The 71,489-nt window shown below is 35.7% G+C and overlaps 5 protein-coding genes, 1 long non-coding RNA gene and 1 other non-coding gene across 13 annotated transcripts; 4 read left to right on the top strand and 3 right to left on the bottom strand.

Annotated features, from left to right (window-relative positions):
* On the top strand, positions 3,781–8,866 carry LOC109709978 (transcription factor bHLH74-like). The gene is made up of 8 exons (XM_020232381.1): positions 3,781–4,343; positions 4,423–4,587; positions 4,780–4,845; positions 5,014–5,082; positions 5,266–5,349; positions 5,463–5,642; positions 8,216–8,342; positions 8,458–8,866. Exons 1-7 carry the CDS (start codon positions 3,930–3,932, stop codon positions 8,303–8,305), a joined length of 1,068 nt encoding a protein of 355 aa, XP_020087970.1. The 5' UTR covers positions 3,781–3,929; the 3' UTR covers positions 8,306–8,342; positions 8,458–8,866.
* Positions 22,247–22,320, bottom strand: TRNAV-AAC. The gene has a single exon. It is a non-coding gene; the product is annotated as a tRNA-Val (tRNA).
* Positions 23,902–29,529, bottom strand: LOC109710085 (protein TIFY 9). 6 transcript variants are annotated; one of them, XM_020232509.1, is made up of 7 exons: positions 29,277–29,529; positions 29,063–29,168; positions 28,879–28,966; positions 28,588–28,690; positions 27,301–27,395; positions 25,031–25,102; positions 23,902–24,187 (listed from the first exon to the last, which is right to left on the bottom strand). In XM_020232509.1, exons 1-7 carry the CDS (start codon positions 29,389–29,391, stop codon positions 24,143–24,145), a joined length of 624 nt encoding a protein of 207 aa, XP_020088098.1. In that variant the 5' UTR covers positions 29,392–29,529; the 3' UTR covers positions 23,902–24,142. The 6 variants fall into 6 exon arrangements, 5 of the variants coding, with proteins under 5 accessions (XP_020088098.1, XP_020088100.1, XP_020088099.1 ...); XM_020232511.1 differs by having other exon boundaries at positions 25,031–25,092; positions 27,301–27,361; XR_002216284.1 differs by having other exon boundaries at positions 24,138–24,187; positions 25,031–25,092.
* Positions 50,786–53,971, top strand: LOC109710544. Its single transcript, XR_002216387.1, has 2 exons — positions 50,786–53,280; positions 53,589–53,971. It is a non-coding gene; the product is annotated as an uncharacterized LOC109710544 (long non-coding RNA).
* LOC109711022 (spermidine/putrescine-binding periplasmic protein 1) lies at positions 56,891–60,323 on the top strand. 2 transcript variants are annotated; one of them, XM_020233897.1, is made up of 7 exons: positions 56,891–57,315; positions 57,419–57,570; positions 58,102–58,350; positions 58,574–58,708; positions 58,959–59,141; positions 59,297–59,458; positions 59,787–60,035. In XM_020233897.1, exons 1-7 carry the CDS (start codon positions 56,955–56,957, stop codon positions 59,844–59,846), a joined length of 1,302 nt encoding a protein of 433 aa, XP_020089486.1. In that variant the 5' UTR covers positions 56,891–56,954; the 3' UTR covers positions 59,847–60,035. The 2 variants fall into 2 exon arrangements, with proteins under 2 accessions (XP_020089486.1, XP_020089485.1); XM_020233896.1 differs by having other exon boundaries at positions 56,892–57,315; positions 59,898–60,323.
* LOC109711073 (zinc finger protein CONSTANS-LIKE 15-like) lies at positions 61,325–65,286 on the top strand. Its single transcript, XM_020233971.1, has 4 exons — positions 61,325–62,160; positions 63,712–63,936; positions 64,386–64,651; positions 64,879–65,286. The coding sequence occupies exons 1-4, from the start codon at positions 61,504–61,506 to the stop codon at positions 64,991–64,993; spliced, it is 1,263 nt and encodes a 420-aa protein (XP_020089560.1). The 5' UTR covers positions 61,325–61,503; the 3' UTR covers positions 64,994–65,286.
* LOC109709901 (CASP-like protein 1U1) lies at positions 65,822–66,614 on the bottom strand. The gene is made up of 3 exons (XM_020232269.1): positions 66,496–66,614; positions 66,248–66,350; positions 65,822–66,128 (listed from the first exon to the last, which is right to left on the bottom strand). Exons 1-3 carry the CDS (start codon positions 66,573–66,575, stop codon positions 65,898–65,900), a joined length of 414 nt encoding a protein of 137 aa, XP_020087858.1. The 5' UTR covers positions 66,576–66,614; the 3' UTR covers positions 65,822–65,897.

Below are 71,489 nucleotides of genomic sequence, written 5' to 3'. Positions count from 1 at the left end.
TTATCTTCACCATATTTCACACCATATATATATATATATATATATATATATATATAGAGCTAGGCTCCTATGCTTTCGAAAGTACGGGGGCCTCCGTACTTGTAAATTGTTTTCGATGATGGGACGTCCAATTCGGTGATCGGTTCCGTTAGACATGATCTAAGCTATTGGAACTATCTAGAAACCAAATTTCATAATTTTTTGACTTCTTTTGCCTAGTGAACGAGTAGCCTCAAAATGAACGGCTGAAAATAAAAATCTTATAAAAAATAATGATAAAGGACTCAAATTTCAAATCGGAAGTATTGATCTTGCTATTGACGTTAAGTAGAATTTTCTATTAAATTTTCATGTAATTTGGATATTTCTACACCGTTGAACTTAAAAACGTGCCGCATCGGCCGTTAAAATAGTCATTTTTGGGACCTTTTGATCGCTTAGTAAATGGTGTCAAAAAATTATAAAATTTGGTTTCTAGATAGTTCCAATAGGGTAGATTATACCTAACGGAGCCGATCGTCGAATCGGATGTCCTATCATCGAAAATAATTTACAAGCACGGAGGTCCCGGTACTTTCGAAAGTATAGTAGACGGACTCTATATATATATATATACATACTCGTATGCATAAACAATGCAAATAATATTGACCAAGACAAGATAGAGGTGCGCGAAGTGTCTATTATGATTGTGCCTAACACAGTAGTAGGAGAGGTATTAAATAGCAAAGGACAATATTGCTACAGAAACAGTTTCTGAGACTATATATATATATATATATATATATAGATGGATAGATAGATATATACAAAAAAAAAAAAAATCAGCATTAAGTCGGCAACGAACGGTGCCATTAATCTGGTTTAATAATTAATGAAATCTCATTATGCGTGCAGACCCCTAACAAAGTGGGTGTTTACACCTGCTACATCTTTTTTCCCAAAAGAAAAGAAATAAAAAATAAAGTTGGTATATATATGCTCCTACAATGTCATCTTTTGACTTTTCTACAATCCCTTCAAACTAAACTCATTTTGTTACGTGATCTACTACAAATTAATTACAAGAGTTAATATATATTTCATGTCATGTATATATGCCCTCTGAAAAATTGGTTTTTGATAGGTAAATCTCTAATTTAAACCAAAATTTCCGCTTGAGTTGAATGACTCTTCTAATTCATATGAAGAATGTGTAAGTACTGTACTACAACAAAATTAGATTATAGGGACACATATTTAGAACATTTTTATATAAGTGTCATATTTATGTCATGATTCTTTTTCAAAATTTATTAAGACTTAAATATAAAGTTCAATCCAATCAAAAATAAAAAATTTCTCTACTTAATCAATCACATCCAGCCCACTTGGCCCAATTTCAAATTAAAAAGAAAAAAAAAAGAAAAATTGATCACCATCTTCCCTTTTTCTTTTCCGCCGCTGCAGCCGATGAAATAGGGTTCTGGCAGCTGGAGTTCAGCTATGAGGATCTCGCAGGGACCGTAGAGGGCTATGATCGCCACGTATCCTTCCGCCACAGATCGCTGGTAGAGTGGGTGCCAAATATCAAGGCGGCCCTACCTATAACGATTCCACATATAGCAACACTTTTAAAAAGTGTTGGTAATTTAGCCAGCAATATTTTTTTTGACCTATACCGATATTTGAAAGTGTCGCTATATACCGTTTTTATTGTAGTGAGCTGTGGGATATAAATTATATAACATTTTAATGGGCATGCGCAAATGTTGTAATTTTTGTTTAGTAAATATTGTAATTTTTATTTTACTGAAGGTATGAACATGAAGAACTTTTTGTAAGGGCATTTTAAAAAAGATAGAAAATGAATACTGTAAAAGTGGCAGAGGTGGCATTATTTGGTTTACTTACTATTTGGCTCTGCTATGTGGGGTATAGCATGATTGATAAAGTTTTATTTTACTTTTGTACACCGTCCTTCACTACAACAAAAACGATCTATAGCGACACTTTTAAATATAGGTACATGTCAAAAAAGTGCTCCTAGCTAAAAGTACCGACACTTTTAAAAAGTGTTGCTATATGTGGGGTCGCTAGGTATATAATGACAGTTAAAGAGTGTCGCTATAACCTAAAAAAGTACTGCTAATTTACCAACACTTATTTAAGTATTTAGCAACCGCCGAAACTCTATCTCGTTGGCTGCGGTGGCGGAGGAGGACGACAGGAAAGGTTCTTCGTCTAGAATTTCAGTGGATTGAGTGAAGAGAGAAGAAAATATGGCAATTGATTTTTCTTTTTTTTCTGTTTGTAATCTGGCCAAATGGACTGGGTGTGGTGGGTTGAGTAGAGTAATCTTTTATTTTTAGTTGGATTGGACTTTATATTTAGGCATTAGTAGATATTTTTTTAAGTTTTAGTATAAATGGGACACTTACTCAAAAGTGTCCCAAACATGTGTCCCTATAATCTAATTCTGTTGTAGTGCTTTTTCTAAAAAAATAATGTTGTGGGAATAATTTTATTCGAAGAAGAGAAGTAAAAGAAGCATTCTACTCATAATTTTTTTTTAAACTTTTGCACCAGAATTAGAAGCATCAAAGTAGTACTTCTCCTCTTGAGATCTAAAATGCAAGCTTTTTTTTTTTTTTTTTTTCAAATGATCGATGAAATGGAAGAAAATTTCTTTAATTTAATACCTGCCCGTATATAAGATTTACCTCAAATCAGCTTATTAATTATACCGTGTAGAATAATTAAGAATCTAATCAAGTATTATATGATAATTTTAAAATAAAATAATCTTTTAAACAAATAATTTATTATACTTACGGGCAATGTGTGGAAGCCTTTTGGTTATTCCATATAAAATAACTATAGTAGAAAAGATTTTTTTTTTAGTTTAAACTTCAAATACCACCCCTGTACTTTCGTATTTTCTCACTTTAGTACCCTGTGGTTTAAAGTATATCAATTTAGTACCCTTTGATTTTATTTTTCTCTTTTCGTCAGCTCTTTCATTAACATTTCGTTAAATTATATACAAAAAACTTTAGATATCCCACCTAGGTTTATCGAATATTCACTTTAGTACCTTTTAATTTTAACTTTATCACCGATTTAATAAAAAAAAATTAGTGAAGGAGATAATAAAAAAAGAAAAATAAAACCACGGGATAATAAATTGATACACTTTAAATCATATATACGACACTCATTAAAATAAAAAAACGTGAAACCAGAGCGGTGGTAATTTGAAGTTTTTTCTTGTTTTTTATTTAGTAACAGAGGCTACTGTTGGAATTAAAGCTCATTGGGCCTTAAACGATCGACGTGAACCAATCATTTGCAGAGTCAATCATATGCAGGCCATATGCTGGGGAACTTTTTTTTTTTAACAAGCTGCATTTATTACTTCCTTGGTGTACTAATCTCTGCAGTAATATCTACACACCTAGCTATAGCAACCACTTTTTTTTTTTTTTTTTTCCTTTTTTTCTAGTGCTTAAGATGCTTCTATGTCACCTGAGTCACTGAGTGGCTAATTTTAACTGTCAAAAGCCTACTTATGCTAGGCCCTTGATTTAATTAAAAGTGGCTTCTATCATTCAGTGATTCCCAGAGACATGTCAAAAAATGAAAATGGCTTCTGCTGTAACCTTTACATACATACATACATACATAGTCTGGTTGCCTCTTTAATAGCCACCTTTAATTCCTAACACTGCAGCATGTTATCCAATAACAGACAAGGAGATCTCTATAGAGAGAGAGAGAGAGAGAGAAGAAAAAAAAGAGAGAGAGATGATGAGACCAGTCAAAATGTGCTCTCTCTCTCTCTCTCTCTCATTTTCTATCTCTCTATGTGACATAGGAAACTAGTTCCTACTCCAGCTTTATATAAACCAACTGAAGGCCAGGTCTAGTGCTATGGGGGAAAGCATTGCATGATAATTAGTTTCTCAGTCACCGAGCCCTCTCCCTTCTCTTTGAACATTACATCTCTCTCTCTCTCTCTCTCTCTCTCTCTCTCTCTCATACAAAGAATGGGATTCTTTTCATTCCAACACCAAAACCCTTTCCTCCTAGACTCACCAATTTATGACTACCCAAGTCATGATGAGACCTTCAAGATGCAATTCCTACCAGCTGAACAAGCAGAAGACATGGGGAACAATGCCTCCTCCTCAATTGAGTGTGGCAGCTCCAGTATTGGTGCATCTACCCCATTGATCCCTTCCTCTCCTTCTTCTTCTCTGGTTGCTGTTCCCCATCCTTGTGAAAGAGCAGCTATTATTAAGCCACAGGATAAGAAGAGGAAGAGCAGATGTGGAAGTAGCTTGAGCTCTTCTCAGTCCAAGGTATACTGGTACTAGATTAATCAATTAGGTTCCAATCTAGCTACTCATTTCACTTCATGATATTATTTTGTTCCTGCAGGAATCCAAGGAAAGCAGCAAGGCCAGAAAAGTGAGGAATGAGGAGAATAAGGCCAAGAATGGGGTGAAGAGTGAGGCCAAGTCAAGTGAGGAGCCTCCAAAAGGCTACATTCATGTCAGAGCAAGGAGAGGCCAAGCAACAGATAGCCACAGCCTTGCTGAGAGGGTAAAAGAATGCTACTCACACTTCAATAATCACACAAGTGTCCCTTCTGATCAGTTAATCTTTTTTTTTTTTTTTGAAAAAAAGATATAAATCTCATATATCAGGCTCATAATTAATTAATTATGTACTTCATTGCTCTTTGTAATCAATTATATATTACCATTGTTCTCCTCTACATGACACTGTGTGCAGGTGAGGAGAGAGAGAATAAGTGAGAGGATGAGGATGTTGCAAGGCCTTGTCCCTGGCTGTGACAAGGTATACAATATATTGTAGACTCTTCTTAATTATCTCATCTCTCCCATAATGGGAAAAAAGCACACACATATATACAACAAGTCCCTTGCTATTATTAATTATTTGCTTTTGAAACTATATATTTCTTGCTCATCATGTATCTCTATTTTCACTGTTTTCTGATGTTAGGTCACAGGAAAGGCTCTCATGTTGGATGAGATCATCAACTATGTGCAGTCCCTCCAAAACCAAGTTGAGGTACAAATTAAATCTACTATAATCTTTTATATATATATATATATATATATATATATATATATATATATATATATATATATATATATATATANTATATATATATATATATATACCAATTACATTAAAATTGGATTTTGATCAATGATTAATGGGAATAATTATTTTTGCTCTTCTATGTGACAGTTCCTCTCCATGAAGCTTGCTTCCATGAGTCCCATATTATATGGCCTTGGCTCGGACTTTGATGGCCTTGTGGATCAAGCACAAGTATGACATATATAGGACCCAAAACTCCATTATCTATTTATTTATTGATCTTTCCATATACATATATAATTAATTATTCCTATAGTGTACTAAGAAGTTCATATTCTGAACAGGGTTGCAGCCCAAATTTTGAGAAATACTCAGAGAGCATGTCAGTGACAATACCATGTGTACACCCAGAAACAAGTCCTCTTCAACCTATTGCTTTTGAAGGGGCACTTGGAGACTACCCCATGACAAGCAATTCCACATCCCTTTCACTACAAAACCAAGGGCCCATTTCCTTTTCCCAGGTACTATATACATGTATAACTTATCTTTTAAAACCAAAAAAAAAACAAAAGGTTTTTTTTTTTTTTTCCCCTCCTCAAGATCAAGCAATAAATAAATATTTCAAGATCTTTAAGTGTAAAGTAATTGTATTATTATTTGGGTAAATTGCATGTTTGGTCCTTAATTAAAACTGTAAGGCTAGTGACACTTTAGTTCTATAATTTTAATTTGTTATAATATGTAACTCGAACTTTTCGGACTTGTTGCAATCGAGAGTCTACAACCTAATTTAGTTCACTAAATATTGACGCATCATAGATGTAAGGGAGCGTTTGGTTCGCACTATGAAAGATTACTAGCAATAAAAAGATGTCCGATAATTTTATTCCTATTCATTCTATTACTGAGAATGTGACATTCCTCTGTTTGGTTCGCACGGTTATATTATTTAGTCATGTTATTTAAGTTTACAAAAAATATACAATTAATTTATTTATTTTCTTTAATTAATTTTAGGTAATGCCACAAAAAATTTCAACATCTTTTTTTTAAAAAAAAGAGAGAACATAGGTTAGAGAGAGAGGGTATAATTAAAGAAATAGAAAGAGAAATAGAATCGAGATTAGAGGGAGTGAGAGAGTTGAGATTTTAGAAAAAGAGAGGGAGAGAGAGCTTAGTTTAGAGAGAGAAAAATAAGTTTAGAGAGAGATATGAGGTTAGAGTGTAAAAAAAAATAATACCAACTAGCCGGTGGGTAGGGAGAAAGAAAGAGATTAGAAATATTATGATTACCCCAATCCATTAATATGAGGATACCCACCCTCCCTCAAGGGGATGAGATCAGTACTTTGGGATGAATATCATTCTCAAGAAAATATAATATTACTAACTAGATTACTTAGTGCGTTTAGCCAAACACCGTCATATTTTTTTATTCCTATCGGATTACTAGAAATCTTAAAAAAATAGCACAAACCAAACGCGCCCTAAATGTAATGTGACTTTTCAATTACACAACACTGGTGGTATATTATTTCTACGTCAGAAATATATCAATGTTTAGTCAATTAAATTGTATTATAAAATTTGATTGTAATAATTTTAAAAATTAGAATAAGAAATTACAGTGAGTCAAAATTTGAAGCCCAAAATTATAATTTATCCTTACTATTTGGACACCATTGCAAATATAAGAGTAATACTTCTATACTTTTTTTTTTTAATTACCGTTCATTCACGCGTATTCAACGGCTCAGATTTAGCTTTTTTTAAATGGTGATTTGCAATAGCAGGTCACTTTGGGAGAGGTATCGGTTACCAGGTGGCAGGTACCTCAAAAAAGGGTATTTTTGTCTTTTAATACATGGGCAATTTAGTCATTTTACATCTACTATATTTTCAAAATTTTTATTTTCTCTTTATTTTCTTTTTCTCTCTCTATCTTTCCTTTCATAATTTGGCATTTTATATAAGAAAAATTTCAAATGATTTGACAATATAATCTTTTATTTTTTCTTTTCTCTTTGTTTATTTGTTTAATATTGCAAGAGAGTTTAATTTTAAGAAACTATGCATTAAAATTTCTTTCCATACCTATTGCTTTTTAAATCTTTTTTTAATAAAATAAGAATGAAATTTAGAACATATTGTCTAAAGTAGAACAATTCTATTTTTTTTTTAACTTATTAAATACATTTAAATTATAAATATTTTAACCTACATTCAAAATTTTTTAAATAAGTGATACAAAATTAATGTCTAAACTATATGAATTTAAAAGTTTCTAAAACATATTAAACATGTTGAAAAAAAATTTACCAACATTTCAATTTTTTAAATAGTAATATGAAATTCCTCTAATTTAAATTTCATTTTTAAATTTTAAGTATTTAATTTTAAAATTTAAATTCATCGTATTTAGAAATAAAACTATTTCTAAAATTCCTATAATTTAAATTAATGCATAATTTTAGAAACACTAAAACATTTAAAGTAGATGCCTAAATTAATGCCTAATTAATGCATAAATTTGGTTAATCAATTAATTAATTTCCTAAATTAGTGCAAATTAATGCATAAATTTAGGACCTCAATTACTGGTTTCTTTAAATGTTGTATTTTTTAATTACCAAACTAATCTTGAATAAAATAATTTTTTTACCTGCTAAATATTAAAATTATATTTTTATCCTTTATTAATCAAAGGTTAAGATCTTTTTTAAATTTTTTTTTTTAAAAATACCGAATCATTTCTATAATATCACTACCAGTACCCTAAAAAGTTGTTATCGAAAAACCTATCCATGTACACTGCTGATGATGTAACGAGCAATATACTAGTATCATGCCACGTACAAATTAGCTTGTGTGTACGTTATTATTTATGCACAAGGGTACCAAAGTATTTCTCTTAATAATAAATATGCGGAGCCCATCTCCTTCTCTCATGAGGTTTGCTCATAAATTTACGCAAAAAGTTAACGTTACTAACCTTCGTGCAATTGAGATTAAGGAATTAAGGATGTTTCGAGTGCCTTTATGAGTATAAAATGGCATTTTATCATATATATTAATATGTGGAGATTATTTACAGGACACTGGAAATTTTCTCATGCAAGTGGGTGACCAAAGACAGGGCCTTCTCAACCAAGTGGTGTTCAATGACATGTGCTCGTTTCAGTAGAGAGAGAAAGAAAAGGACCTCTTTTAACATGCAAGAGGTAACTTCAAATGAGTACCATTAATGAAATTAACTTCACCAAATTGATCTTACCATTCATCTTCTTTTTCTCTAATTTTTCTTCTTTTTTTTTTTGTTTTGTTTTTGATGTATAGGCACTCTCCATATATGTAAGAACAAGAGCTGAGACAGTAAATGTGCAGTGGAAGACCAAATAAGACTAGATCACCTCTCACTGCTCAGATCACAAGATTAAGTAGTTGGGTTCAACTTTCCTCTACTAATTTGGTGCAGTATACACCAATGTTCATGTGAAGCAAAACCCTGGAGTAGCTAGATGAGGGAGAGGGAGAAAATGGAATTGAAGAGGAGAGAGCATATGCATGGAAACATATAAACCTCTAATGGATCTTCATTGCTGCTTTATTAGATTTGTCTCATGCACAGATGTAGGGATCCTATATATTCAGGATGTTGCTATTAATTGTTGGCCGCAGTGCCATGATGATGTTAGACTTTTCTTGATGAAGTTATATAATGTTAAAATGACTTATTGTTTTCATAGACCTTCCTGTTGCAATCATCATTTACATTATGAGAGAGAGAGAGAGAGAGAGAGAGAGAGAGAGGAGAGAGATGATATGACTAGCCAATGAAGATATGCATTCTCTGATATCTTTTCTCCCTTTCCAAATTCAACATTTAATTAATCTCTGATGCATGTACTATGCACCCTGAGCTAGGTTTCTATCCAGGTCCTTTGCAGCAGCTATGTGACCATAGCATGTACCTCAGTTTGAGAACATATATATTTCCTATTGTTTTCACTCTTTTTAAGGATTATATATATATTTGGCTAATTTGACCATAGCAGCTATGTGACCATAGCATGTACCTCAGTTTGAGAACATATATATTTCCTATTGTTTTTAATTTCTCAAAAAATAATATATATTTGGCTAATATAGCATTTCTTCTTTCTTTTTCTTTTTTTTTTTTAGAGATAAATAGCATGCTATCCGCTTTGTTTATTTTATTTATAAATAAACTTAGCTGAAACTATGAATCAACTAGGATTCAAACTTGAGACCTCGGGTACCAATCACTAAGTCCTTTGCCATTTGCGCTAGGAACAGTCGGTTGCTAATATAGCATTTCAGTTTGAGAAGAGTCCATCTATTTCCTTTACTCTTCTAAGCCTTACATACTTGATCCAAGTCCCTCAACTGTAAAAATCTGTGCAATCCAAAATTTCTATGTTTGAAAACATGATTATTAGAAAAGGTTAATGGATGATGACAGCTAATGTATAAATGAGTACAAATGCTTGAGCTAAGAGTTATTCCTAAACATACTGCCAATTTCATGATTTTTTTTTAATTTTATTCATTTTGGCGCACAAAAATAGGAAAAAAAAAAGGAATCACTCAATTGACACCTTGGACACATTTTGTGTTAAATAATGTGAAACAACCGCTGTTGTCTAAAAGCTCAAGTTAGTACGTAGAGAAAGATATTTCTCCACTCCCCCTCATGTTTGAGCTCGAGACTTTTTAATAGATTCATGACGTAAATTTAAATTTAATGGGAGAAAATCAACTATTCAAGAAGCTTGCGTGACTCAAACGTAGATCTCATGATAAAAACTTAAGCTAGTAAAAAATAATATTTTTATATTTTTATATTTAATATTTTGTTTATTTATGAACTACACTAGGATATGTAAGGGAGAACAACGTCAATTTTGCGTCTATTTCCATGTAGCTATGACATTATTTGAGGATACTGTATTGGCCAAGGATCATTATGGCCTTGTTTGGCCGAGAGGTTGCGCGCCGCACCGCTCGTCTACTTGGGTCCCCAAAAATGCACGGATGTGCAGCTCCGCACCATCCACTATGCTGATTTTGGGGAAGGGTCCTTCAATAGCTCAAACTTTCTCGTACATAGATATCTAAAAATTATTTTCATGTTTTTATATTGAGAGAGAGAAAGGTAGCGAAAAAGATAGCATGCTAACCGTTTCGTTCAGTTTTTAAAAATAAATTTAATATGAAATGTGAAATAATCAGATTTCGAACTTAGTACCTTAGATACTAACCATCAAGTTCTTACCCAATTGCACTATGTACGGTCAAGACTATTTGTTTGATGTCACTAGCTAAAAGGTTATTATTGCTTAGTGTGCAAACTCATCAAATTTCAGTAAAAAGAGAAGGAGCCAATTTTATTTATATATTTTCACTTTTCAGATCTTGAGTTTGCAAACAGAACTGTCCATTTCCTGATCCATGTTCAATTGTATATAAAATAAAGGCTAAATTATATAAAATTTTTCTGTCAAAATCTAATTTTTTACTTTCTTCCTGTCATTTAAAAACCTACACTTTGCTCCGTTGTAAAATAAAAAATGTTCACAGGGAGTACGGTGTGTACTGTGATGATAAAATGATCATTTTGCCCCTCACCATTTTCGTCTCTTCCCTTATCTTCTTCAATCGCCGTCTTGATCGGTCGCGATTCATGCCTCGATCGGCTGCTGTTTCTCTCTATTTTCTTCTCCACCTGCTTCCCTTCTTCTCCTACACCTTCGCTGCCTCTCGATTTCGGCGACAGTAGGGAGGAGATCGAGGTGGGCGTGGATGGAGAGGTAGGTAAAGGCAACGAGGGCGAAGGCGAGGCAGCGGAGGAGGGTGAAGGGGTGTTTGTGAGCGCAGACGGAGATGTAGGCGAGGGCGAGGAAATAGAGGAGGGGGAGGCAGCGAGGTGACGGCGAAGCGGCGAGGCGGAGGAAGGCGAAGCAACAGAGAAGAGGGCGGAGGAGTATTTTTGGTATAAAAAAATATTTTGTAACGGAACCCTAACGAATTACTAACGGTAGGATGTGAAGTGCACATTTTTCATTTTACAAAAAGACAAAGTGTAGGTTTTTAAATAATAGGAGGAAAAAGTAAAAAATCGAATTTTGACAGAAAGATTTTCTATAATTTAGTCTAAAATAAACTCATAGAAAAGAAACGAGATCATTGAAAAAAGTGTGGGTCCTCTACTTGTTTAGTCAGTCGATTGAGATTTCAGGCACTAGATTGATCCAATATCCACTTAATTGTTTGGTCTTGTATGAGGAATCTTGATCGAATACAATTGCGCAAAACAAACGTAAAATTGCGAGAGGTAAACTGAAGCATCAGTTCAGTAGGTGACGTAGGCCTAAGCCATGTAGAGAAGGAAGAAGCGCAAGAACTGAAAAAGAGAGACAAAAAGATTACAATTCATCGACAATAGAATAATATTTCAATCAATTATAAAATCTAATTATATTTACCAAACGCCTTGTATATATATAGGGTTGATATCTCAATTCTACTGTAATTGAAGATTATAAATTCTATATATCTCTAAACCTAAACTAATAAAAAATAATATAATAATTGGACTCAAAATACAAAATAAAACTTTTCGAAAATAATCTAAAAATACAAAAATGAAAGTCTAAATAGTTGAATTTAAGCTCCGAACTTGGCCAGTATGGCTTAGCAATAAGAGCGTAAATCTCGAAAAGTATTTTTTGAATTAGGGTTCCATGCTGAAAATAGATATTCGAGTAAACAATTATGACTGTTTAAAATTTTTTTACGTCTATTGTAAAATTTGCCGAACTCAAATGAATTTTGGTGCCAACTTAGTTAAGTCACGTTTTTCCAAAAAATAATTTTTTTTATAACTATCTCAACCTTTATCTAGTTTATGATCTCTTGCACATAGCTTTAGCATTTGCGTCACTCATCAATCATTGGCACCGTATGTATCATAGCACTACATACACAAAACATATATATCTATCTTTACCATGCAAGCTTTTTGCAAACATGTTGTGTTTGTACATATAGAGAGAGAGAGAAAGCTACTATGCTATTGAAAGTATAGAGAATTTAGTGTTTATGATTTTTTGGCCTTAGATCAGCATTTCTTTAATCATTTCTAATATTTGAATTAATATTATTATCATGTGGGGACCACTCAACCCTAGAGCGATCGCAATCATCCCAACCGTGTGTGTGTGTGTGTATATATATATATAGAACTATGCTAGAATACTATTAATAGCACCAAGCCATTTGTGCTATTAATTTTTTAGCTCTTGGATTGAAAAATGTGCGGTTAGGATGATTTGGACCCTCTAGGGTTGAGTGGGTGGTTGGTTGAATAGTATAATCTAACGGGTAAAAATAATCAAGAGTTAAATCTAACGATAGAAAACTCGATAGCACCAAGGCCTTGTGCTATCGATAGTATCCCAGTCATATATATATATATATATATATTAGTATATACTATATATATATATATCGTATATATATATATAATTATATATATATATATTATTATACTATATAATATATAATATATGAGTCGAGCTACTATAATTTTATGAGTATTGGTTGCCCTTTATACTCATAAGTTTTTTGGCCCTTAGATTTATTCCTGATCATTTCATCCGTTAAATCATGACTATTCAAACCCACCCACTAACCCTAGGGGACCACTATCATTCTAAGTGCGGACACCACTCATCCTAACCACACATGCCCGATCCAATCAACGTTAAAAATTGATGAGTAAGGTATCTATACTGTCATAAGAGTATAGTAGCCCAACACAATATATAATATATAATATATATATACTATATAATATATAGAGGGCTTACTGTGCTATTACGGAGTATACCAGCTTTTGTATCTCTAACTTCTAACCACCTATCAACACCCCATCAGATTGATGGGGTTTACGAATGAGAGGGGAAAGAAATTGGACGGATGAGGTGTGTACAATTTTCTCTCTCTGAATTTCTCTTACAATACCCTTCCCTTTTATCTAATCACCCATCAAACTTGATGGTGTGGCTAGAAGTTACGGACACAGGGCTGCTGTACTCCTAATAGACAGTAGCTCTGCCTTCTCTCTCTTTCTCTCTCTCTCTCTCTTCTATATGTATTATATCATATTATATATATTATATATATATATATATAGAGCTAGTCTCCTATACTATCTATAGTACCGGGGCTCTGGTACTATAGTCTCGTTTTCGATCTTATGGCATTCAAATCAACGATCCACACCGTTAAAACTGATCTAGGGTATTTAAAGTTTTTAGAAATAAAATTTTATATTTTTTCGACATAGTTTACTTTATGATCAAACCATTTAAAAATTGTCAATTTTCAATGGCTACTATGGCGAGTTTGGTGTTTAACGGTGTAGAAGAATCTAATTTTTTTCAATTTTTGATTGAAAATACTTTAAACTATCTAGATTAAGGTTAACATTCTTGATTTTGAATTTAAAAGTCCTAAACTCAAATTTTAAAGATAATTCAATTTATACCGTCCATTTTGACATAATTTATTTACTAAGTAAACGATGTCGAAAAAAACTAGAATTTTATTTCTAAGAAATTTATATACCCTAAATCATATTTAACGGTGTGGATCGTTAATTTAAACACCCTAAAATCGAAAACAAGACTATAGTATCGAAACTCCGGTACTATAGATAGTATATATAGTAGCCTATATATATATATATATATATATATATATATATATATGATCATGATCATTACATGCATGAACCTCCTTAGTGAGGCAAGATATATCAGTACCTTTCCTATGAGAAATCATGGCTTGAAACGGAAAGCATTGTTGATAAGATATCCGACATCGAGAAACTTGTGTGAATAATGGCTTGTCATTAATTCGATCCAATACTATTGTTTTTATTAATTCCTCTCTCTTATCCACATGCTTCTTTTCATGATATGTAACTTTCATTGTTTAATTTCGACAAGCTCGTGCGATTTTCCTCGATCTTTCTTCAAAGACACGGACTCAAACATGTGTGTTTGCGTTCGGTCTAAGCCGCAAAGAAGAGTTCAATTCTGCAACTGCAACGACCCGATCCGCTAGCAACAATAACTCGTTGGGCCCAACCACCGGCCCAAAATGCTTAAACCCAGTTATTATTACCCTGACGTCCTCGTCGGGTCCAAACCAGATCACTGACAGACAAACCAGGACTATTATCAGGCGATGTGAGATTCTAGAGGTGGCTCCTACGGGTTCAAGAGGTGGCTCCCACCAAATCCGTTGGTGTAACACTTTGTCCCGCATAGCACTTAGTTCTCACACTTTCGGCTGGTATTCGGCTCTGATACCAATTGCAACGACCCAACCCGCTAGCAACAATAACTCGTTGGGCCGAAACCACCGGCCCAAAATGCTTAAGCCCAATTATTACTATTAACGTGTAAGCCTCATATAAACTGATCGGAATCAATATCCCATCCGATGTGGGACTATTGGGGGCGTTACACCAACAACTACGTTAATTGCTAATCATGTAGATGGGGCCACGTGAAACATATAAGAGCAAGAAGCTTGATAGATCATGTATCGGCAAGAGCCTAATTAATCTGGTCAAAGAAAACTAGTACCGGTCGAGATTTCACAATCGATCATCGATCGACCACCAGGTAATTAGTTTACTTGTTGTATTGCTGTGCACCAGGTAATTAGTTTACTTGTTGTATTGCTGTGCTTATATATATATAGAGAGAGAGAGAGAGTCCGGCTGGGATACTATCGATAGTACCAAGGATTTGGTACTATCAAGTTTTCTACCGTTAGATTTAACCCTTTGAATATTTTTACCCGTTAGATTATACTATTCAACCAACCACTCACTCAACCCTAGGAGGCCCACATCATCCTAACCACCAATTTCTCAATCTAAGGGCTAAAAAATCAAAAACACCAATAGCTTGGTGCTATTGATAGTATTCTAGTCTAATTCTCTCTAAGTCCGGTTGGGATACTATCGATAGCAACAAGTGTTTGATACTATCGAGTTTTTCACCGTTGCATTTAACTCTTTGATTATTTATACCCGTTAGATTATATTATTCAACCAACCTTCCACTCAACCTTAGGAGGCCCGCATTATCCTAACTGCACATTTTTCAATCCAAAGGCTAAAAACCTAATAGCACAAATAGTTTGGTATTATTGATAGTATACCAGCCTAATTATATATATATATATATATATATATATATATATATATAGTCCAGCTATGGTGATTGTAAAAGCACCAAGCACTTGGTGCTTGTAAGTTTTTTACTGTTAGATCTACTCCTCAGATCATTTTCAACAATTAGATTATACTATTCAACCAACCACCCACTAAACCCTAGGGGGCCCGCATCATCTTAACCGCATATCTTTAATCCAATAGCTAAAAATCTACAGGCACCAATAACTTGGTACTTTTAAAAGCATAGGAACTCAATTCCTCTTTATAAGTTCTTTTCATCAAATACAAAAGATGAAAATAAAGGGTACAACTAATGCACGGAGGTCCATTACCTAGGACGCTATGCCCTTGCAGCGATCCTTGATCACCCCGCTCGCGCTAGTTTCTACAAAATGGTCAGTACAACAAATTCATGATTTAGCGGTATTTACTCCGCATCATTTATTTAAATTACGCTAATTAATATATTTAACAGCATTAGTGCCGCTAGATTTAACAATTTAACAACAATTTACTATTAATGTTGCAAAATAGAATAAATTAGCAGCATAAATTAGTGAATGCCGTTAAAGTTTCCAGCATTTTATAAAAAATGACAATAAATGTAATAAAGTAGCAGCATTTATTACTAAATGCCGCAATCTTTGTTCCACAACATTTACTTAAATCATGTCAATTAATATATTTAGCAGGATTACTTGATAATTGCTACTAGATTTAATTATTTAGCACCAATTTACTATTATTGTTGCAAAATAGGATAAATTAGCAGCATAAATTAGTGAATGCCGCTAAATATAANTATATATATATATATATATATATATATATAAAATTAAGCTTCTATGTTTTTGAAAGTATCAAGACATTGGTACTTATAAATTTTTCAGGCTTTGGATTAAAAAATATGTGGTTAGGATGATATGGACCCCTAGAGTTGAGTGGGTGGTCGGTTAAATAGTATAATCTAACGGGTGTAAATTGTCAACAGTGCTAATCTAACGGCTAAAAACCTACGAGCACCAAATACTTGGTGATTTTACAAGCACTATAGCCGGACTATATATATATATATATATATATTAAGAACAAAGGAAGTTAAATATAAAGGAGAAATATATTTATGCATAAATTACCATGTTAAAGTTTCATTTTAGTACTGATTTACATGGTCGACAATAAAGTGTTCAAGGTGATCATAACAACATTGTTAACAATGACTCTTAAGAGTCAGTATTAATATGTTGAAATAAACCTTTTCCTTTTACATATATATTTACTCACTACAATAAAATATATTTCAGACGATATCTTTTACACGACACTCTATTTTAGCATCTTCAATATTTGACATGTATCAACACTATGATTAAGCGTCGCTAATAAGCATATTTTTGTCGAACGCTGTTAAAAATGTTTCGACACTATATTAAAACGTCGCTATATTTATCTCGACATATTTATATATATATATACACACACAAAGGGTACTTTTGAAAGTTTTCTGGTCCTACGTATACGTACGAAGATCAACGAGAGGGCCGGGAGAGGGTACGTAGGTAGGTCTAGATCAGTCTGGACGTGGCGGTGGGGCCCAAGAAGGCCCACCCGGCCGAGGAAGAAGCATGGCTGCATGGGGTAGGGTGTGGCATTGTCTAATGTCTAGTGGGGAGTAAACTAATTTACAAGGTGTGGGGTTGGGGTTGGGGTTGGGGTTGGGGGGTTGATAATACATTGATGTACTATGGCATGTATATGTAGGAGGAAGAGGTTGGGGGCCGGGATCTCCACACTCTCTATAGTGTGTTAAATGATGTTGTCTTTATCCCTCCTGGGCATGCATGTGCTGTCCATATGATACTTGTGGCCTATACATCCCCACATGTTTTCCTCTCTCTCTCTCTCTCTCTCTCTCTCTCTCTCTCTCTCTCTTAGCAGATAAAAACAACTCTCCATCAATAAATCTTGAAGATGGTTGAGTATAGCTAGACTTTTTGTTGGCTCAGGATGTACACGGAATTTGAACTATAGGGCAAAACATGCCTAGATTATGCGGAAATTAAATCACTTATAGAATGAGTAGTACTTCAGGTCGGAGTAGTCTTTCGTTTTTATGTTTTATTTTTAGTGCTACATTCTAAGAATTTGAAACAGATCGTAGGCAACCTAGCTAGCTAGAAAATGCTTTAGATTAACGTAGAGGTACGTAGGTCAAAGTCGAATCAGAAGTAAGGTCGAGAGTAGTGTACTTCGTGCGGGTGAACTAATAATTAAGGTCGAGTTATTACCTTAAATACTGAGAAGATGAGCCTGGTGAAATATGAATTCAGAGTGCCTAGCTCGCTTTGATGCATGCTACGTGGAACAACTAGAGAATGATGTTTCACTATTGTGTACTTGATTCCCTTTGTCTTACTCTCTCAACAAAGAAACTAAAGAAAACGTACAAAGTCATGAGAAATAAACAAAAGAAAAGAAAAGGTCATATTTTGTAATTAAACTGGAATATGCATGGTAAGCAAGACAAAGGAGTCTTTCACAAAAGGGGGAAAGGAAAGAAACTATGAGTTGACACTGAAAAGTCATGCGTACCACTCAATGGACTTTTGATCAGGAAAACTTTTATCTTAGCCTTGGATAAGGACTCCTTATCTTTCTGCAAATATCCGGACAGATAATGGATACAGTTATTCTTAACAGGTACATTACACATAAGCTTGTCATTATGCATGCATCCTTGCTCATTTATTGCACTAATAGCATAGCAAGATGATTGTACATAGAGCTGTAAAGCACTTCCTTGAACCTCTGGATTACTTAAAAAGTCCAACAGAGCAATTTAATGTGAGAGAGATGTTTGTGGACAGAAAAGATGAAAAGGGCTTTGGCAAGTTGCTGCAGCAGCAGCAGCAGCAGTGTGAATATTATATCTGCTTAAAAAAAATAATATAAAAAATTAGTAGAACAGGAGAATTACTGTGGGAGTTGTATAAGCAGTTGTAGGGGGTTCTTCCCATCCCATCACTATTGTGTACAATAGTTTGAGAGCTAGTAATGCTGCTGTGGATGGCCTCATCTTACACCGCACTTGGCACATAAACACACACAATGGCCCATGATATGTATGAAGCCTTTTTTGGTGGGGTATGTGGTGCTCAAAGCTGCTCCCTCTGACACTTCACCCAATTGTGGGACCATGCATGTGTGGGAAGTGCAGGTAATGCCTTTTGTTCCAGATAAGGAGCTGGTTGGTGTAGCCAGTTAGAACTTATGTAAAAAATATTGTTACAGCAAATCCTGTATTGAAAAATGTACATAAAATGAAGTTGACTTTATATTAATGTGAATAAAGGAGTCTAGAGAAGATACAACCATAGATTTACTTGGTTCGGCCACTAGTCTATGAATAGAAAAGTAAAAACTTTCTTGTTTTGCATGCTTGTTGTGTGCCTTCACATTTTTTGAGAGGCCCAGCTGCCTAAGTTTTGTAGCCCAACTCATTATTTAATGAATGAAGTATGTAGGCTTTCTCTCTCTCAAGTATGCGTACTGATTGACTTTCTTAAAAAACCCTAATCTTAATACACCAAAATCTCATAAACTAACAAAATAGTCAAAAATAGGAAATAATCTCCTGACTTTTCCGGATTGAAAAGGTTGTTTTTGCTTCCGACCGCCAATCAAAGCCAGAAGCGCAAACCATATCCATCATCAAAACGTCTGACTACTACTTCCAGAGTTTAGAAAAAAAAAGCGAATCAATGATTTAGCAAAGATGATAAGCTCATTCAGGGTTAACTCTTTACACACAGACACACATGCTGTTATAGTAAGAACGGCTGAAGGATGGAATTGGCCATTCATAGAAATGTTTTTAGATGAGGAAACAAGACTACTGCTTTTGTAGGGTAGTGGTCATTGGTTTGGACTGCATGAATTCATGTCCCTGCTCATTTTGCAGTCGGCTTCATTGTTTTCAGAGAAGTGCTTGGCCCATTAATGGTCCAAAATTGGCTAAAGTTAAAATTAGTAGAGAACAAGCAAGTCATGTGCTCAGGTTTAACATCTGAGGAACATTTAGGTGATGAAGGGTATCACTCCTGGGACCTCTTGTGATAACTACAACATTATCTGTTTTAAGATTAATAAAAATTATACATATATATATATGTTAGAGAGAGAGAGAGAGAGAGAGAGAGTAAATGGACAAGGAAGTGTGGAAAAAGGTAAGTAAAATTTGAAATAAGTGTAGTTTGAAAAAAAAAAAAAAAGAAGAAGAAGAAGAAAAGAATCAGCTAAAAGTGCCTCACTAAGACACCCTGCTCTGAGATGTCAAATAGAACTCTAATAAGTGAATTCAAAGCAAGATTAAATGCTATCTGATAGCTCAGATCTGGGTGTTTTGGTGAGACGCATTATACTAAACATTTTTGAGAGACAGTAAGGTAGCGAATTTTACATACATGCTTCATTTATTAAGAAAAATAGACTAAGCTACGTGAGAGCAGCAACTGAGGCCTTCGTATTATACACTGAATGTCGATTTAAGAGTTGGTGTTATTGGCCACGAGCGCAAAAGATATAATCAAGTCGGAGGCCTAAACTTAGGCTCGCACGAAATTTTCTACGGTGAGATTTCCTATAGTGAGACAAGGATCAGGGACCAGGTTGAATCATATAGCAATAGAGACAGAAGTAATTCTCATCTCACCGTGGCGGGCCTCCCCGGCCAGCATACAAGAATACAAATTTGAGCTCGGCCCGATCGACGAACTTGTAAAGAAACTATTTTTGGCCCCAAATCATTTATGGCCCAAGATATTACCTAGATCCTTGTATGGAATTGCAATTAGAGCTTCTGTGAGCAACTTAATCTGTCACGTCCGGATTACAACGGAAGTCTTTGGTTACGTCAACAGATTACACCTTATACACGAACCGTCAACAAAATCTTGCTCAAAGAAGTTTACTAGAAATCTAATAACAACAGATATCAAAAATAATAACTTTATACTATAATAATATTGTAAATATACAATTATCACTATCGGATCGAACATGACTTGGCCCAACCCAGCCTCATGCTATTTCGAAAGTTATTCGGCCCACTTGGCCTCCCACCATTTCGTAGTATGCGGGAATCGAACGCGTGACCTATGGCTCTGATACTATTTGTCGAATTGTTAGTGCTAACCATTAATCCTAAAAGCTCGAGCTGTTAGAAATACACAACCAATTCACTTAAAATGTATAGATATAGCGCCCACGGGTCTCGACTGTGACTCGGCCTAATCCGGCCTCATGCCATTTTGAACGTGACTCAACCCACTTGACCTCCTGCAACAGGGTAGTATGCTTGCTCATCTAAGCCAACAATCACAACACCAATTCTCAAAATGGTATAACATCACTGGCCTCGCCAGACCTCAATCTTGCAAAGAATCCACAACTCTGAAAGTGAGATCGTGAATACTTTCGCAATCTCCTCAAACTAGACTGCCCCCCACTGACATGGGACGGAGATATAGAAAAGGGGTTAGTTGGAAAAGAGGCCAGTTTAAAAGAAAGGCATAGGCATATTTTCTTTTCTATTCATTCTTTTATCTTCTCGCCGGAAATTCGAACTACAATCTTTTATGGGCTCTTCTGGGTTGAAAACAGCATCATAATTTCTTGTAGTAACTAAAGAAATGTAAATTTTTGTATGCGAGTCGAGAAACTATTTAGCCAAAACACGCAAGGCTTGGACAAAGCTTAAAATATAACAAGATCATCACGTGCGACACACAAATCTTAAAGTAAGGAGACGACGAATTAGATTAGCCTGGATCTGGTCAGAAAATAAGTGTCCAGGCCATAATAGGTACGGCCCAAACTCAGCCCAATTGGGACTACCAAAGCCCAAACACTTCCGATGTTTCGGGCCTACTCTAGCCGTACTGGGCTGTGATTTTTTTTTTCATTTTTTTCGTCTGAATAAATGAATGTTCATTGTTACTACCTGGCAAAGAAAGGAAATTTGGCCCCTGATTAAAACATTTGTTTGGATTATAGACCAAAATTTATACACATACATTTTTTTCCAAGTAGGATATATGTTTTCTGTATATTTACTACCTAAGCCTTTGTTTGGTTGGGGGTTAAGGGGTGGAATAACCCCTTAACCCCCATATTATTCCCAAACACCCCAAAAATAGGTGGGGTTAGCTAACCCCACCTCAAATGGGCTATCCCGGGTTAGCTAACCCCACTTAACCCAAACCAAATACTATTTTCTATTCATAATAACCCACTATCCTTCTTATCCCACCTATTCCAACCAAGCACTATTTTTCACTATCCTGGACTAACTCCAACTCCCAACCAAACACAAAAATACTCTAACCCCACCTTAATCTTGAACTTAACCCTATCCCTGGAATAACTAATTTTTCCTTAACCCCGAACCAAACGGTAGCTAAGAGAATGTTCGGTTTTCCATAAAATATTTCAAAAAAAAATAATTTTTTGGCTAGAAAAGTATTTTCCGTTCGTCTGATTCTTAGAAAAACCAGTTTTTCACTAAAACATAGATCCGGTGTAGTGTAAAAGAATTTTATTTCCAAATTTCATGAAGTAAAAAAAAAAAAAAAAGTCTAGAAAAACCAGTTTTTCACTAAAACATAGATCTGTGTAGTATAAAAAAAATTTCTTCCCAGATCTCATGAGGTAAAAAAAAAATAAAAAAATCCCTAGAAAAACCATTTTTTTACTAAAACATAGATCTGTGTCGTGTAAATGGTTTTCCATCAAACATTTCTAAAAAAAAATTTACCAGCTTTTCACTAAAAGAAAAAAAGTGCAGACTGGCGTCGCCCGGACTCGAACCGGAGACCTTCAGTGTGTTAGACTGACGTGATAACCAACTACACCACGACACCATTTCTTTATTATTTTGAATTCTAAATTATTAAATTAAAGTTTTATTTTTCGGCAGTAATTTTCCAAACGGTGCTCAATAAGTTCATCAACTATAATTTGTCTACAGAATTAGAGTTAAAAAAAATCTGCACATTGGACAATATATTCGTCGCATACTTATCGTGGGATGCTTCGCAGCCGTCGACATCCGACAAATTGTAATGAAATTATTCTGTGTAAAAGTGTGGCAGGTTGGCTTCGTGAGTAAGAAATTTCTATGCATGAACTATACATATTGTACGCGCGCACCACGATATCTGTTGTGGAATAATTTCAAGTTTCAATAATTGACTTGAAACAAATGGTGTAATCTAGACTTGGGGCCCTACGGTGGGTGTGACAACTCGCTATTTGGTGATACTTTTGGAAAGTCCGATAGTACAAAGCATTACGAGATGAGCCAAACAAACTCTCTAAGAAAGTGTTTGGTTGGGAGATAATGTAGAAATAGAGCATTTTATCTCTCTAATTCATCCAAACACTAAAAGAGGAAATGAGTTTATTTAATCCCCTCTTAATGGGTTATTTTAGAATAACCCGTTTAGTGGGGGAAATTATTGTTCTATCTTTTTGGTGGAATAACAATTTCTTATGTTTATACCTCTACTAATTTAATAACAAAATATTATTAACTAATATATTATATATTATTTTATTAATTAATTAGCTAAATTAATAATTAACTAATTTAATAATAAAATATTAGCTAAATTAATAATTATTTATTAGTGTGTTTATGTAATAACTAATATCTTTATTGATTAATAAATTAATATTTTGACCAATATAACTAATTACCTAATTAAATAAATAAATAAGCAATTTACTAATATATTAATTTATTAGCTTAATTTGTTAACTCGTCAAATTATTTATAATTAGATAATCTATTAATTAACGGTGCTCATGGTTAATTGATTAATGATTAATTAATCTCATAATTAATTTATTAATTAATATTTATGATTATCTAATAATATTCATGATAAATTAGTTAATTAATTTTTTAAATATCATTTATTTAATATTTTGATGTTAATTAATTATATATAATATTATTATTTAACTACTATAATCACTTTTATTCCTATTATTCCTATCTAACTATCCAAACACTATTTTTTTTATTCTTGAAAATAACCCATTTTTCATCCAAACGTAAAATTGATCTTATTCCCGCTTATATCCAAAGTTGTACCTATCCCAGGAATAACCAAAAAAAATTTATTCTCGAACCAAACGATACTTATGCATGTCAGAATAAAAAAGAATTTTAATTAGAAATGCAAGAGGTCACGTACTCTCGTAATATTAAGAACTGAATTTAAATATTTTGAACCGTTGACTTGGACTCAACGAGTTATTATTGATAGTGGATTGAATCGTTATAATTAGCATCCGAATACTAGTCAAAAATGTGAGGGTTCAAACCTATATAAAGATGTAAGGATCTAAACGAAGAGAGTTTGTAACAGCCCAAAAATCCTGCATTGGATGAAGGGTCCCTCGGACACGAGCTCCACAGTATACATCGACATGAATTGTGGTAAAAAAAAAAACTGTTTAATTGCATAAAATGTTCGCAAGAAATACACACACTTTAGCTCTAATGAACTTTTTCACGGAGGATAACCAAAATGCGAGTGACCCGTTGGATATTTTGGATATATTTTTTACACAAATTAACAACAAACTAAAGTAATATTAATTACATATTAGCTGAGAGTGAATTAAACTAATTAGTATCCTTCGTAGTATGATCTTAGAAGAACGAAGGGGCACTCAACATGGCTTTCCCAGGGACACATGATTGTTTAGGTGGTCAACCTGCGTAAGAAACACATGATTGTTTTTAGGTGGGCAACCTGAATAAGAAATAATGATTAAGCATTTAGTGGAAAATATATATATATATTCTTTGCATGATATGAAGCTAAACTCTCTCTCTCTCTATATATGTATAAATTCTTTGCATGATATGAAGCTAAACTAAGCAAAATTAAGCCTTTGTTGATAGATACTCTAGCTACAGGTTCTAGTATGTTTTTCACAATTTGTTATGAGATATTAACAATATGTATATAGAGTCCATCTACTATCCTATTGATAGGATTGAGAACATTGTCCTATCAAGCCGTTTTGAATGATCGAAACTTCAAATTAATAATCGGCACCGTTGAAATTGATCTACACAATTAGAAATATTTAGAAACCAAATTTTGTAATATTTAAAAATTATTATCAAGTTCATCGAAGAGTTAGAAAAATGAACGGTCATAAATGAATAACCTTCTTAGTACTCTGTGGTTTTATTTTTGTATCAAGTTAATACCCTGTGGTTTTATTTTTATATCAAGTTAGTACTCTGTGGTTTTATTTTTGTATCAAGTTAGTACCCTGTGGTTTTTAAACTACAGGGTACTAAAGTGAGAAGTGCGAAATTACAGGGTACTAAAGTGAGAAAGTGCGAAACCACAGGGTACTAACTTGATACACTTTAAACCACAGGGTACTAAAATAAAAAAGTACAAAACCACAGGGTCCTAACTTGATACACTTTAAACCACAAGATTCTAAAGTGAGAAAAAATGAAAGTACAAAGAGGGTATTTGAAGTTTTCCCTATATATTATGAAGTAGAAGTTGTTCATAATAAAGTAGAAATTATTACCCATAAAATATGTTGAATATAACTTCTTCCTCCTCTCTGCCGTTCCTCTTGATACATCAAAACTAAAGGGTACTAAAGTGAATATTCAATAAATTTAGGTGGAGTATCTAAAATTTTTTGTATATAATTTAACAAAATATTAACGAAAAAACTGACGAAAAGATAAAAATAAAACCACAGGACACTAACTTGATACACTTTAAACCATATGATATTAAAGCTAGAAAATGTGAAACCATATGAGTGGTATCTGAAGTTTACCCTAAATTTAATGAACACTGAGAGAGATAGAAAAGACTCTTATTCTTTTTTCTTAATTTCTTTTAAATTTTTTCGTCAGTGACTGAAATACTAACCAACTGTACTAATTAGTAAATTTGTGAATGTAAATTACTATTCTATTTCTATTCTCTTATCCAAATCTTTGTAAGAGGACATAATATAATTCCAACAACCTTATTAAAGAAACTCAGATGAAAATAATTAACTAAAGGGTCAAAATTTCTAGGGAAAACTTCAAAAACCCCCCTTGTGGTTTCACACTTTTTCACTTTAGTACCCTGTGGTTTAAAATGTATCAAGTTAGTACCCCGTGGTTTCTCACTTTATCACTTAAGTACCCTGTGGTTTAAAGTGTATCAAGTTAGTACTCTGTGGTTTTGCACTTTATCACTTTAGTACCCTGTGGTTTTAATTTTGTATCAAGTTAGTACCCTATAGTTTTTTAAATCACAAGATACTAAAGTGATAAAGTGTGAAACCACAGGGTACTAAAGTGATAAAGTGCAAAACCACAGGGTACTAGCTTGATACATTTTAAACCACAGGGTACTAAAGTGATAAAGTGAGAAACCACAGGGTACTAACTTGATACACTTCAAACCACAGGGTACTAAAATGAAAAAGTATGAAACCACAGGGGGGGTTTTTGAAGTTTTCCCAAATTTCTATCTTTTCATGTTCCTTCATTTCTCCTTTGCTACAAATACAACTAGAAAAAAAAAGAAAAAAAAAAAAGAAAAAAAAGAAAGGAGTAGTTCAACTATTGTCGGCAGGTGGGAAACAAAGCATTAAAAAAAAAAAAAAAAAAAAAAAAAAAAAAAAAAAAAAAAAAAAAAAAAAAGTAAGAAGGTCAAAAAAAAGGTACTTAATTTCAAAGACACCCAACCCATTAAATTAATGTTCATCACGTGCCAAATTCTTTATCCTGTTACTAAAGAAAAAGGTAATTCAAGTTAATATATGTTTTCAACACAAAAAGCTTTTTTTTTCTTTTGAAGGAAAAGTTCCGTGGCTATCATCGAGAATAAAGTAATTTAAAATAACAATTTTCAAAAGGCGTGCACAATAAATTGACCTAATTAATTATGCACATTTTTTTAAAATTTCTTTAAGTCGTTTTCACCTTAGTTTCAAGTTTCAACTGTGAATAATCCAAAAAGCATTCAAAAATGTTTACGTAACCGACCACCTTAATTAATTATTTATTCATAGCTAGTTCCGTAGAAAACGTGCTTTGTCCCTCTTTATTATCACCCACCCCACTAAACATAGATCAGAACCCAAACGAAAGAGATTAAATTAATTAAGTAATTAATGCTCTGCATGCGTTTTTCTCTAATTAAAGTGGATCTTCTTTTATTAAAGAATAGCATTGCTACACGGCACGGTAACTAAGCACACTATAAAAAGTTGTTAATATATAGCAATATATATGCGCATGGCGCAACAGTTAATTTGTACAGTGCAAGTATACATTAAACTAAATATCCAAATTTGAATTTACAGATAATTATAACTACGATGTATTTATAATTATATACAACAAAACAGCGACTTAAACTTCATTGCATGGATGGTTGATAAATGCAAAGTGTGGGGATGCACCTGGATGCATATATATATATATATATATATATATAAGAAATAATAAAAGACATTAATAAATATGCAAGTCCTTGTATTTTTTTGACCAGAACATCATATTTTTAGAAATTCTAAACCAACATTAAATTTACCTAGCTATATATTCAACATTCACGTGATAAATACGAGTAGATTTAATACACTTTGTCTATGGATATATATATAGTATAGTTCTTGCTTTTAATTGTCCGTAGTTTGAATTAATGCAATATACCAAGTTCATACAATACTTTTATCAACGTTCACGTGATAAATTACTTTATTATTATTATTTTTTTTGGGTTTATAATTTGAGGAACTAAAAAGAAGAGAAGGTAGATACACTCGAGGGTAGAAGAACCAACCTTTCCTTGCGCCTCTCCAGGAATCGCTGCAGCGACTTCCTCCTCGCGATTGGCAGCTCTCCTAACCAACCAACGCCTTTCATTTTCAGATGCAACTTGACGTGTAATCAAAACCAGTAAAAAATTATAAAATTAACTCGATTTTCGGATTATTAATTTGAAAATAAATATCAAATCTTTAAAAATAATAATTTTACTATAGATTAATTTCATACAGATCTTTGCAAATATAGTAAATGACAAATATATTTTTTTATAAAATTCAGCTTTTATATATTGTTCCTATAAAAATTTTAATATTTTCAAATATATATGTTTCTGCCGTTAGTATCCGTTAGAAAATTTTAATTTATTCATAAGTTAAATACTTAACTCTGGTTAATTTTTGACGTTTTTATCCCCGTATTTTATATTATTATAACTTTTGGAAGGATACAATTATGATGCCAAAATTGAAAATATAATAGTTCTATAACGATAATAAAGCAAATAAATAGATTTGAAAATATTAAAACTTTTGAAGAAACAACATATTAAATCAAATTTTGTAGAAATATATTTATCATCCACTATGTTAGCAAGAATCTATACGAAATTAACCCTTTTATTATCTAAGTTTTCAACTTGCGTGATTTCCTAGCTAATTGTATCTAGTGCGTTTAATCTGACTATTTTAAGTCAATTTGTACATGGAAAAAAAAAAGTAAGATATAAAAACATTCAAGGACATGGTACAAGAATGTACCAGCGCAATAAGGTGAGGCAAAAATAAATTTTCAGAGCCATATATAAAAACAAACTTAAATTAAATAAATTGAAATTTCATTTTATAATATCAAAATTTTGAAAGTTTAAATACTAATTTCAAATTACATTTTTTAGAAATCAAAATTTCTCAAAAATAGTACATAGTTGAATCGGCTTGTCCTTTTAGATTTCTCCATTTTCTTGTGGACAAAATGTATGGGTAGTCACCATACTATCCCAATATTACAACTCGGCCTTTGAAGTTTCCAATTCAACGTTTTTCACGCATTGCACTTTTATTTCTAACCAAAGAAATATCCATAATTTTCTCCTAAAACGACCATCTTAATAATTATATAATATATAAAATTTTTATTTTAACAGCTTAAATAGAAGACTTAATTTATTCAAAAAATTATTTTCTTTCTTAATTAAAAAAAAAAAGCTAAAACATATGTTTAGGCGAAAGGATCGGGCTCTGAGTTGCAATACGACAGTAGTACAAAGACTATATGCACATTTTGTTGCTGTTATGTTTACCTCCATTCAGACCCTCATTGTCGCCTGACACCATCTTTTCCTCCGATGCTTCTGAAATGCCTCCATTACTTGCTTCCGCTGCCATTCTCAGGATATTTTTCGCCTGTCAATTTTTTTTTCCCATAATTTTAATCAGATCTTATTTTCATCTCGTTTCATTAATGAATCAATTAAAAGTCATTTCCCCCTCAGAGAAGTTGTAGTCACGAAGTTAGTACAACGATAGGGGGTGCTCTGCAATTTAGCCAGATTATTGTTATGCATGTTCGCACGTGCGAAGCTGATACAAACCTTGTCGTGGGTAAGCTCGAAGACGCCCACGGTGCCATTGTAGAAGATCGTTAATGGCGAAGTCGCGGTATCATCACCTGCTTCCACTCTATATATATATATATATATACACACACACAAACACACGAAGTGTTATTAATTATTGTTCATAGATCGCAACGCGTCGAGGCGCATCGAAGCTCACCTCGCGCCGGAGATCGCCGTCGCCGCCGCGTTCGATCCCGGCGATCCGGACGCGATCACGCTCTTCACCACCGCGGGATCCATCCTCGCGATCGCGCACTGCATCTCTGCGAGGATCGAGCAGTAAAGGAAATGATCCGGAGGGTTCTAGAAGGTTCTGGAAGGTTCTAGAGATATCTAGATATATAGAGAGGGGGGGGAGAGATTATATATACCTCGGAAGGAGCTGTTCCGGCGGAAAGAGGAGGGTGGACCGGCGGCGGCGGCGGCGGGGGGGCGTGGGTGGAGGCCGAGGAGGTCGAGCTCGACGACGGCGGCGGCCTTCGACATCGCGTATATATACGTATACACGTACGTATTCTTAATCTCTTCCTCTTCTTCGATGGATCGAAAATTCGACGATTTTGAGCACCTTAATTTTCTTTTATATCATTATTAGGGAGAGAGAGAGAGAGAGAGGGGGGGGGAGGGGGGAATCCGAAGCGGAAGTATTCATTTTATGAGAAAAATAAAAAAAAAAGAAAAAGTAGATGCGAATTTAAAATTGAGAAATTTGAACAGCACGAGGAAAACGGGTATTGAAGGGGACAACCACTCGAGAGAGAGAGAGAGAGAGAGAGAGAGAGAGAGTCGATTACGAAAAAGAAAAAATCGAAATGAATTTTTTAATCCATGTGTCAGTAATTAAATGATAACAAATTATCGGGGAGAGCGTGGTACTTGAATTTGCCAAGCAGTGGTAGTGAATTTCCCCGCGCGCGCTCCTTCGTCGAAGCTCAGTGGTTTGACCTACAGGGTATGTTTGTTTGGGTGAAAGTGAGGGGGAAGTGGTGAGGGGAGAAATTGTTTACGCTGTATCGAAAATCGAGTTCATTCAAAATAGGATAATTAACTTCGCCCTCACCCAAAATTAAATTTATTAAGTGTTAATAATTTTTAACTTTAGAATTTTATTTGTTGTATTATTATAATTTATATGCAAACAAATAATATAATTTTTTAAAATTTTATTTTATAATTATACATATATATATATATATATATATATATATATAATTATATACATATATAATTATATTAATTCTTATTTATTATAATTTATTATTCACTAAGTTACAAAATAGACAATGATATCGCTTCGGAGGTAAGTATATCGGGGATGGAGAGCTACATTTTTTACGTCATCTATTTCCTACCAAATAAACAACAGAACTCGTAGAATTGCACTTCCACAGTTAGAAACAAACAGCAGAAGTGAATTAATTTTGACCCCAACTCCACTTCAATCCAAAGTTCACTTCCACCCCAAGTCTACTTACGTTGAAACAAACATGCCACTGCTTGGATCGGATTGGTGGGGGGCTTTTTTTTTTTCAGAATAGATAGCGCGCTACCTGCTTCATTTCATTGGAAAGATGAATTAGGTTACAAGGGTGNAAAAAAAAAAAAAAAAAAAAAAAAAAAAAACTACCGAATGTCTTTCCAAGAGATAATAAGATGCTTGAGTTTTTGCACCGCTATTAGTGGGTCCTATTCAATGTCGCGGAAGATACTGTTGTTCCTAGCCTTCCAAATGCTCCTTCAGCATGCGATCAAACTGGTTAGTTCGTTGCTCCTATTCTGTACTCCATTCCTCCCATGCCACCTATCTCAGACTATGTGCACATCGCCCCCCAACTCCCCTGCCTGGACATCCTCAATGCCTGTTACCATTAAGAACTTAACAAAAACGCATTACGTGAATAGATGGTCCACCGACTCATCGTACATCCTGCACAACACGCAAGTCTTATCTCCGGTCCACCCTCTCTTCACAAGGTTCTCAGCTGTAGGAGATCTCTTCTTAAGGACTAATTAACAGAAGACTTTGACCTTGAGTGGTATACGTAGTCTCCAGATCAATTTAGCACGTCTGTCCCTTGTACAGTTGTACCCCCATCGTTCAACATTCCATAGGTCGATCTGACGGAGAATATATCATTGCTAACCCATCTCCACCCAATCGTGTCCGCTCTAATCCCTATTTGGAAGTTGCTAACCCTCTCTTTGAGTTCCAAGAGGATGGGGCGCAGGCCAGGCATACGAGTTGCCTCCTCGCTCAGGATCCTAGTCCAACTCCAATTTGTTCCTCCAAAGCAATCCCTAACCAAGATTGGTTTGCTATCCAGCAACGCATACACCTCCGGGAAGGATGTTTAGAGAGTACGTGGTTTCCCGCACAATCTATCAAACCAAAAGTCAATAGAACACCCATTGCCCAGCTTATAGCAGGTTTCCCATTTGAAAATATCCTTGGTTGTTAAAACCCCTTTCCACCAGTGTGAGTGTGGCCGGAAGCAATTGCCCTCCCATAGGGGCTTCCTCCTTCGGTAAAAGAGCGCTCGTAAAATCTTGATCCACTGCAGGTGGGGCTCTGTTTGGAATCTGCACCACCATTTAACTAAAACTGCTCGATTCATGTTTGCGACATCCAAAATGCCTAACCCACCTACCAGTTTGCTCAGACAGACGTTTTTCCATGCAACCAGGCATCCCTTACCTGAGATGCTGCTTTGGCCACTCCAGAGAAAATCTCTGCGTAGAGCTTCAAGCAGTTTGATGACCCAACTGGGTGCCTTAAAGACTGATAGAAAGTATAGGGGAAAGTTGGTCAGCACAGCATAGCATTGACTAGGTTGGGGGGCATTTGTTTCACCAAAAAGAAAGAGTGATGAATTTATTTTCCATTCTAAATAGGGGTGGAAGAGAATTGAGAACTTACCACCAATGAGTTTATCTTAGCTTAAGTTTTGCTTGAAATTAATTTTGAATCTAAATTCAGGTATAAATTTGACTTGAAATTAATTTGAGTAAGTCTAATTTCAAGTCGAGTGAACTCAAATTCTAAACAAGCCGCTTGGAATTTTTAATATCGTGTAACCTAAAGTTTAATTTTTATAGAATATTATTTAGAATTTGACATAAAAATATATCTGATAGTCCAACATATAAAGTAAATATATAAGAACTAGATTGGAATACTATCAATAGCACCAAGCTATTGGTGCTATTAGTTTTTTAGTTCTTAGATTGAGAAATGTGCTGTTAGGATGATGTGGGCCCCTTAAGGTTGAGTAGGTAGTTGGTTGAATAATATAATCTAATAGGTAAAAATAATTAAAGAATTAAATCTGACGGTGGAAAACTCGATAACACAAAGCCCTTAGTGTTATCGATAGTTGGACTCAATATATAAAATATTATAGTATAATATTAAGAAAAATAATTTATGAGTTTATATATCTAACTTTGTAATGGATGTTCAATTCTATTTATATTTTTTATTCTAATCTCATGGTTTTCCTTCCGTCTCCAACATTCGTACCATTCTATTTCATCTATATTATCAAAAAATAAATAAATTATATAAACAAGAAATTAATTGAACTATCCAATCACAATCATACATAAGTAAAATCAAATTTTAGTATAAATATACTAATTTTTCACTATATTCTTGCTCAAAAAAAGATTCACACGTTCGATTTATCAAATGAATAGCACTTTTCTTGCTGTTCACAATTCCAAATCTGATTGATCTAACTGATATGAAACAAAATATCATAAACAACGAGAGAAGTGAGGTAAAATTTTATTAAAAAGAGAAAGAATGACCTAGAGAGGGAGAGGTATATTTTTTAATTTGATTTTGTAGGTCAGTCTTATTATGTGAAGAAAATAGCCAAATGGCGTAAAAGAGATATCCATATAATTAAAATACATATTACACACACACACATGCACATATTTTAGGTTTTCAAGCCAAATTCTAGCGAGCCAATAATACTCTTGGTTTGAAATTAATTTTGATTTTCTTTTTCTATTCAAGTTCGACTTATTTAATTACCAATCCGAATACTGTGTCGAACACGAGCCGGCTCAGCTCCTTTCCTATCCTTAGTTGTAAATGCCAATTCTTGTTATTTGATTTACTATAATTTTATATTTAATGCAATCTCAAACTTCCAAAAATAGTATAATTGACTTTTGTCCACTTCAGACGAAATTTATTGCAAACAATAATAATAATAATAGTAATAATAGTAAAATATTAACACATGTTTCGTACCTATAATTTTTATGTCATTTATTTTTTATCAAACAAATAATAGAGCTAAAAAAAACTTTTATTCCATAATTATACAAGCAAAACAGTGAAATAATTTTATAAAAACTCTAGTTTATTCAAAAATTTACTTTAATTTGAATTTCACCTTCGGTGAAACAAATAGGCCCTAAATAGATGGTTCCTAGATGAGGGGGAAAACAATTGTCTGAGCTTGCTCCAATTCTTTGGAATTGTGTAGATTATGCATCAGAAAAAAAAAAAATAGAAAGAATATTATTTGATATTATTAAAAAATAGTTTTATATAGTTTTGTTTTAATCATTTTTTCATCTAATAATGTCGGATGATCTTCCACCCTCAGTAAATATGATATAATGGACGGCCGATTTTGTTTGATATAATTATAAGAGGGTTTTGCTCATATATGCCTCACTACTACTCAAAATTTTCAAATTTATCTACCATTTTTAAAATTTTAATTTAATATCCAATCTTTCAATTTGTTTGATTTGAATCAGCTAATAATACTCTTACTTCAAATTTTACATGCATCGTTTATCTTTACAAGTTTAATTTGTATATTTAGTACAATTATTATAACTATATATTTATTAAAATAAAGAATTACTTTAAATTTTAAATTCAAATTACTGTTGATTGACTAAAATCAAATAAACTGAAAGATTCGATAGTAAAATCAAAATTTTTAAAAGATTAGATATTCGACTCAAAATAGCCCACAATTTAGATAAGTTTTATATATTTTAACTTAATTACAATTATTACAAGTATTTTATTTAATTGCTCTGCACAATTGAGATATATGGAATGGTAAGACTATCTCTAATATAAAAGAATAATTTTTTATTTAAAATTAGATAAGGGAGTTAAAATGATCTTTTATTTAAAGTTAGTATAATTGTTTTGAAACTATGATTAATTTAGATATAATTTTAATAAATAAAATTGAATCTTCAGCTACAATTTGAACAACAATTTTTTAAATATAGACACATAGAAAAAAACTTCAAATACCACTCCTGTAGTTTCGCACTTTCTCACTTTAGTATCTTGTAATTTAAAATGTATCACTTTTGTACCCTATAGTTTTATTTTTTTTTTCTTTTTTTTATTATTTTTTTTTGTTAAGGTAGCAACAAAGTTAAAACTAAAGAGTAGTAAAGTGAATATTTCATAAATTATAGGTGCATTATCTGAAGCTTTTTATATATAATAGTTTAATGAAAAGTTAAAAAAATTATATAATATTAAATTAATACACTTTAAATTACATATTACTAAAATAAAAAAAATACAAAACCACATTATTAACATTTGAAATTTACCCAAAAACAAAAGAAAAACCTATTTGTTGCAACAACTTCTCATGTGACTTGGAGCCGGGCCCACATGTCAGTAAAAAAAAAAGAAAAAAAAAACGTGTTTGTAGGCGTTACATTGATCAGCACATATTTTCAGGAGAAGATCACTGTCGAAGGGATTTGATTGGATTTGGTGGGTCCCACTGTTTTCCTGTAGCGTGTCTCCCACGGCGCAGGAACGAGTGAGAGAGGTGGAATTCTACACTTCACACTTACACTGCATCATCAATAGCAAGCCAACCACATTTTTTTTTTCAAATAAAAGTATAATAAAATTATTATTTGGCCAATTTGCATAAAAAATTTATTTATTTTGGACTTTTGCAAAATCAGACCACCTTTTTCGTTTTTGCAGATTCGGTCCGCTTTTTCAGCAAACTGACCAAAATACCCTTATTACTTTTTCTCTTTCCTCTTTCTCTCTCCTCTTCGTTCTCTCGTTCTTTTTTTTTTTTCCGCCGGAAAAAAAAGCGAAGGCCAGGCGGAGCAATTTTTTCTTCTCTTTTTCTTTTTCTTCTTCTTCTTCCTCCTGCTGGAGCACCTTTTTTTTTTCCCTCTTCTTCTTCTTCTTCTTCTTCTTCTTCTTCCTGTAAGAGCACGGGGCGCGCCACGGAGACTTCCGGCCTCGCCAAGCGGCGTCCACCCGGCGGCGTTTTGCAGGGAGGGGTCGGCACCGGCGACCGTGAGCGCCCCGGCAAGGGTGGGGGCGCGCGGGAGGCGGGCGGCGAGGTGGAGCGGGGTGTCGCAGCCGAGGACGTCGCGCCTGTCGAGGGCGGCGGTCACGCGCGCCGCCCGGCGCTCCGCTCGGGCGGCGTCGGCCGCCGTCGCGATCTCCGACGGCTGCTTCTTCTTCTTCGTAATGGTGTAATGGTGCACGCGGGCCGGTGCACGCAGCGACGGCGGGCGGGCACGCGGGCGCGCTGCGGCTGCTTCTTCTTCGTCGTAACTCAATGCTCTTTCTTCTTCGGACAAAGTCAATATCAGCAATTGAAGCAGATACTGTGCCTAAATTATGTAGACATGTTAAACCAAATAGTTTGAGATGAATATGAAGAACATAGCAAAGCTAGTGCACTACTGACCTCCACCGAAGTATGTTTTTGTTAACAACCTGGCTGCCTCTGTCAAAGAACAATAATATATTAAAAAGAGAACAAGATAATACATTCCACTCTATAGAAAGCAGATAGCTAAACGACCTTTGCTAAAACTTCGAAAAAAAAAAATACAAACGTTTTGCCCACATAACAAGACCATTACACCATTAATGGTGTAATGGTGTAATTACACCATTAATGGTGCAATGGTTACACCATTAATGGTGTAATGGTGCACCATTACACCATTAATGGTGAAATTACACCATTACACCATTAATGGTGTAATGGTGTAATTACACCATTAAAGGTGCACGCGGCCCGCGGAGCAGAGCTGCGGGTGGAGCTTCCCCAGAGGGAGAGAGAGAGAATTTACAAAATGCGCTTCCCCTGCCGTTTCCTCCTCCTCCTCCTCTTCTTCTTCTTCTTCTTCTTCTTCTTCGTCGTCGTCCTCGGCGGCGGCGCGGCGGAGGAGGGGTCGCCGGCGGCAGCGTAGGTGGCGGCGCTTCTGGCGGTGAGGTCGGCGCTCGCGGACCCGTCGGGCGCGCTCGCGTCGTGGTCCAACGCCAACTCGTCGAAGCCCTACGCGTCGTGGCGCGGGGTGTCCTGCTCCCTCGCGCGGCTCCACCCTCTGGCGGAGCTCCACTCACGGAGCTCCACCTGGTGGAGCTCCACCCTGGCAGAGCTCTCTCTCTCTCTCTCCCTCTGGCGGAGCTCCTAAAATGAAATAAACTATGTAAATTAAGTACGCGCTTACATGAAATAAATTATGTAATTATTTTAAAAAAAAATGCACTACGTGCTTACATGAAAGTGTGTTTACATAATTTATTTCATTTTAGGATTTGAATTTTTTTATTTTTTTTGTAGTTGGATTTCCGTAGGCTTACTCTACTGTTGGCACACCTGACTATATTGCTCCAGAAGTTTTACTGAAGAACAGTTATGAAATGGAATGTGATTGGTAAGCCTTATATCTAGCCCGCAAGGTGTTCGACAAAATGCCCGTGAGGGACCTGCTCACATGGACCGCGCTCGTCCACGGTCGTCCACGGCCTCTTGAGATTACACTGTTTTTTTAAAAAATTGCACTGTTTTATTAAAAACTGCACTATTACATATAAAAATTACACTCTTTTGGAATAAATTTTACACTATTTAGACCACAGTTGCACTATTTAAAAAAATTTTACATTATTTGTTTTCCTTTTCTTTTTCTCTTTCTCTTCTTCTTCCGCTGCCGCCTCCTGCCTGGCCCGAGGCCCGCCTCCTCCGCATGCCCCGCCCTGATCTCACCTCCTACACCTCCGTCCTCCTCGCCCTCACCGGCTCTGCCGCGCCCCACCACGCCCTCCCCCTCTACGCCCACCTCCTCCTGCTCCGCCGCTGCACCGGCCCTGCCGCCGCCCCGGCTCTCCTCATCGCGTACGCGCGCCTCACCGACCCCGCGTTCACCCCGCAGGCCCAAGAGGCCGTGGACGACCGTGGACGAGCGCAGTCCACGCGAGCAGGTCCCTCACGGGCATTTTGTCGAACACCTTGCGGGCTAGATATATAGCTTACCAATCACATTCCATCCTATAACCGTTCTTCAGTAAAACTTCTAGAGCAATATAGTCAGGTGTGCCAACAGTAGAGTAAGCCTACGGAAATCCAACTACAAAAAAAATTAAAAAATCCAAATCCTAAAATGAAATAAATTATGTAAACACACTTTCATGTAAGCACGTAGTGGATTTTTTTATAAAATAATTACATAATTTATTTCATGTAAGCGCGTACTTAATTTACATAATTTATTTCATTTTAGGAGCTCCGCCAGAGGGAGGGAGAGAGAGAGAGAGAGCTCTGCCAGGGTGGAGCTCCGCCAGGTGGAGCTCCGTGGGTGGAGCTCCGCCAGAGGGTGGAGCCGCGCGGGAGAGCAGGACACCCCGTGCCACGACGCCAGGGCTCCGACGAGCTGGCGTTGGACCACGACGCGAGCGCGCCCGACGGGTCCGCGAGCGCCGACCTCACCGCCAGAAGCGCCGCCACCTACGCTGCCGCCGGCGACCCCTCCTCCGCCGCGCCGCCGCCGAGGACGACGACGAAGAAGAAGAAGAAGAAGAAGAAGAAGAGGAGGAGGAGGAAACGGCAGGGAAAGCGCATTTTGTAAATTCTCTCTCTCTCTCCTTCTGGCGAAGCTCCACCCACGGCTCCGCTCCGCGGGCCGCGTGCACCTTTAATGGTGTAATTACACCATGTAATGGTGTAATTTCACCATTAATAATGTAATGGTGCACCATTACACCATTAATGGTGTAACCATTGCACCATTAATGGTGTAATTACACCATTACACTATTAATGGTGTAATGGTCTTGTTATGTGGGCAAAACGTTTGTATTTTTTTTTTCGAAGTTTTAGCAAAGGTCGTTTAGCTATCTGCTTTCTATAGAGTGGAATGTATTATCTTGTGCTCTTTTTAATATATTATTGTTCTTTGACAGAGGCAGCCAGGTTGTTAACAAAAACATACTTCGGTGGAGGTCAGTAGTGCACTAGCTTTGCTATGTTCTTCATATTCATCTCAAACTATTTGGTTTAACATGTCTACATAATTTAGGCACAGTATCTGCTTCAATTGCTGATATTGACTTTGTCCGAAGAAGAAAGAGCATTGAGTTATGACGAAGAAGAAGCAGCCGCAGCGCGCCCGCGTGCCCGCCCGCCGCCGCTGCGTGCACCGGCCCGCGTGCACTATTACACCATTACGAAAAAGAAGAAGCAGCCGTCGGAGATCGCGACGGCGGCCGACGCCGCACGAGCGGAGCGCCGGGCGGCGCGCGTGACCGCTGCCCTCGACAGGCGCGACGTCCTCGGCTGCGACACCCCGCTCCACCTCGCCGCCCGCCTCCCGCGCGCCCCCACTCTTGCCGGGGCGCTCACGGTCGCCGGTGCCGACCCCTCCCTGCAAAACGCCGCCGGGTGGACGCCGCTTGGCGAGGCCGGAAGTCTCCGTGGCGCGCCCCGTGCTCTTACAGGAAGAAGAAGAAGAAGAAGAAGAAGAAGAAGAGGGAAAAAAAAAAAAGGTGCTCCAGCAGGAGGAAGAAGAAGAAGAAAAAAAAAGGGGAAAAAAAAAAGAAGAAAAAATTGCTCCGTCTGGCCTTCGCTTTTTTTTCCCGGCGGAAAAAAAAAAAGAACGAGAGAACGAAGAGGAGAGAGAAAGAGGAAAGAGAAAAAGTAATAAGGGTATTTTGGTCAGTTTGCTGAAAAAGCGGACCGAATCTCCAAAAACGAAAAAGGTAGCCCGATTTTGCAAAAGCTCAAAATAAGTGGATTTTTTATGCAAATTGGCCTTATTATTTTACAATTATGATGGGACATATATTTCTAAAAAACATATTTGATTAATTTGTTACGCCACGTAACCAATATAGCCATTACATTCTAAAATTTCATGTGAGGGGAGACCCTAAATAATATAGAAGCCCCCCTCAACTATAGAATGAATTGAAATCAACCCCTTAAACTTTTATTTTTCTTGGTTTTTAGACTGCTCTTAACTCTTTGATTTTCGAATAATAGGTGATTTAATTAGTAAAAAAAACAAAAATTCTATCAAATTTATACGTAATTTTATCATTTAATTACTTTAATTAATTTTTATCAAATAAAGTTAAACTATTCAATAGTTAATAGCCAGTAAAATTATTAAAATTAATAAAATTTGTAACTTAATTAAATATATAAATTTGAAGTAAAAAAATTAGAAATTGAGTAGGTCGTAATAAAAAAAAAAAAATTAAAGTTCAGGTGTCTTCTTCCATGGAGAATAAAGACAATATGCGTTAAATTTATTCTGTAAATTTTAAAAATTCAGGGTAAATGTATACAAAAGTTATCTAAATTATAAACTATTTTAAATGACTATCAAATCTTAATTTATTCAATTTAAAATAATAAATATTTATTTATTTATTTTAGTATAAAATATACGAATTAAGTCTGTAAAAATAAATAATGGATTCAAATTTAAAAATTAAAAATTTATTGATCGATTCAAATCAAATGCATTGACAGATCAGATATTAAAAATTAAATTTTTTTAAAAATTTTTTGATAGTGAATAGTATAATCTAACGGTTAAAAATGATCAGAAGAGTAGATCTAACGGTACAAAATTTACAAGCACCAAATACTTGGTGCTTTTACAAACACCATAACCGAACTTTGTATATAGAATTGAGTTCTTATGCTTTTAAAAGTACTAAGTTATTGGTGCTTGTAAATTTTTAGCCGTTGGATTAAGAGATGTACGGTTAGGATGATGTGGGTCCCCTAAGGTTGAGTGGGTGGTTGGTTAAATAGTATAATTTAACGGTTAAAAATGATCAGAGGAGTAGATCTAACGGTAAAAAATTTACAAGCACCAAATACTTGGTGCTTTTACAAGCACCATAACCGAACTATATATATATATATATATATATAATTAGGCTGGAATACTATTAATAGTAAAATGTTTTTTTTGCTATCAAGTCTTTAACCCTTGGATGAAAAATTGTAGGGTCATGATGATATTAGTCGGTTAGAGTTGAGTGGTCCGCCTAGGGTTGAGTGGTCTCCACTGGGTTATAGTATTTAATTCAATGATTAGAAATAATGAAAAGAGTTGATCCAAAGGCTAAAAAATTAGTAGCAATAATAAAATTTTGCTATTAATAGCAGTCCAGTCCAACTATATATATATATATATATATATATATATATAAAATACGATAGTACTACAATGGAGACTACGATACGAAAAAGGACATGACCACCAACCAAGCAGGCTACAAGACGACGGTAGGAGCGAACGGTACGGCGCTCGCTTCGCCGTTAGATGCGGAGTGGACGGCTATGATGGGATGCGGCACGTGAACTTCAGATGTGGTGCAATTGAATGCTCCGTAGTCCGTACCGCATGATGGCCTATTGGTCTCCTGTTAAATCATGGGATAACTCGTCCTGCGCCACGGAAAGAACGTGAATATATAATAACGCAGTAACCACGTGAGTTTACTAAATGGCGTTGCACAGGGAAATGAAGGACAACTTTAATCAAGTTTAGTGCGTTCGGTGAGCCCATAGTAATGAAGCGAAAGAGAGAGAGAGAGAGAGAGAGGGAGAGAGAGAGAGAGAGAGAGAGATGATAAAGAGAGTCCTGTTGTTTGTACAGTTCGTAGGTATCTTACTATTTATTAAAAGATGGAAAGTTTGATTTCTTGCGTGCAATGTTTGTAAGGCATGATGATCAAGCATCATAGGCGCAATAATGGAAGGTGTTTTGTAGTGAGACTTATGAATATATATCATGCACGGCTTAAAACGTTTATGAAATAGGTAGAGATTGATCTGTATCGTTCATTAACCTTGAATATATAAGATTTAAAGTTATGACCACTCGAAATCGAGAGGTGTAGGTCTAGTATTAACAATTTGTTACTAGCAAAATACTGATTTATCAACGAAAAACTAATAATCTAAAAATAGTCTCAGCGCCATATATAAGATGATAGTACAGTCATGCAAGTTTCTAATATTGGTAATTGCACCTTAGGACTGATCTTGGACATTATTTCAAGAACTACAATTACAACTATGAATAATAGTATGAATATCTCTACTTATTCATAGTTGTATTCTCCAGTAATGTGAAAATCCTTCGTCTTTTATTAAAGGGATCTAAGACTAGCATGCATGATGGATAAGAGCCGTGTTTGGTTGAAAGGAATTGAGGCTTGAAATAGGAATCAGAATGAGCCATTCACATATTGATATTCGATTTGCGGAATTAATTAGCATTCCGATTTCTATTCCGGAGGAATCGGATCCTTTCGAAATGACTCACAAAATACAGGTGAGAGTCAATTTTGATTTGGGGAGGGATTGAGTAAAGAGCTCTTTTTTTTCCCAATAATTAATACTTGTTTAAATTCAAATATACATATAAATTTAAATTTAGATTAAATTACAATTGAACTTTATAATATAATTTCAAATTTTATTAATTTAAAATTTTAATTTTAATTTTAATTTCAATATATTTTGAAATTTGATATTTTGACTTTGAACATAAATTATGAGTGTCAATTAATATGAGTTTAAAATTTGATTACGAATATATATAGTAGACTAAAATTTTCTTAACCAAATAATAATAATAAATTGATTCTGATTTCAAATACTATTGTAAACCAACTAAAGTCACTATTTTATTTTTCTATTCCGATTTCGATTCTCATTTTCAACCAAACATGCTCTTAAAGTAGCCAAAGAGATTGCGCATAAAAATCACATGGAGTTTCAGAGTTAATCTAAGTCTTCAAAAAGAGAGGCCACTGATGACTCATTCTTCGCTACCTAAGATATAAGACTCTTATGCCGGTGTAATATTTCTCTTCTTTTTCCCCCAAGACTTATCTTTGAATTGCTTGTCTCAACATCTATATGAAAGAGAATATAAACCATATATATAAATGCCCTAGACAAAAAAGGGAGCCACACAAATTCTTGTTGTTCATAGCTATTAATTCTTTCGTTGTGTACCTTCAAATTGCTACTCGTTTAGATGTAGATTCTTTCATTACCTCCCTCATGCAGAATATACATACTCTTCTTAAAGATAGAGCAAGAGAGCGGAGTTCATTGTATGATTGTATCTTTCGTGTAATTTTTCATTTTTGAATCATGAATCATCTAACAAAACGAGAATTTCGGGTTCAGGTCTCAAATTCGGGTTTCGAAATTTTGATCGAGTTTGGGTTTTAAAAAATTCCCCTTGAATCCAACCCATTGAAATTCCTATTCATATTGCTAGATGTTTAAGATTTTGAGTTGGATGGATTGCAATAAAAACATAATATTCATGGGCCATGTGGGTTTGGTTAAATTAGAACCTCCTAACAATTAGTGTAGAGTCAAAAGATTAAAAATTTGGATCTACTTGTCTAAGCAATTTAGTGTGAGAAACTTAATAACTCTTGTGAGCATGTGGGACTGATCATAGAAAGAGTGATAATAAAATTGTACTACCTTGGACATATAGAAGGAAAAGCGAGTACTCTAGCAAATTTACTCGAGTGCCGCGTTGGCTCCTTCCCGACCAAATATCTGGGCTTGCCTCTCCCTCCCAAACCCCCCTCTAAGGAGGACTGGAGGGGCATCATTCAGAAAGTTCAGTGCAAGATCGATGGTTGGCAGGCCAAACTACTCTCTAGGGGGGGTAGACTTATCCTAGCAAACGCTATTCTAACAAACTTCCCACTCTATTTTCTTTCGGTGTTCAAGGCACCTAAATGGGTGATAAAGCGTATCGAAGCTCTCCGTCGAGACTTTTTTTGGAACGGGGGACGTAACTCTCCTGGCAAAGGATGTCTGATAGCTTGGAAGAACGTTTGTAAGAGCAAGAGAGAAGGGGGCCTAGGCATCCTGGATGTAATGACCATGAACCATGCCCTACTAACTAAATGGTGGTGGAAGTTCCACACGGCTCCCCAATTGCAGTGGAATAGAGTAATCCGGGGCCTATACTACCAAAGGAGGAGACCTTGATGGAAGGCAAATCTTTTAGGCCACACTCTCACCGGTGGAAAGGAGTCCTTAGCCTTAGCGTCATCTTCAAATGGGGAGCCATCTTTAAACTAAGCAATGGGAACTCTATTGATTTTTGGCTAGATCGCTGGTGTGGGGAGACCACGCTAGACCAAGCATTCCCGGAGGTCTATAAGATGTCCGAGTGAAAAAAACTTAAAGTCAGGGATTGCTTCACGAGGGACGGTTGGAACTGGCATAGGATTCTGGGTGCGGAGCCCGAAATTTTTGTTGGAATTAACGATAACATTGTAGAATTCAAGGAAAGGATATCCTACTTCACAGTTGAACAAAGGTCAGGCCAGTTATATTGGCATTGGAGCCCTAACGGACTTTTCTCGGTAAATACGACCTATTTAGCGTTATCTAACGGGGGAATGAGGGCCCCTTCTATATGCAGGATTTGGAGACTCCATATTCCTTTTAAAGTAAAAGTATTCTGTTGGCTCGTTCTCAAGAAGAGGCTCCATACAACCGATTTACTCGTGAAGCGTGGGTGGGTGGGAAACTTAGATTGCGTGTTTTGCGGAGCGGAAGAGGAATCAGTGGACCACCTGTTCACGCGGTGTGTGTTCAGCAAGTTTATCATCGCGACGGGAGTGGACGGCGTACAGGCGAGGGACCTGGGAAACGATGTAATCCTAGTTTTGGTATCGTGGATGTATAGGAAGGGATGCCATAAGACGAGAAGCAGCTTATCCGAATTGGTAGGATGCTGGTGGTCTATTTGGAAGGCAAGAAATGATATGATCTTTAGAAATATTTAGCCGAATCCTATGTTAGTAGTACACAAGCTTAAACAGCTATAGTCGGAGTGGGATTATCTTATTCCAGCAAAACAAACCCCTCCCTAAACCGCCGCCCCCCTCCCCACCCGCTCCTTTCTTCTTTTTTTTCTTTCTTTTTTTCCGCTCTCTCGAGGCCCATGTTGCCTCACCCATGTAGCCTAGTTCATACTTTCAATGAATGAAGCGGGTAGCGTGCTACCTTTTTCTCAAAAAAAAAAAGAAGAAGAACGTAATAAATTGGCGCATCCAATAGAGTTGAATCCGAGTGATATGTGTTAGGCGTACGGATTTTAAATAAGTGGATTGGCAATGACTAGTTAAGGGTGACAGTGAAAGAGAGAGAGAGAAAAGAAAACGCTCTGAGGGGTCTAGGGATGCAAACGCGATGGATCCGGGATAGGAAGAGTCTCCCAGCTTCCGCTTTATTTATTATCGGATTTGGATAGATTCGAAATAGATAAATTTTAGTTTTTAATTTTCAATTCTCACTCATCATTGTGTGCGGGGCGAATCGAGGCGGGAACTAAAAAGTTTACAAAGTACCAATTATATTACTGATATGACGTTTTCAACCAATTAGAACGTTTTTTTTTTTTTAAATTCAACCATTCCATCATGATTATTGAAAAAAAATAGTATGTATTTTTAAAAATAAATAAAATTTATCTGTTTATCTGTTTCGAATTTACTCCTAAACTCGTTTTCTTTTCTCTCTCTCTCTCTTACTGCCATCCTTTACTAGTCATTGCGAATCCACTTACCAAAAAAATCCATATGCCTAACCCATATCACTCGGATTCGACTCTATTGGATGCACCAATTGATTATGTTCTATTATTATCACTCTTTCCATGATTAGTCCCACATGCTCACAAGAGTTATTTAGTTTCTCACACTAAATTGCTGAGACAATGTAGATTCAAATTTTTAATCTTTTGACTCTACACTAATTGTTTAGACAAGTAGATCCGATAGACAAGTAGATCCGATAATAAATTGCTTAGACAAGTAATCTTTTGACTCTACACTAATCTTTTGACTCTACACTAAGTTTCTCACACTAAATTGCTTAGACAAGTAGATCCGATCATAAATTGCTTAGACAAATAGATAAAAATAAGATATAACTAACTGATTTTTTTTTTTTGAGAGATATGTAGCACGTTACTCGCTTCGTTTATTTTATTTAGAAATAAACTTAGTTGAAAATGTGAATCAACTAGAATTCGAACTTGGGTCTCGAGTATCAACCATCAAGCCGTTTGTCGCTTGCTCAAGTAACGATCCGTAACTGAATATTAATGATATGATGTAAGCGGCACAGGATACTTCCGTTGAGTGGTTTCCATACATTTTTTACTACACACCACAACACCAAAAAAAAAAAAAAAAAAAAAAAAAAAAAAAAAAAAACAACAGGGGAAAAAGAAAAATTAGAAATAGTGAAGGATCTGTATTCGGCTTCGATCGCTTGGCCCAATCCAGGAGGAGCTTAAGCTTCAGGATCTCACTCATCTCTCTCTCTCTTCATCAGCTCGTAAGATCTCTAACTCTGTTTCCTCATCTTGTAATCTGCATGCTACATAACAAAGGCACATTGAGCGATATTTAACCAGGAATCTCAGACACTACTCGAAAGGAGAAAGAATTAGGAGAAAATCTAGCTTGGTAAATAGTAGACAAGGATAGTGCTCAATATCTCAGCATGTCTAAGTCGGTAAAGATTTGGGTTGTCCAATTTGGGGTTTTTAGGGTTTTCAAAAGAAGGGCCACCATTCACCATTCCCATGTGAGGGGTGAGAATTGAAAAACTGCATTCAACTTTATATGAGAAATCATTAGGTAGAAGATTTGAGTTTGTTAAGCAATCAATTTTGCAGCCTAGATTTAGATTGTTTACCTTAGAACCATCTCATCTTGTGATTTTCCCTGCAAAGTGACCTCTTTAACCTCTAATTAAGCATATGCGTATACGAGAAGTATTTTAGGTGATTTTACGACCGGAAAAACCTGGTTTTTTTGAAATTGCGCTGTGTTTGGAAGTTCGGGGATATATACTGATATAAAACTTTTGAAGCATCATGAAGAATCTTGTTTGATGATAAAAGAAGAGATCAATGTAGTCTAGCATGGGAGGATTAGAGCCACTGAGACTAGCCAAGGAGACTGCCTGTGTAAACCATAAGGTGCTTTTTTTTAGAGTATTTCGATTGTAAAGAAACGTCCGAAGAGGTTACAGGCAAGTCATCCTTGGCTATCAAAGATAGACTCTCGTCGCCATGTAAGACTTCTCTTCTGCAGCTACGCTCGACTTGCTCCACTCGGTTGGTTCGTAATGCTTGCCTCGGCATCTATTTATAGTATTTCCAAGACAAGAGATCAATATATGTCTTTCCGTTAGATCCAGAGAGGCAAAAAGAAATCTCCTTGTCTATAACTTTTTGTAAGCTCAAATTGCCACCACTTAAGAATATATCCCTCTTATGCCTTTTTTAATGGGCTTTTGCGTATGGACACTGAGAGAGAGCTTCAGTGTTGTATATCTTGTTTTATTTTCTGCAGCAGTTGTTTTTGAGTCTTTGACTACAAACGCTAGAAACGCAGTGGTTACATAATTTTCAAGGACGGTAATCTATTCTTCGGCTTTTGGTATCAGAATCTTTCTTGACCATTTGTAGAGTGAGGTGCTGCAATCGTAATAGAATATAAGAACATTCAGTGCAAGATGGCTAGAAAACGATTACGGCTGCTTTTAAGGTTCGCTTTTAGTCTTTGTGAATTCCACACCATCCATCAACATCAATATGTAGTATGAGTCACTTGAACATTCTGGTTATTTCCTTTGTGGGTTCGCGGGTTTGACTTTGCAGCAAATTTATCAAGAATTTTGCGTGATATTAAAAAAGTATAGGATGAGCCATTTGCGAGAATATCAAAGTGAGTGGGAGAATAGAATCTTAACTGAAAACTTGAAAAAAGAATGTCAAATTGTGTTTCAAGGTGTAGATATGCTAATGCGTGATTTGAAGGGAACAAGTTGTAAGCTTTTTTTTCTTGAAGATTCCAAAATTTCCTTTTGTTGTGGATTATTTGTTCTTTTTTGTTATCTAATTTGTCAAATAGTATATAATCTGATCTGGCCGATTGGATGCTGCTCTTTGGATGGATAATTCTGCACTACAATTCGAATTTCAATCAATATGCACTGCTCATGCCCTTTAATCAATCAACCTTGCTCGTTATTAATCTATATTTTCTAATCTTTTTACTGAATTACAATTTTGGTAGATAATTTAGTATGAAGGATACTGGGAAGTCTTTTCAGGGTATAATGTGTACTACTTCTCGATCATTGCTTCAATCATTGCTTCATTTGTTAAGTGTTTAGCTTTTCTAACCCTCTGTACAATATATATTTTTAGGTTTATTGGTTTTACACCGTTGCTTCTATTGTATATGTTCATGGTTTCTTGTTTTGTGCGATTGGTTCTATTATCTTTTTTTCGGTTTTACTATCTGTTTAAGTTAGATAGTGTTTTTTGTTCATTTTCCATCAAACAATAGCTGAACAAATTGGTTTTTTTTGTTTTAAATTTTATTATGGAAAAAACTCCACAGAGTAAGCTTATTGCATAGAATTGAAGCAACAAATACAATTGAAGGTGATGCAGATGCTTCCTTCTTTTTATTTATTTGGGGCGTATGCTTCTCTTCTGAACTGAATTCAATGTGTGTTCTGTTCCAGATTTTTTGTGCCCTTTGATGTGTTCAGAACATCATCAACCATAACCATACATAGCCATAGTAATCTGTATCCTCTGTTTAGATATGAGCACGTAAAGAGGCATGTTTCATGCAACCTGCCCATTATCATTTGTTTCTGTTATTTTGTTTTCTGTAAATCTTGTGGATTGTAAGCGTTAACTGGTTGTCCCAAAAGCATATGTTGATAGGAAGGGCGCACCCATCAGACTAAAGGGCTCAGCTACAGAGCTCATGGGCTTCGACCTGACTTAACCCACCTGAACGTTAGATTTATTTTTGGGTCTCTTGTTGTTAGGTCTATTATGGATTGCATCCCCACTCAACTTTTTGGGCTCACCCTACTCATTTATTAGTCTTTTGGGCCTATTGTCATGGAGCAGAAAGTGGACCTATTTTAGCCAATAATAAATAGCCAACAAATCTCTCAGGAATCCTTGTTTTATGTTCAAGCTGAAGGCTATGCAGATCTCGTCCTTTGCCTTTATTGAAAAGAGAATAAAATGATGAGTTATATTATGCCCCATCCTCTTTAAAGCTGACAGTCAAAAAATTGTTCGAAACAATACATTACTATCTTGAGATGTCTAATCTTGCTTTTTAGAAATAGTTACTCAATTGCCAATGGCTTATATTGATGATCTTTTTTGTATTGAATATTTGACATTCTCTTGAATATATTAATGAGCTAACATCAGTATACGTAATATACTTTTGATACAACTTATTGCAAAAAGTTGCAGAAGCTTGTATTAACTTGTGCTTTATGAAAGTTCAAAACAAGCACTGATATCCTGTCTAAAACTTTGGCTTTCAAGGCCTGATAGAAAAATAAAGGTGTGGATAGTTTGAGTAACTCCCTATTTCGTAGAATCTGGCAAGTGGTTGTCCATTTAGTGAGAAATTGCTAGGCATATCTCCACTACAAAATGGATGTGCCTGAGGATGAAGGTGAGGACCTTCTTCATGGATAATTGCCGATAGAAGCAATTTATGTAATCATCCTTCGAATTATATTTCCTATTAATGCTGTATTGCTTTCCTTGCATTTGATTAATACGCAAAAACCATCTTACAGCTAAAACCCGATTGGCCACCATAACTTGAACTATTAAAGAAATAGTAAGTCATATATAGGATACCATCCATAAAATACTTTTCTTTTGCTCCGTGACATGAGAAGGAAAAAAGTGTTGTCCTAAATCAACCCATCAGGTACAAATCAAACATGCCACCAAGCACGAGAATCCTGAGAATATCACAGAATTTAAAAAAAAAAAAAAAGGTGATCATTTTATGCAGGCCTATTTAAAATTGTTGGCATCAATCTTGAAGTACTCTACAAAAATCTATTCTTTAAAAATTCTTTGGAAATATTGTTATAATAAGTGTTCTTACTATAAAAGGATCTCTTTGGCCTATTTATTTGGAACTTACCAATTTTGACTATATAGAAGAGATTACAGTCTAGCATGGAAGGATAAGAGCCACTTAGGCTAGCCAAGGAGACTGCCTATGGAACCACATGTAGCCTTAGTTGGCAAAAGCTTCAAAGAGGTTGCAGGCAAGTCATCCTTGGCTATCAAAGATAAACTCTTATCACCATGTAAGACTTCTCTTCTGCTATTTTAGGTTATTTGATTGGCTTGTACTGGTTCATCGCTTCACTGTGTATTTATAGTGAGAAAGGATGGAAAGCATGGAAAGATCAGATTCTGTTTTGCAATTCCTTTAGAACTATGCTGGTTTGTGCTGTTTTCTTTTGTTGCCTTTAAATGATATAGTGACCTCAGTTTATTTAGAATATATTCTCGACTCAAATTGCTAGAATTGTTGTCCATACCATGGTCAACTCTTCTTGTGCTCTGACTCGGAAAAATTATGCGGTTGAAACATTTACTTTCAGAGAGGGTTTGCTATATCACCAATAATTTTTCCAGTTGTTCTACTATTGCTGACAAAAATTCTTTATATTTTACATATCTTAGGGCCTTGTGTATTTCATGATTCAAAAATGATCGGAATATGAGAACCTCTTTCGTCTAATTGTTATCGCCACTTTCCTCTTTTGGCACTAATCGCGAATATTGACCGGTTCTAAGTAGGGCTGGATGCTAATATAATTTCCAAATAACAAAACATTTCTTCATGAGATGTATTTGGAGAGATTTGGCGAACAATTTGTTCCCCTTTCTGAAATAAGTGACCTGTACCACTAAGGGAAGATTTGGTTCTTCGATTTGCATTTGATATTTACTCGAGTGTAGTCTAAGTCAAGGTTTTAAGTGCCAGTCGGCACGAGCCGTATCCATCGTGCCGTACCGTGCCAACAAGATACCGACACGATACAGACCCCATGCCGATGGCACAGCTTAAAACCCTCTATTCTTTAAATTAGTACGTAATTTTCTCAATAAAGTTCAAAAGATGTGATAAAAAGAAATATTAAATAGTTAGAATATTTTGTTGCTAAAGAAAATAAATATTTCATGCTATTATGTGTCGGCACACAAGAATTTTTTTGACCGGCACGCATCGGCACTACTCGGCACGTGCCATGCCGTACCGTGTCGGCAAGTTTACGACACAACCCCGTGCCACGGCACTTAAATCCTTGGTCTAAGTGTCATTACTGTCAACTAAGCAGTATTGACATTTCAAATTGGCACATCTAAAACAACCAATAAGAGATCAAACAGAGAGAGCAATTCAGGAACCAGCACAAAAATTGAAGAAATCTGAACTTAGGAAAAATGAAAAGAAAATTGTGAGCAGAAGATATCTAGGTTTGGTCCTGAACTAATCTATTAGAGTGAATATTTCAGCGTCCAACTCATCAAAAAAGGCCATTTGCTGTGTCATACATGGATTTTGATGGTGTTCAATTTCAACAAAATACAGCTTTGTGCTTTCTTTCTTGCTCATTAATTGAAGAAGATCTGCCATTCATTTGTCTATTGATTAAATTATTTTAAACCAAAACTCTCTATCATGTTCTCCCTTTTTTATTCTATTTTTGTTGAATTCCATGGTTTTTGTTTCGGTAGAATTAAGGCTAGATTTGTTGACACAAATTTTCAATGATTTACAAGCTTAAAGGAGTTGGGATAAATGCAAAATTTTGTTTCCTTTTTGCTTTGCTCATAGAATTGAATGTGAGAGTTAGAATAGTGTTTTCATTCTCAGAGGATAACAGAAAAAATGCAGGCAAGGGCTATGAGCCTAGAAATGAGGGTTAATCAAAGATTATTTAGCAGAAAAAATGGTGGAAGCGAAGGTTCATCGTCAAATCAACTACCTGGGGACAATCCGGTGTTATGTCTGTTTTGATTTTGCATGCCTAACGATTTTGGGATGCTACTATTTTTATAACTATGCAACAAAACAAGCTAATCTCATCCATATATTCTATGAAAAGTGGAGAGTAGAAATGAAAGCCAAATTTAGGGCATGGACGTATCTTCCCAGCAGTCCACGCATCTTCAAGCCAAGTTATTGCATGCTTTTTTCCTCCAACATGTAGTGTATATCGTTGTTAAGCTCTTGATCTGCTTCTTCTGTTTGTTCTTGCTTCTCGTCATTGTGGGTGATTGCTCCAAGATTCTTAGGTGATATTTTTATGGCCCATTAGTATCTAACATAACTTTTCACGCTTTATGATATTTTGTGCAAAATTTATGCTTGCTAAGCATATTGTTTCAATTTTGGCTTCTTTTTTTTTTTGTTTCTCAAGACACCACTTAGAAATTAAAAACCATCTTAAACTTTGCATCAACTATGTAAACTTTGTTTTGAGATTTAGCCTGATTGGAAGAAACAAGAGGAAGAGGTAGTAACAATGAAAGGGAGAGATCGAAATTGATATAGAATGTATGCTACTATTTATCAACGTGAGATCAATGAAAAATATGCCGCACCAAATGGTAGTTTAAGAAGCTTTAGTTACTATTTATCCATTCAGAATTTATCGAATAATATGTGTAATTATCTTGTGTGATCAGCATCAATCACATTGATATCCTTTTGAATGGTTATTAACTTTATTTTGCATGAATCTGACTAGCCTAACCTGTATACTCGTGAAAATTTTTGACTGTATGCTGGTTGTAATAATATTGGCAGGAAGTTGCTGCAATAGATTATACTAACTACTTTACTTGAAAAAGCAAGTTATGTGTGTATATAAAGATTTAGTAAGAGATAAATGCTGTCCGTTGAATCCCTTTTAGAAGGTAAATTGAAGATCGTATATACGAAGAAATTCTTGTATTAGTTCCAAGGACATATAATTATATTTGAAAATCAGGTTACTTGTTTTATGCAATTATTCTGTCATACTAATATAACATGCTACGAACTTACATTAGTTGTTCAAGATAATGAATTATGACATATCAGAACGTATTGTGCTTTTTGTATCACTGTTTCAGCAGTTTTGTTTTTCAGCAATCACCATCATGAAAGTTCTACGATTCTTTTGTTGTTATTACTTTATTATAGATTTTAGTCCTTCTGATCTGCCACATGGATTTGTAGTTCCTTATAAGGATGTTTGAAATTAACCATGGAAAATTGTCACACCCCACATAGGCCCACACTAGAAGATGTTTGAAATGTGTTTTAGTATTGGTTCAGTCTGGTTGAGTTCGGCTGAGTCAAAGATCCGTCAAGTCAAATCTACTATCTGTAGTTTTCAGTATTTTTTTGGATTTTTGTTTAGTAAGTACTTTGGATATCAAAATATCCATTAATATAAGGATAACTATTTTAAGTTGTCAGTGTTACATAAGTAAACAATCTTGTAGGTAACGACAAATCATTTGGTTGCAAAAGTTCTCGTCTTAAAAAGTCTTTAAACAAGCCCTAAGGGACCTCCGTGTAATCAGGTTCTGAGCAATGAAACTGTAAGATATGTTATTAGATGTGACCAAGGTTATTTCTTCTCTTCTTTCTCTTTCTCGTCTCCCTATCTGTCCACCGCTATCCAACAGTTGCCATTTTGCACTTGACATGAAGGTTCATTTAAAAAAATATAGAAAAGTACACAAGAGCACGGTAGAAACCATACGATAAAACATATATAAGGTTATCTCTATTTTGTAGACGTTTTAACAGGTTAGGCCAATTGAAATGTGGCATGGAATTGCTCTGACATTTCCGGTAATTATGTGTATAGCTGTCACGAGTTAAATATATATCTACTTCTCTACTTTATCGATTTGATTATATAGAAGATTGTTGTCTAGCATGGGGAGATAAGGGCCACTTAGACTAGCCAAGGAGATCGCCTATGAGACCACACGCAGCTTTCGAAGTTAACAAAGGCTTCAAAGAGGTCGCAGGCAAGTCATCCTTGGCTATCAAAGATTAGCTCTTATCACCACGCAAGACTTCTCTTCTTCTCTCGGCGTGCTAACTTGTTTGCTGGATTCAACATGAATATATAGTGAGGAGGGAAAGACAAGGTTGGCTTTTCTACATCCTCTAGAGCCATTTTCGTTTTCCTTATCCGTATCTTTTATGCAACATAATTAGTGCCTTTATTCCACACCCTCCTTGGAATTGCGTGCGGAATATATTCTTAGTTCATATCCTTAGGATTATTTGCTTTATCAATGTCAACCCTTTAGTGGTGTAGAAATTTCGAAAACAAATTTCGATCATATATCTAAAGGAGAATCATCTTCATTGGTCAATTTGTATTAATACGTAACCCTACTTTCCCTGAGCTTCAGATTTTTCATTCACTATTTGCCTTTTTATGACACTGCAGGAGAATACCAACCTTGTTACAAAAGTGCCGGAAGCTTGATCAGGTAGCGCGGAATCGAAGATTTTCTCCAAGAATATTTGTATAGAAGATATAAATTTATAAAGCTTCGGAAGGGGTCGATATTTTCACATTTTCTTGAAGAACCTCGATAAAGAGGATGATGAAAGTAAAAATGTAGGGATCATGTGGAAAAATCCGCACTTTGAATTCGATGAACAGATAAAATTTGCGCTCAAATGTTTTTTTTTTTTTTCTTTTCTCTTTTATTTTGTAGCTCAATGCTGTAACTGTTGTTTAATATACATTTTCACTAAACCACACAAGTGTAGCCCATTCAAGTTGATGAATCATGATTTACGAACAAGGTGATTTCAGAGCTTGTACTTTATCGTGCTTTCGTAATATTTTAGTTAACATAGGTTGTCACCTTTTCAACCTTTTTTTTGTCAACCAATACTGAAAAGAAATTTTTAAGTCCTTGCAGTTTTTGTCACGCCCCCGCCCCGAGCCCGCTACCAATTTGGCACAGTTCAGGCGCGGCGAACGGACCGCCGAACGGACAGCACCTTCCCTGTCCGCCCAAGGCACCAACAACAAGATTGTGTACCACAAGTTCCCAGGAAATAACTTGATTACGGACACAATCATTTAACAGCCACGAGAGCACAATCAGTGCTTAACCATCAAGAGCAAGCAACACAAGTAAGGTATACAAGTGATAAAAGAGAGAGATACTTATCTATTGATCCATTTAACTTTATACAGTTATTACAACTTGCGTTCTTTCAAAACTATACAATGTATACACCATTCCCTCAACCTCACCCTATACATCATCTACGCTCAAACATAAATACAGGGTAAGGCTAATGCAAAAGGAGGAGAGCTAACTAAAACACGAACCACTAGGGCGCTACGCCCTTGCCACGATCCTCTCCCGGGACGCTCGAACTCGGACCTGCAATGTGGTGGAGTGAGAACTACGAATAGTTCCCAGTGGGTTCGGCCGCCGACTCCGCCGATCTCCCCACTAGGTCTTAAGCAGGCACAGATAGATATGNTTTCGGTCTCTCTCGCTGGGCCAACGTTCGGGAACCGGTTCCTCCTCACCAGAGACCGGTTGCATCACGACCTCCCGCCAGCCCAGCCTGATGGGACCGGTCCCTCCCTGCCAGGGACCGGTCCCCGAGAGCATTTCTACTCCAGTGCAGTTTTCGCACTGGTACTCTCGCGGACACTTCCTCAATGCACTTTATGCATTATAACCACCTTCGGACTTTCCGAAGCTTACTCACTCGACAATCAGTCGCTTCCCAACGAAGTCTAATCCCCGGATTTCGAGAATTCACTTCCCTTACAGTTTTTCTCTCTTATTATTATTATTATATTTTCTTTTTCCTTTTTTTTTTTGTATTATTGTCGCTATTATGGTTTTATAGTATGTACACATTATTGTGACATCGTTGTTATGGTTACTGTTTGTCTTGTAATTTGCTTTTCTTTTCCGCTTTTGCCGTTTTTGGATGCATGTAGTTGCAATTGCATTGTAGTTGTAACCGTATACAAACGCAAATTCGGTTTTTAGTTTGATATATTTAACTTCAACAGTAGGAGGACGTCCATCTGCAGTAGATAGAAATAATAATTTTAAACAAAAAATATGTTTACCTCCTTAATTATCTTTTAAATAATTTTTTTTTATATATATTGGAAGTAATCTCACCATCATATATATAAAACGATAAAATTTTAAAAATTATTTCTCATCTGTGTGCAATCAAACAAATTATTTATAGTTAAAGCGCTTTCTATTATATCCAGCCAAACAGGATGCATACAGTTACAATTACTTTATAGTTAAAGTGCTTTCTACTATATCCAGCCAAACAGGATGCATACAGTTACAATTATTATTATACTGTATTTATAATTACATCTAATCAAACGGTCCCTAGTAAAACAACAATTAAATGGTGTCTTCAGATGCTAACGTATTATATATTAATATCCTGACTTTGGGTCCATCTTACTGGGCTTGTGAGTTAGTAGAGTGACACAAAAGAAAAATAGAATGGGTTAAAATTAGCCCAACACAAGTGACAGCAAGTCTAGTGGAAAAGAGATTTTTTATAGAATTTTTTTTTCTCAAAAAAAAAAATTCCACAGAAATAGTAGGGATAGAGAAGTGAGAACTTTTACACCACAATCTGCAATCAATTTTACTGTATATTTGACTGCTGCAGTTAAGCATCCTACTACACCCTGGTATAGCTTTTGAAAACCGGTTGGACTAGTTAAACTGTGAGTCAGTTCTTATTTTGGTTTAAAATAAAACTAGCTGAATGAGCTAACCGAGTAGTTGAAACCTGGACAAATCCGTAATTCTAATTTAAAAACACATTGACTATAATTTGGAGCTAAAAATGTGACATTTTTGTGAACCAAAGCATGCCCGAAAGAGATAATATGTAGTCGGAGGCCACCAACTTAATATAATTGGTCTATGTTTAATGAATCAACATGCCACTGCAAATTAAAAATAAAATTTAGATGTAAACCCCTCTCGTACGTGCACAGTGTTTTTGGGATAATGTGTAAGCATAACTTACTCAGATTAATTAGAATAAGCGTCATCAGTGACGCACAATATGAATAATTAAACTTAACAACGAGTTCCATACAGTATGATATATGTACTATTCAAATAGTATTTTCTTCTTCTTCTTCTTTTTTTTTGAGAGAGATAAGTAGCATACTACTCGCTTAGTTTATTTTATTTAGAAATAAACTTAGCTAGAAATGTAAATCAACTAGGATTCAAACTTGGGACCTCGGTTACCAACCACCAAACTCTTTACCGCTTGCGCTAGGGACGATTGGTAAATAGTATTTTCTTAAATTTATAATATTATGTTTTAGCGGTCATCGCATAAAGACACTGGGAATAATAACTTATCCCTCCCTAATGAACCTTAGCCTAAAATGAATGATCAGAGAAAAATTATGTAAATAAATAATCTAGTTGAAGAAGTCTCAGTACTCGAACCTTTTTTACTTTTTTCTTTTTTCCTTGTGTTGGTGCTTCAACTTCTACTAGCAAACCTATTTAAGAAAAAAACATTTAATAGTTTTTTTTAAAAAAATTTAAGTTTTATTGCACTGGCAATTTAAACTTGAATTTTAAATTCTAAAGACAAAAACTTTAGATTTGGTGCTAGTTGTGTCTTCTAAATAAAAAATATCTCAGACATTTTTTTACTTAAACAGTCTTTTTTTAAAAAATTTATTTTTTATTTATTTATTAATTTATTTTGTGGGTAGTGGTTGAGTCTCCGGTGCGGCGAACCCGATCCGACTCGAACGGCGATGGCTCTCTTCGTCCTCCACCTACCACCACCCCCGCTCTCCCCTCATCCCCCAAACCCTAACCCTAACCCTAACCCTAACCCTAGGCGGCGCCCCTCTCTCCACCTCCGCACCTTCCCCTTACCTCGCGCTCGGTGGCGCGGCGCGACCGCCCCGCGCTCCTCGCTCGGCTCCGCCCCGTCCCCGTCGCCGTCCCCGTCCGTCGACGGCGACGCCCTCCGACGGGGCGCGGCGGCGCTGGTGCTTCACTTGGCCGCGTCCATCTTCGTCCTCCTCGGCTTGGGAGCGCGCGCTAGTGCCCTCGCATCGGCAACCCCTCCTCTCCCCTCCCCATCCCCCGCCGCCGCAGCCTCCGAAACAGGTTTCTACAATTTCGCCTTCGAGGGTTTCATTAGGGTAATCATTTTCCCATTTGTTTGCTTCTATAACTGTGAATTGATGCCAAAGCTCGTAACTTTCCGCAGACCATGCTGTCGAGAGCTCCGATACTCCGCAAGCGGCGGAGGACGAAGAATGGAGGGCCGCATTCGAGACTTGGAAGGCAAAGATCTATGAATTGACAGTGCCCCTTAGAATTGTCGCCCTTCGAGGCTCGATACCGCCCTCGTGGACCAAGGTCGGCGGCACATTAAACATATTTTTCATGAACTAGTAATCCTATTCCTTTGATTATTGTGAATAATGAACATGTGGATGATTTCGGCGGTTTATGTAGTGCAAAGCTTAGTAGTGTTGGTAATTGTAATTATATATTGGTATGGCGCTGATTGATACGCTAACAACTCTGCAAACATAAAGAGGAAGAACAATTTCTGGAAATCGGTAACTTATTTACTTTACAATTTACTAGTTTTCGGTATATTTTGGCCCTAGCTTTCGCCTATCGATAGTGACAATGTTGTATTAGTATGTTAAATGATGTTTCTTTGACATTTAATCCAGTAATAAGTTGGGAATTCCATGATGAAATGCACCAAAAGATTTGTAAATGGGAAATAAATGTCAAAGTCCTAAATTGACTCGTCAGAAGGAACTATAGTATTTATATAGTTAGCATAGAATGCATGGTAGCGAGGTTTACAATAATTTGTTATGATGTAAATTATGATGTGAGATTTATGGTAATTGATATTTCCTTGGCTTGTAGGATTTCATTCAAGCACAGGGGAGGAGGTTGAAGTTGATTCTGGAATACCGAGGAAGTCTCGATTCCATTTTCTCTGAATTGTGCTTGGCCTCTGAGAAAGGTCGTGTGCAGCCGAAATCTGCCATGGCATCTGATATCGTTTCGATTGGTGACTCTTGGCTTAGCTATGCCGTTCGCAAGGGATTAATTGAGCCTATAAAAGATGCCGAGGAGCACGACTGGTTTAGAAACTTAAGCGAAAAATGGAAGGTGAAAACTCAAATACTTCTTATTTCTCCTCTCCTTCTCTTCTCTTTATACTTTCATTCGTGAGAGACAATACCATTAACGACAAATCGTTTAGTTTTTACGACTCTGGTTGATTGTTTCAGCATTGACTATTGTGAGAATATTTATAAATTTCTGTGATCCATGCGGCCTTTACTGTTGGCATGTTAATGTTGTTGTTTCTACTTTCATCGAATTTCCTCAGGTTTATCTGTGCAGGAACAGTAAGGGAGAACTAGATTCTAGTGGCGACATATGGGGCGCTCCGTACCGCTGGGGAACGATGGTCATAGCATACAAGAAAAGCAAATTCAGAAAGCATAACCTGAAGCCAATTGAGGTAGCTCTTTTTTTTTGCGATAAAAGCATTCATTTTATATTTTTAAATCTGCCGAGGGACGCCATCCTGAAACAGCGTAATTATAGTATGCAATTTGAATTCGTACTGCTTTGATACATGGGTAATTTTCCTTTGAATGTTTGCATCTGTTCTTTTTTAAGATTTGGGCATTTCTCGTTTATCATGTGCAAGCTCATTTTACATGTAATTGTTTTCTTAGGCAATACGCCCGGAATTGTGATCATTGCAGGACTGGGAGGACTTGTGGAGGCCCGAACTTGCTGGAAAAATCGCGATGGTCGATTCTCCTAGAGAGGTTGTTGGTGCGGTTTTGAAACGCCTGGGGGCATCTTACAACACGAAGGACATCGATTTGCAAGTTAATGGAGGAAGGGAAGAAGTTTTAAAAAGTTTGAGAGCTCTCCAGAGGCAGGTATATCGCAAATAAGATTATTCTCTGAGCCCCCAGAATTATCGCTCTTTTGTACATGTCCACCTCGATTCAAAAAGTTGATGTATTGTGTGAATTATAATTATAATAGCAAAGGTTCCAGTTTATGATCCTTCATGTTCTACTTGTTTTGGTAGGTTCGGCTATTCGACAATGTGTACTACCTAAAATCATTTGGAATAGGAGATGTGTGGGTCGCTGTAGGATGGAGCAGCGATGTGATCCCTGCGGCAAAACGCATGTCAAATGTTGCTGTGATTGTTCCCAAATCCGGCACTAGTCTATGGGCAGACCTTTGGGTATGATCCCTTGCTCCTCGACATATATATATGCATAATCTTACTGCATGTTCACCAAGTAATGCTGATGAAACATTTAAACTTTTCTCCCTTAGGGTGTGTTTAGTTCGCGGACATATTCTAATTAAAAGGATAACCTACTTTGCGAATAATCAAGATCGAAAGCATTCTTGAACTTCGCACTTAATTGCAGACATATTTATAATCGTCGCTAGATAACTAAGAATGAAGCGAGAGTTACTATGAAATGTTTATTCGCCGTTAGTTCTAGAATAACCCAGTTTGACTACATTAGTTATCTTCAAGCTCTATTCCTTCTGTTCGACAGAATCGGGGGAATAACTTCACTCGCCATGCTCAGCGCGGGAAAGCTTTAACTTCTACTTGAGTATTACTTTCGGTGATTTTCATTCCCCACCTTTCTCTATGGTAAATTCAGGCAATACCTTATGCTACGAAATTCAACACCGACCAGATCGGCGGCAGAGTTCGTGGCCCGTCCCCGCTAATCCACCAGTGGTTCGAGTTCTGCCTACAAACTGCGAGGGCTTTACCTTTCCGTCAAGAGGTCGTTCCGGGGTCGTCGCCCTTCACCGTCGAGCATCCTCAGCTCGAAGGCCCTAGAGAGCCGGATAGAGGGAAACCTAAGCTCGATACCAATCTCGTCGGCGGAGTTCCGCCGGCCGAAACACTGGCGACGTGCGAATTTCTCGAGCCCTTGTCTGATAAGGCCTTGGAAGATCACCAGTGGTTGATCTCAAATACTGTAAAGAGGAATGTGGTTTGAGAACAAATATCTTAATTTAAGACAAAATGGAGATCTACATTCTGTTAATCAATCATAATTGCCTTATGGATTCACTTATACCGTCATTATTTATAAAAAAAAAAAATTATCTTTATTATATTTTTCCTTTAAAAAAAATATTTAATTAGTTTCAGAGTACTAAAAATGTACCGTTCGTCCTTCTTTAGGGGCCAAAGTGGGACAAAAATTTTATGCCCATATAGTCCCCAAACTAAAGCTAATTAGTTTGAGAACTATACGGCGTCACGTGGCCAATTCCACAGTTGTCTTGCTTTTTCTCTTTTTCTAAAAATACTGTTTATTTTTTTCTTTTTGTCCGCGATAGTGTAAGCACTCCTTATTAATAGCCTCGCATCGTCACGTGGTAATTAAGCATTTTATTTATTTATTTATGTATTTTTATTATTTATTTATTTCAGTGATTCTTTTCGCCTTTTCGCTCCCACTTTTTGCCAGCTCAGCAAAAAGCGTTGATATTTTTCTCTCCCCGTCTCCACCGCGCGCGGGTCCCACTTCCCCGCTTTTGACAAAACACACGCCGCCCTTTTACAGTGCGGTCCAATCAGACAACGAAGAAGTGCGGACCTCCTAAATCCTAACCAATGATAACGCGACGCGTGTCGAAACAGGAGTGCTCGGTGCGTGTTGCGTGGAGCGGATCATCCACCGTCCACTACCGTTTACCGCTCCCCCATCAACCAACCCCTCGTGCTCCTCATGCGCCGTTGCGTAAGAGGGTGTAAATTTTACGGGAAGGTCCCTGTCCTATACCAGTGTTACAAACAACTTTTGCAAAATTTTTTGTTCTAATTTTAAAATAAGTGTTGCCCTGTTAAAATCAAACTATAAAAATAAATTCATATTGTATATATGAAGAGATAAAATAGTATTCTTATTGGAAAAAATAAAAATGAGTTTTTGGTAGTTAGAGGCTAGGCAAGTAAATGTTTAGTACAATACAGGGATCTAGTACCCATAATATCGGAATAGTACCAGGAACTACAATATCGGAATAGTACTAGGAACTACCCATAATTTTTGTTCGTCTCCTTATTCCTGGTTCCGAGACAGAGAGAGAGAGAGAGAGAGAGAGAGAGAGTCCTACAACTACAACTATAATGACGTCGTCTTCGAGGGAGCTCCGTTCTCCATCCTCCTCCGTTTCTCTCCCTAATCTCTCTCTCTCTCTCTCTTAGGGTTAGGGTTTTAAGGTCCAGCTCTGCAACCTCCACGAACGATGGAGGCGGCGGCTGCAGGGGGGTGGCGGCGCCGACCCTGCGACTACTGCGGCGAGGCCGCGGCGGCGCTCCGCCTCTCCGCCGCCCCCCTCTTCCTGTGCCCTAGCTGCGACCGGGACCCCTCCGCCGCGAAGGTCGCCGTCGACGGCTTCTCCGGGTGCCCCACGGCGCTCGACCTCGCCGCCGCGTGGGGGCTCGACCTCGCGGGCCCCCGCGACCCGCTCTTCCCCGAGCTCGATTACGCCATCCTCGCCGTCGATCCCGCGTTCCGCGACCTCTACGTCCCCTGCGTCGCACCCCCCGAGATCGCCCCTTCGCCTACTAAGAAGCATCTTCTGCAGCAGCAGCAGAAGGGGGAGGAGGAGGCGCTGCTCCAGCAGCTGGTGGAGATGGCGAAGAGGGAGGCGACATCTTCAGCGGCGACGGATGGCTCCGTGCCGTCCGATCTGAGCCCTAGGACGCCGCACCGGACCAGCGGAGGCGGCGTCTGCCACTTTGCGGAGGAGCAGGAGCACTTGCCGTTGCCGTACACCTCCTTGCTCATGCTCCCACCATCGGAGCGCACGGAGCTCAGAGGAAGCGATCGGCTCATCGAGGAGGAGGATGATGGTGATCTCTTGTGGGATTGTGCCCCCCCGACCTATCATTCCACTCAGGTATCCAATTCATCACCATTTGGTCCATTTCTCTGTGTTGTATAAGACCTGCTCCATTCTATGTTCTTCGTTTAGGACAATTTTGAACCTTAAAAATCTGATCTTCGAGGTTGCGAATATGGAATTAGAGAGAATGCTAAGAACAATTTTGCAGTTTAATGCTTTTTCAGGGAAAATATTATCTTGTTTTGGTCACATAATACATTTTGGGGAATAAATGGATCAACCAGAAGTGAGTACTTGGAAAAGTTGAAGCAATCACAATTTATCCCTTTCCACAGTTCAACAGCTTCCACACAGATTGCTATGTAGGTTGACTATTTATGTAATTTTGACCATGAAGCATAATTTTCCATGGGTTTTTCCAAGGCTGAATACCCAGTTCTCGCCTCTCCCTTTCCCCAGAAATTTGATCCTTCAAGTCAATAGCTGGCAATCCCAAAATGGTCCGCATGGATTCACTACAAGTCTGAAGTAGCTGAATCGTCTCTTCTTTTTTAAAAAGATTTGTCATAATCTTCATGAAGATTTTTACTGTGACACTGGATTATGAATAACTTGATGTTTTTCTTATCTCGCGGAGGCTCCCAAATCTTATTCTAATGGTGAAAAGTAATGCTATGTTAATGTGAAGTACCTCCTCTCCATGCTGGGGTGAAACTCAATTGGAGAATGATGCCATTAATGTCTCCTTTTTTCATTCTTTTTAAAAAAATAATGATTAGTTACTATTCCTGCTATTTTAGTGGATACCTCCTCAAAATGATATATGATTAGTTACTATTCATGCTATTTTAGTGCATACCTCCTACTGAAAATTATTCATAAAAATTTTCTGGCCCAAGATAGAATTATGATCTGATGTGCTCCTTGAATTCTTATGGAAATTACATCGAATGTTTCATCACTTTAGTTTGCCCTTTCAGAAGTAAAAGCAGCATTGATGCCCATGATGTGACCTACCATATTATCCCTAGAAAAGCTTCTTTTGAATTGTGCTTGTATATTGTGTGTTTCTCTTTTATTCATTTTAATTATTCGAATATTGGATCTGGCACACCCATTAAGAGTGTGATTCCTTATTATGGATTTGGGAAGGACAATCTCGTAAAAAAGTATATGGAAATGTATTATTGGCAGTGTATCAACTAATGGTAGTTAAAATATGCTTTTCCCTTTGCTTTTTCCTCTTTGCTTTGGATATTGATTCTTCCATGTCCTGAGTTTGCTAAATGAGAGGACCAGTTTATGTTACTTCTTTGAGCCAAAGCTTCCAAAACCTGTCTTTATGATAACACCAAAACATTAAATGCATCAGTTTGCTTAAGTAGTGTGCATGTTCGGTGCATGTGAATGCATTGACTTGATAATCAGTTGATATTAAGTGGCACCTAAAATCTCTAGGTGGTCCATCTCTTTCATAGGCCTAATACTGTTGACAGTTTGCTATTTCAATATTATCGATCGTTTCACTTTTATCCACCCTCAACTAATTTATAGTCCATCTTATCTGGTCTGAATGACTTTAATGATCTGTTAATTACCTGACAGATATGGGATTTTAATTTGGGAAGATCAAGGGATCATAATGAATCTTCTGCTCTTGAAATGGAATATGGCAGCAGCAGCGGAACTTTCATGATAAAAAATTATAATGATGTTCTCAAGGAAAGCTCCTTCGCAACTACAAAATTTTTAGAAGACATCTATGATACAAGGTGTCCAGCAAATGAGGATATCTTGTCATCTAACATCTGTCACATATCATCCCAAAATGTAAGCTATATTGATTCTTTTTCTTTCTTTATTATCTTTCTTCAGTATGTAATTCTTAGTAATTCATTTGTTAACTGAGTACCTGTTCAGTCTGTATTATGGAACCGCTTCTCTACCAAGAAGTAGAAGCCCCAAAGAAATACGCAAACAAAAAGTGTGAAGCTTCGAGCTTTGGTGTTAAACCAAAATAAGCTTCTACGCAATAAAAGCGAAAGCCCTAGTTCGAAACTTCAGTTTCTACATACAATGGGAAGCTACTGTTTATTTCAATTAAATAGCTGCTATGGTTTCTTTAAACAGTTTTGCTCCAACATTACTTTCACAGAAGCTCTGCCCAGGGCTCTGATATGATTGCAAATGAATCTGCTGTGTTATTTTTTCATTTAATTGGATCTGGAGTTACATATGTTTCTATGTTTTCCTTCCCTTTTTTTTTATTAAATCTCCAGCTTATAGTAAAACCCTCAAGCAAATCAAAGGCCAGTTCAAGCAATTCCATGATCGACGGGGCGACGACCTCTGGAAACCCCATTTCAGCTATTCTCAGACCATTAGCTCCTGAAACTGGTGGTGGTGTGAGACAAATTTCTTTTGGCGAACAGCCAGTTATTACAGGTACGCCAATTCAACCTACTAAGAAGATCGACAGCGAGTTCCTGGCTCAGAACAGAGGCAATGCCATGTTGCGATACAAAGAGAAAAGGAAAAATCGCAGGTAAATTCTCGTGTTTCATATTTTCTCAACTAGTTTTGCATTAATCACATGCCAGTATGTTGAGCCTGATCCCAGTTTCAATTACATCCTCATCAAGCAATAACTCTAACGATGTAATCACTGAAGTTTGTCTTGCAAAAACAATCTAGTTCCTGATTCCAAATAGCCCTGAATTCCTTTAAAAAACAAAACAAAAAAAAAAAAACTCAATTTGAATTCTTCTACAGGTACGAGAAGCACGTTCGGTATGAGTCGAGGAAGTTGAGGGCCGACACGAGGAAGCGAGTGAAGGGCCGGTTCGTGAAGTCTGCGGCAGTTGTCGATGCTGGAAGTGGAGGTTGAAACTGGAAAGAGGCCCTCCGTGAAGTAGTGAACTTCAGACTGTGAATATGCGTGCGGCTTGTTTTGCTCACACCAGCGAAGTTATGCGATGAAAAGTTCCCTTTTTTGGCCACTGATGATATTTTGTTTGTTGTAATACGGTTGTCGTTTCCAGGCATATTACCACCTACCTGGAAGAAATAACACATTATATACAGTGAACACGAATGTAATGTGAGTTTAATTTTTACTGCTTTACCTTCTCGTTCAACCTAATATCAATAGCAGTACTTGCATGAGCATTCTTTCTGCAATGCGTCGTGGAAGAACTATCTAAGTTTTGTTTATTACATATGATATTGCGACTTATTCCTTATGCTTTTCACTAAAAGTGCCCTAATTAGTGAACTTTCCATATGTTGAACTTTAGTAATCGATTGTTAAATCGAATCTATTCATTGCGGTCAACGAACTTACATAACCCGTTAGTTCGTTTCGGAGAACTCATACATTCAATACCAAGACTAACAATGCAATATCCAAAACTAGAACTCCAAGGGAGGGGAAAAAAAAAAGTGAAAATATATTATCAAGGGCTAATATTTTTCTTGTTTTCTTCTCTAGCTATATGCATTCTCTTCGTTCAAACAAAGCACAAGCATATCACTGGACTGGATCCATCCTCTACCAAGAATGAAAATTGCAACACCATAAAAAAAACTACTTAATTAATATCGCTGATCAACTTGATCCAAAAGCAAACTTTAACAAATATCAATAATACTAATTAACCCCCTCCCAAACAAGAAGAAGGGGAGGGATATAAAAAAAAAAAAGAAAGAAAAAAAAAAGGAGGAGAGTTTCTAAGCATAAAAAAGTTGTATAAATGAAGTTCCATTCCGAAGATCATATTTGAATTATCATATTATGAAGAGGCCTTCTTCCTGGGGGTGTTGTGAACAACAGAGACGACACACATGATGAGGAAGAGCAGAAACCCTAGATAGGACATTATCAGGGACACACTAGCCCTGTGACAAAACTTCTCATAGTAAGGGCACACTTTGCTCCACCCAATTGAGTCATCCCCATTTAGCCCTAGATATCCTATTGCTGTTGCTGCTGCTGCTGAGGCCATCACCAAGCTCATGATCACCTACCCATTAGTATATAAAAAAAAAAAATTTATTTTTTTTAATAAAAAAAAAGTTAAAAATAAATACTTAGTTTTAAGATCCAAAGAAATAAAGAATATATATATATATACATGCATACCTTATCCAGGATTTGTAATGTGTAGCCCTCCATCAGATTATAAACGAAAGGCATCGATATCAACGAATACGTGCATGCAATCGCGTTCCCGATCAAAAAGAACCTACACACAAAAATTGAAAAAAAACAAGAAAAAAACAAAAAAAAAGGAGAAGACACGTTAATATAATGAACTTCATGCATGTTGTTTGCAAATTAAGTTATAAAACTTCATAAATTCTTAACTTAATTTTCTAATTAATACTTACTCGAATGCAGGAGAGGATTTGAAACTCGCGGTGATCACGAAACCGGAGATGATGGTCGTTCTCTCCTTGCTGAGCCCCATGATCAAAGTTGATGCAAAAGTGGAAGCAAATGCTAAGAATCTGAGTAACTGTTGAATCGCCATGAACTCCTCAGGAGACATTTTCTTCTTTTTTTTTATTCCAAATCTTAACTTCAATAAGAGAGAAAGAATAAATAAAAAAAAAATGTACAAAACAAAGAGAGTAAAAAAATAAAAGTGGTTAAAGCAGTTTCATTTGGAATATATATGCAGATAGAAGAAATATAATATTTATCTAGTACATAGATCTTAATGTATATATATATATATATATATATATAATCGTATATTTACATATTTCATATATTGTTATACGGTTACAATCACATAACACATGAATGGTTGAGATTAAAACTAACTGAGTGTTCAATCTTATTACTATTTTTTTAAGAATATTTAATTTTTAGTATTTATTTTGTGACTGTTTGATACATGAGAAAATAGTTTTAAAATATACGATATTTGATTCTTAAAACTTCAAATGCTTTATATTTGACCGTGTGAGTCGTCGATTTGAATGTTCGATTATTGAAAATAACTTGACACTAACAAGCGTGAATATTATCGATTGTTTATATCTAAATTCGATGCATCTAAAATTTTTAGGGATGTCAATGAGTACGTACGGATAGCCGAATTTTTATCTAAAGCCGAAGCCGAACCCAAGCAGAGGGTATTTATGTGATGCTAAACTGATATAGTTTCAAATATGGATATAAAAAAAAAACCCGACAGATTTGAATTCGAATATAGATTTTATCTGTATTAGATTCAAACTTGAACCCAACCCCATCCCAAATTGATTTTACATTATATAATATATATAAATATTTGATGTTATATTTAAATTTGTATTTTAAAAATTTAGATTTGATGTAATACATTCTGAAATATGATAAAGAGAAATAACTATTTTGGATTTGAATTTTCGGATTTATATTTTGGATTTTTGGTCTGATTTGGATTTGGATATGAATTTTTAAAATTTGTCGAATTCGGATGCGGATTCAGATTCAAATTCGAATTTTTGGTTTGTAGTCGGGTTCGGATTCTAATTTTTAAAAATCTACCCCAAATCCGACCCATTGACATCCCTAAAAATTCTATGAGCAATGATTCTGTACTTTTTTTTATTTTTTTGAGCCGTTAAAATTTTTGGAACCAACGATCTAGATTGAACAAAGCAACTTATTTTGTCGGTTATTATTGAGCCCGTACCGGTTACCATGCACCGGTTGCAGGGCATTTTTATCCCCGTAAGGTTTTTAAGTGGTCCCCCCTACTTTTCTGTTTTTGTTTTCCTCTTCCGATACATTTGCCTGCACTTAGTGCATAAGCACATCTCATACACCACACCCCATAAATCCATTATGCACACCAAATTGAAATTTAACTCACTAAAACGTAATCGATGGTGTTCAAAAAGGCTTAATCTAAAAAATTATAAATTCAAAACTTATTACACGCATCACTTCGATCCCTAATCTCTTTTCCATTTGCATGCCTATCATGTAAAACCCAAAGTTACAACCCCAATGTCTTTTATCGCGCTACAATTAACACAAATTTAAATGATTGGAACCTAATTGTAATGAAATACAAAGGTAAGGGATCTAATTGAAAAAAAAAAAAAGAATATTCGAGACCAAATGTAACGATATGTAAAGGTTAGGTACCAAGTAACTTTGATTTTTCAGATTTTTATAAAAGTTAAAAAAAGTATAAAAAATATAAAGAATAAAAAAATATAAAAAGAATAAAAATATAAAATATAAAAAAAAAAACACTCTTTCCTACAGGAAGATTGAAGAACCAGAGCAAAAAAAAAAAGATGATAATAAAATTATACTATTTCACGAGAGCATTATTGTTTTAGGGAAACGTTACACTGTTTTATAGAAAACTTACGCTTTTGAGAGAAAAATTATATTTTTTGGAATGAAAGTTACACTATTTGAGCGAAAATTAAACTTTTTGAATAAAAGTTGCACTGTTTCTCCTCCTTATCTTTTTTTTCCTTCCTCTTTGTTTTCGTGTGTTTTTCTGTGCCCATCTCTTCTTCGCCCTCCACCTTCGTGGGCAGATCCTCCGTCCATCTCTGACTCACTTTTTCTTGTCTTCTCCGATGGTAAAAAAAGGTCGGAGAGAAAAAAAAGAAGGTCATGGCACGATCTTGAAGGGGTTGAAGGCGAGTAAGGAGGGGGGTGCCGGCACAAGCACGGGCACGGGCACATGCGAGGGCGTACACGGCGAAGGCGAGGGTAGAGGATCTGCTGACGGAGGTGGAGGGCGAAGAAGAGATAGAGATACAGAAGAAACACACAAAAAGAAAAAGGAAAAGAAAAAAGAGGAGGAGAAAAGGTATAATTTTTGCCTAAATAGTGTAACCTTCGTTCAAAAAATTATAAAATTTCTTTTAAAGAGTGTAAATTTACTCTAAAATAGTACAACGTTTTTTTGAAATAGTGCAACTTCATTTTCTTCTTTTCTCTCTGGTTCTTCATTTTTCTTGTAGAAAAAAATAAAATTTTTCTATATTTTATCTTTATTCTTTTTTTTTAATTATTTTTTTGCATATTTTTTTTGGCTCTGCTTTTACCTACACTCGCTCCGAATCCCCTTTCTCTAGCATTGGTGTCAATACCTACGTTGGCGAAGGCAGAGGAAAAAGATGCAGTGCTGTCTTTGTTACTGTCGTGGAGGATCACAGAGGCGATGGAGGGGAGTCGAAAAAAAAAAAAAAGAACTAGAGGAAAAAAAAAAAAGAAAAGAAGGAGGGTAGGCGGTGAATGAGGGTTAGGGGGAGAAAAAAAAAGAGAGTCGTGGTGTGCCCTTACCGGGGTCGGAGCCGAGGAAGGCAGAGGGAGGGGGCGGGCGAGGGCTAGGGCATGTGGGACAGAGGCGAGGCTAGTCGCCTCCGTCTCCGCCGCCTTCTTCAGAGAGAAAGAAAAAAAAAGAGAGAGAGAGAGAGAAAAGGAACAAAAGGTATTTTGTTTAGTTTTCTGAAAATTCAGTTCGAATCTATAAAATTCAAAAGGATGACCTATTTTTACAAAAATTCAAAATTAATAATTTTTTTTATGCTAATTGACCTATAAAATATCTAAATTTATATTTGGTGTCATGAACTCATGATTTATAGTCATTTATTAATGATATAGAGCCTCATCCATTAATAATATACAGCCACCAAAATAAATGTCGGTGAAATCATACATAATTTACTAACATTATAGATTACTTTGAATTGACTACTCAACCTTCCAAGATTTTGAATTTTAGTATGTAATCTTTTGATTTATTTAATTTGAATTAGTTAACGATATTTTGATTTCAAAATTTAAAGTAATTACTTATTCAAAAAAAATTATTGTTGCAAAAATTATATAAAATGTACTAACTCCATAAAGATAAACGATGTATTCAAAATTTGAATCCAAAATGTCGTTGACCAACTCATATTAAATAAATTGAAAGATTGTATGGTAAAATTAAAATTTTGAATGATTATATAGTAAATCTACTAAAAATAATCTACAATTTAGATAAATTTTATATGTTGCTATCATAATTTTATAAAAACATTTGCAAAAAAAATATATTTATTTTTAAAAGCAAAAAGCCCTTTTTTATTTTGTTACGTTATTTGCCAACTAAGGCTGTGTTTGGTTCGGGTATAAGTAAGAACTGCTTATTCTACGAATAGGTACAATTCCAGGCATAAGCAGAAACTACACCAATTTTGTATTTGGATGAGAATTAAGTTGTTTTTAGGAATAAACTAAATAGTATTTGGATGATTAGATTGGAACAAAAGAAATAAAAGTTATAATTTAAAATTCAAAATTATTTTATCTAATTAATTAACATCAAAATATTATTTAAAAATAAATTAATAAATTAACAAATTTATTAGCTATGAATATTTTATGAAATAATAAAAATATATTAATTAATTAATTAAATATAATAAATAATTTAATATTTTAATTAGTTAGTAAATTATTTTTGCTAGAAAACTAGTAAAAAAATTAATTAGATTAATAGAAATATTAATGGTTGAACAATATAAATATTAGTTTATAAAAAAATATATTAAATTATTAATTATAAATAATAAATAAATAAATTATTTTATTATTTAAGTAATAAATAATAATTTAAATATATTAATTAGATTAATTAATTATTTAATACACATAATTAAAATTATTTTTAAAATTTTACTTAATCTTATTCCAACATGGAAACAAGCTTGTTCCAGAAAATTGGGGTAGAGTAGGCAGTTCTAGCACAGTTTATTCTAAAAATTTGAGATTACTATTTTAGATAACCAAATGCAATATTTGGTAAAAGAAAAACAAGAACTTATTTCCCCCTTATTTCCGAACGGCCGAAACCAACGCTGCCTATGACAATAAGGTGAACCGTCATACAAATAAGGGGCTGTTTGGTTGTACGCATTTTGCAACTACAGTGCAGTTGGCAAATGCGTGCAGCGACAATTCTTTGTTTGGTTTATGTAGTTGAGTTCAACTGCTGGCAGTTCCAACTACACAAGAAGGCCCAAATGCTGGCAGTTGGAACTACATCCAAATTGGTCGTAGTTCCAACTGGCAGCAGTTGGTGAGGGATTAGGATACCCACAAATTAATAATAATAAATAAATAAATAAATTGCTAAATAAATATATAATAATGTATATAGGTAAATAAAAATACTTATAAATAAACTCATACTAATAAAATTTTTTTAGACAATTATACTTTGTGCAAAAATTAATTTTTTTAAATTTATTTTATTTTAAAATATAAATTATAGTTTTTTTTTCTAATTTTTATAGAATGTGATCGTGTATGTTAATTTAATAAGTTTTAATTAATTATAATTATTAAATTTGATAAAAAAAAAATG

Source organism: Ananas comosus, linkage group 5 (genome assembly GCF_001540865.1).
Source record: "Ananas comosus cultivar F153 linkage group 5, ASM154086v1, whole genome shotgun sequence".
NCBI lineage: Eukaryota > Viridiplantae > Streptophyta > Magnoliopsida > Poales > Bromeliaceae > Ananas > Ananas comosus.
This window is presented reverse-complemented; position numbering and strand designations above follow the sequence as displayed.

What these genes read in the sequence shown, in the direction of transcription:
- LOC109709978 (XM_020232381.1), top strand. Translation starts at nt 3,930, where the DNA reads ATGATAATTAGTTTCTCAGTCACCGAGCCCTCTCCCTTCTCTTTGAAC. An exon ending in TTGTCCCTGGCTGTGACAAG is followed by an intron (nt 4,846 to 5,013) that starts GTATACAATATA and finishes TTCTGATGTTAG; the next exon opens with GTCACAGGAAAGGCTCTCAT. An exon ending in GGCCCATTTCCTTTTCCCAG is followed by an intron (nt 5,643 to 8,215) that starts GTACTATATACA and finishes GATTATTTACAG; the next exon opens with GACACTGGAAATTTTCTCAT.
- LOC109710085 (XM_020232509.1), bottom strand. Translation starts at nt 29,391, where the DNA reads ATGTCGAAGGCCGCCGCCGTCGTCGAGCTCGACCTCCTCGGCCTCCAC. An exon ending in TCGAGCTTACCCACGACAAG is followed by an intron (nt 28,691 to 28,878) that starts GTTTGTATCAGC and finishes AAAAATTGACAG; the next exon opens with GCGAAAAATATCCTGAGAAT. An exon ending in CTGGAGAGGCGCAAGGAAAG is followed by an intron (nt 25,103 to 27,300) that starts GTTGGTTCTTCT and finishes TATTCACTTTAG; the next exon opens with TACCCTTTAGTTTTGATGTA.
- LOC109711022 (XM_020233896.1), top strand. Translation starts at nt 56,955, where the DNA reads ATGGCTCTCTTCGTCCTCCACCTACCACCACCCCCGCTCTCCCCTCAT. An exon ending in TACCGCCCTCGTGGACCAAG is followed by an intron (nt 57,571 to 58,101) that starts GTCGGCGGCACA and finishes CTTGGCTTGTAG; the next exon opens with GATTTCATTCAAGCACAGGG. An exon ending in TGAGAGCTCTCCAGAGGCAG is followed by an intron (nt 59,142 to 59,296) that starts GTATATCGCAAA and finishes TTGTTTTGGTAG; the next exon opens with GTTCGGCTATTCGACAATGT.
- LOC109711073 (XM_020233971.1), top strand. Translation starts at nt 61,504, where the DNA reads ATGGAGGCGGCGGCTGCAGGGGGGTGGCGGCGCCGACCCTGCGACTAC. An exon ending in CGACCTATCATTCCACTCAG is followed by an intron (nt 62,161 to 63,711) that starts GTATCCAATTCA and finishes ATTACCTGACAG; the next exon opens with ATATGGGATTTTAATTTGGG. An exon ending in GTCACATATCATCCCAAAAT is followed by an intron (nt 63,937 to 64,385) that starts GTAAGCTATATT and finishes TTAAATCTCCAG; the next exon opens with CTTATAGTAAAACCCTCAAG.
- LOC109709901 (XM_020232269.1), bottom strand. Translation starts at nt 66,575, where the DNA reads ATGGGGCTCAGCAAGGAGAGAACGACCATCATCTCCGGTTTCGTGATC. An exon ending in AAATCCTCTCCTGCATTCGA is followed by an intron (nt 66,351 to 66,495) that starts GTAAGTATTAAT and finishes TTTTGTGTGTAG; the next exon opens with GTTCTTTTTGATCGGGAACG. An exon ending in CATTACAAATCCTGGATAAG is followed by an intron (nt 66,129 to 66,247) that starts GTATGCATGTAT and finishes ACTAATGGGTAG; the next exon opens with GTGATCATGAGCTTGGTGAT.